Consider the following 72089-nt stretch of genomic DNA (forward strand, 5'->3'; position numbering starts at 1 on the left):
CTAGGAATTGTAATGAAGTGTCTTGTTATTGGTTGTGAGTTATATTTGGGGTTTTTAAGATTTTAGACAAGAAATATAAATGGCAAAGAAAATAAACTAACAACTAACAAAGCTCTTGGCAAGATATGAGTACTAGAAGTCCTATCCTAGTTATCCTCCTCAATTGTGATGACAAATTGTCCATTACTCCCACTTAGTTAACCTCTAATCATGGAAGAAAGTCAAGTGGATGAATCAATTTGATTCCTCAAGTCCTAATCAACTCTCAAAAGAAAGACTAGCTTTAGAGGCATTCAAATCAATTTGCAACTTCTAATTATCAATCAACAAAGGAGTTAGATAACTCAAGAGTCACTAATCACTCTACCTAGGCCAAGAGGAACAAAACCTACACTAAAATCCAACCAAGCATTTCATCAAACACTTGGAAGGTACAAAAGGAAAGCATAGTAAATCAACAACAAGAATAAAATCTAACAACAATTATTGCAAAGAATTAACAACAACAATCAAGGAAATCACAATTATCATGAATTACCTCAAATTGCATTATTGAAAGAAAACAAAGAAACAACAATCTATCCAAAATAAAATGAAGAATTACAATTATTAAAGCACATAACTAGAAAGAGGAAAAGGAGAATATTAAGAATTGATAAAGGAGAAGTGAATCAAAGCATGAATTAAACCTAGATCTAAGAAGAGAGATTAACCTAAACCTAATCCTAATTCTAGAGAGAAGTGAGAGCTTCTCTCTCTAAAACTACTCTAAAACTAAAACTATGACTAATGGTAATGAACTAACTCTTTTCCCCTTCAATCCTTGATCTTTTTATTTCTTTCTATCAGCAATTGGCGCAAAAATGGGTTCAGAAACCCTTCCAAATCGCCAGGCACGTGTTGTTTTAATGAAGTCATGTGCCGGCTTTGACGCGTGCGCGCACGGTATGCGTGTGCGCCCCTGGCCGATTCTGCAATGTGCACGCGAGCGCCTTGTGCGCGTGCGTGTGCTTGGCTAATTTTACTTCTTTGACTTTTCATGCTTCTCTCCACTTGTATGCTTCCTTCCTTGCTCCCTTTGATCCATGCCTAGCCTATTTCAATCCTGGAATTACTAGCAAACACATCAAGGTATCTTATGGAATCAAAGAGGAATTAGAATTCATCAAAATAGGGCTTAAAAAGCATGTTTTTACACTTAAGCACAAATACGGGAGAGATTACAAAACCATGCTAATTCATATGTTAAATGCGAGAAAAGGTCATCAAAATACTCTAAATTCAATACAAGATAAACCGTCAAATTGGGGTTTATCAACCTCCCCACACTTAAACCTTAGCATGTCCTCATGCTAAAATAAGAAGGAACTAAGGGGTAAGACATTCATTAGATGCAACTAAACTACATGAACCTATCTAAATGCAACTACCTAAAGTGAATGCAAATGCTTAGTTCAAACAAATCAATTTCCAAGAGAACATGTGTAGGCATAAGAGCTAGGGCAATAGGGATCAAGTCCGAACCACAATTGTATTGAATTATCAAAAGAAATTCATGCTTGCAAGTGTTTAAGGGTTAATTCACTCAATTCTCTTCTAATCATGCTTTCCAAAAATTGATTCTCTTCTAACAATCAACACTTATTCAATGCATGCATACATTTATCATGAGGTCTTTCATTTAGGTTGTAATGGGGTTAGGGTCAAGGTAGAATCATTTATGGTTAAGTGGACTAGAGTTTAGATCTTGGATTAGCATAAACTTTCTCACCTAACTATATAATAATCTATACAAATTCAAACTATTCTAACTACCCATTCTTCACTTTTTCTTACATATTCATGCATTCTACTCCTTGATTTGTAACACTTATACATTGATTCCCTTTTATTGAACTTCACTTTGGGGCATTTTGTCCCCTTTTTATTACTTTTTCTTTTTCTCTTTTTTTTTTCTTTTTTCATTTTTCTCTTCTCTTTTTTTTTCTTTTTATACTTTCTACAAAGGCATCAATTGCATAAGGTCTTATACATTCAATTAATACATGAATATGTTCCCAATTCCTAAATATGAAAGTGTACTACCCTTTTTATCCCATCCAATGTTCCCAAGCCTCACTAACTTTGAATAATAAACACTCTCACTAGCCTAGGCTAATCAAAGATCCAAACAAGGGATTTTCATTGGTTTTTCGCCTTGGGCTTGTAATGAGCTAAAATGGGAATGAGTTGGTTAAGCGTAGGCTCAAAATTGGCTAACAATGGAGAATAAAAGGTAGGCTATTTGGGTATGTGGGCTAATGAAATAATGGCCTCAATCATACAAATGCATGAATACAAGAAATAAATGGACATATAGAATCAAGCAAATCAAGGATCACAATCATAGGAAGAGAACAATTGCACACAAGAATGGAAAATAAGTGGTTATAAAATGTAACCACATCAATAGGCTCAAGTCTCACAAGCTTGTGTTCTTAGCTCAATACATGATCCACAAAATATGAAATTCAAACAAGTTTCACCAAAAATTTTCTTCAATCAATTGGGTTGGTTCCTTATAAGCAAGTTTTCTTGGAAAATCTCAATATTTAACTAAGCATTGTTGTGATTGAAAAATTCAAAAATTCATTAGTTTACCCTTTACTTTTTCACTTAAAACCAACTTCTTATGCGAAAAGGGTGACTAAGTTTTTTGTAATTTCAAACATGGTTTCTAATCACAACCACAAACTAAAAAGGAAGATATACAAAAGAAGATATGCACAAATGTATAAAGAAAAATCCAACTAAAAGTATGGAATCTATCATCCAAAACATCTAAAAGTCCAAAATAAGCAGTAAAGGTATCCAAAACGAACCAAAATAGCAAGAGTATCCAAAATAAACTCAAAATGCATCAAATATATACAAAGGTATGCAAAATAAGATAGCTAGGAAAATGGCCAAAATGTTCACCGGTCCTCTAATGATGCTACCGGTGACCTCCCCACACTTAAGATCGAGCATCGTCCTCGATGCTAAACCTGAGGATCAGGGGAAGGTACAACGGTAGGTGCTGACTCTGTCTGAGGCTACTGAATCTCGGTGTCTGGTGCAGCTGGAGGTGCGTCCTGCTGAAGTGGCTCCTCATGGGTGTCCTCCTCCTGCTCATCGGAGGCTGAAGAGTCTGGAAGTGGGGGTAACTCAGCGCCCAGGAAGATGAGTGCCTGATCCATCCGATCCAGTCGGCGTTTGATGTGGCGCTTTTTGCACTCCAAAAATCGAAACAGACGCTGAACCAGTAGATATGTGGGCTCAGGAGCTGAAGAAGGGACTGTCGAAGAAGATGGGGCTGCTGCTGTAGAAGAGGATAGGGCTGCTGTCGAGGCTGAAGGTCCGGCTGCCCCTACCACTGCTCTAGCCCTAGAGCGGCGCCTAGACAGGGGTCTCTCAGTCACCCTAGTGCCCCAAGGTATAGTGACCTCCTTGGCACCGTCCTCTAGCGGCGGTGGTATCACATCATCATCATGGCTAGGAACATCTGCCAGTGATGCCATGCTGGTAATCACGACAGGAAAAGGAAGGAGGCCACGAATATGGGCTCGCCACATGCTTTGTCGGATCAATCGGGAAAAATAAACTTCCTTTCCCTCCATAACACAACCAATCAAGAGTAGCATCTCCATAGGGATCTCAGAAAAGTGAGTGGTGGGCAAGACGTAGTGAGCGAAGATCATCTGCCAAGTCTTGGCCTCTCTAGTCAGATGAGCAAAAAGCATCCCTTTAGGCTTAGTGTTGGTCGCATCCATGACCCAAGTGGCTTCCGGTAAACCAATCACGCGCCTAAGCGCCTCATAATCAAAGGTCATGCTGTGAATAGCTATCTCAGCCTGCTGGTGAGCGCAGGTGCCATCAAGGAGATGTCAGCACTGCAATGCCTCCTCTATGGCTGACTCAGTGATCATAATCTCTCTACCCCTCACCTGAACTGAATCCAAAGTGGGACGGAAGAAGTTGCAATAAAATTCCTTAACCCAAGAAATGTTGATATCTCCCAAATCTCTATCAACAAAGTCCATACCCAACTCTAGGATGCGACTAGTAATGGCTCGTCTCACATCATTAGGTAGGAGTAATTTCTTCTCAGTATTCAGCTTCGTCGTCCGATATTTTTGGAAGCGAAGCTCACAGTAAAGATTGGGAAACCTTGTTGGATCGGTAGAGGGTAGCAACTGATTTTCCTTTTCTTCATCATTCAGTGGATTCTTAGGATAATTCTTGTAAGTGGAGGGAACAGAGGGTGTAGAATGTTTTCTTTTCTTGGAGGTAGTGGCTATAGCTTTTCCTTTATCCGACATCCTGAAAAATATGATAGAATATAAGCAATGAAACACTTAGCATGTAACGGAGAAAGCATGTTCAGAATATCAATTGACTAATAAACAATCATGATGTGAACTGAATTTGAAAAGAATTGGTAACAAGTAAGCATAAGTGAACAAGTAAATCAAGAATGCAATGTTCACTAAAGTTAACAACTCTTACTCATTAAGCGATAATATCATCATACTTTTGAAAGAATGGTTAAAGAAGGTTAAATGGTTAAAGAAATTAGTAAGTTAGAAAGGTGGATTAGTGGTATGATGATATTTAGGCTCAAATAAAAGAGAAGTTCTGGTTCATGTTCACAATGATTGGTGCAAGTACCGGAAGTCAAAAGGAAACGGAAATTCGCCCAAATTACAATAGAGATTAAGATGAAAATAGATCTCCCGAAAATTGGGCAGCATTTCAGCTTAAAATTGGACGCTCCCGGATAGCAAAGTAGCACAAACAGCAGGAAATAACCTCAATTAAGCACAGCAGCAGTGAAATAGTACCCAGCAACACATATTGCATAAAATATCAACCCAAAATCAGCATACAATACCCAAGTAAACAAACAGCAAATATGCACAAACGGAGCACTTATCAGGCCTAGAATCCTCTATCCAGTTCTAGCTACCTAACCGCAATTATTTCTAACTGACCTAACATGCAAAATTTCAACTCTAACTAACTGCAGAAAACTAACAGTAGCTAACAAAAATGAAAAATTAATAGAGAACAGAGTTGGAGCAGGAACCTGGGAGCAGAGTAAAAAGAAATGGAAATGGGAAGTGGGGGTGGCAGAGAAATGAGTAGGCCAGAGCACCGCCGCGGAGGATGGCGGTCACGGCGGAGCAGTGGTGGTGCTCGGTAGAGTAGAGGGCAGCGTGACGGTGGAGCTGGTGGCGGTGAGAGAGGGAGAGTGAGAGGAGAGTGTGAATGGAGAAAGAAAGGGAGGAGCCGCCGAGTGCTTGTCGCCGGCAGTGATGGCAGAGGTGGTTCGGGCAGGGACGGGTGGTGTGCAGAGCGAGAGAATGGGGGAATAGAGAGGTTGAACGTGGGAGAGAGATGACAGACGATGGTTGCCGGTAGCGGCGGTGGCCGTCGCTGCTATTGGCGGAGGTTGAAGGAGAGAGGAGGAAGAAGATGATGGGGGGAAAAGAGATGTGCGCTACTGCGCAGCACTCTTCACGCACTAGGGTTATCTTCTTTTCGAATCGACGCGGGCGCACACCGTGCGCGTTCGCGTACATTGGCGAGATTAAGGACCTACGCGTGTGGGTACAGCGTGCTCATGCGTGGATGGGGAAACTCTAAAGATGCGCATGCGCATATAGTGCGCGCACGCGTACATTGAGTTGGGCTAGAGGCCTAGAGTGGGCTTGACACACGCCCAACTCTCTGGACAATGGCCCGGAGTGGCGGCATCATATAGGGGACACGCACGCGGCAAGTGCGCGTTCGCGTACATTGATAGTGCAGCATAAAGCGCGCAAGCGCGATGCGTGCGCTCGCGTTCTTTCCTCCTTTTGGCATATGGGCGTGCACGCGACGAGTGCGCGTCCGCGCGAGACGAGTTGGGCTGGGAGCTCAAAGTTGGCCCAGATCCAGCGCAACTCTCTGGAGATTGGCTCCGAAGTTGCAGCAGCAGATCGATGCGGACGCGGCTGGTGTGCGTCCGCGTGCACTTCCTTGTTCTCGTGAGCGGCGCGCACGCACGTAGTGCGCATCAGCGTGGGTTGGGTTGGGTTCAGGGCATAGTATTTGCCCAAGAGAGGCCCAACTCTCTGGAATTTGGGTGATGATGCATCCGCTCATGAACGCGTGCGTGTACATTGTGCACGCGCGTCCACCCCTCTCTTTTTTTTTCTTTTAAGCAGAAAAATTGTGCTCAGGTACTCCCTATACTGCTCACAACTCTTTATTCAATCAACCATCATACAATTCACAAAAAAATGCAATTTGATATTATTCATCTACTACTAAACACAACATACATGTGACTATGCTAACAATTAAGTTGTTCAAACAAATCTATATGAGACATCTACCTACAATGGCAACTCAAATCACTTATTAAGCAAAATTAAAAGGGTATGGAAAGAGTTTACCATGGTGGGGTGTCTCCCACCTAGCACTTGTATTTTAAGTCCTTAAGTTGGACATGTTGAGAGACTCATTGTCATGGTGGCTTGTGTTTGTACTCATCCTTGAATTTCCAAGGATCTTTACTTCTCAATTGGTTGACAGAATTTCCAACCATCTTCACCAATCTAGGGTAGAGTTCTACCCAAGATATGAGTCCCCATAGTTGGTCTTCACATAGCGAACCGGGATCCCATATCTTGTTTTCGCACCCGTCTTCGATTTGGTCTTCATACTCTCTCTTTCCGGGTGGTTGACATATAGAACTTTCTTTAACATACCAAGCCTTCCGTTGAGACCCTTGTAAAGTGGCATTCTTCCAAACATCGTTCCTATACCTTGAAGCTTTGACCTTAATGAGCCTAATTCCTAACTTGCAACCACTACACAACTCATTCTTGCTTTTAATTCCACAAAGAGCTCTAAGTTGTCCATCCGTTTCAATAAACCATATTCAAGTGAGAAATTAAAGCTTAGAGATAAGAATTTTACCCACTTGAATGTTGTGTTGGATGGTGACTTGGGAAGGGAGACCTCCCCACACTTAGACAATGCAAGGTCTACTTCCTTGTGCTCTTCTTTGTGTATTTCCACCTCTTTGCGAGCTTCCTCGATTTCAACCTTTCCCCTTTTATCACATGGCTTGGTGTTGCCTTCAAGAACTTTGATTTCTTGCCTAATAGGAGGTGATTCAATTTTGGATAGGAATTCATTGATGAATGAATCCATCTCGTGATCAACCTCTTCATATTCTTCAATTTCGATATACACCATGCCAACTTTTCCCTCTTGGTAGCTCTCCTCCAATTCACTCTCTTTTTCGTTGCTCACCAAGGGTATGGGAGGTTGTGCACACTCTTCTATAATTTCAACTCCATGTCCAATGGGAGAGGATTCGATTGTAGATAGAAATTCATCCATGATTGAATCCATCTCTTGATAAGCCTCTTCCAAGTCTCCAACGATGATATGCCTTGGAGGTTGTGCACCCTCCTCATCATCAATATCAAGCTTCTTGGAAGAGTTCTCCATGATGCTACATTCCCATGGACTTTCAACATCTCCTAAATCTTCAACCACTTCTTCCTTCTCTCCAATGATTATAGGCTTCTCCAATTGTTCCAACACAAAATTTGACTCCTCCTTCTCCACCGAATTTTCTAATTTCTCCTTCATGCTTTGCTCTTCTTTTAACCTTTCACATGTGGTCACAGAAGTACCTTGAGTATTCAAACATTGGTGGGCTAAAGTATGCACCACCTTGGTCAAATTGGTCACAAACTCAAGTGTATCCCGCTTCATGGCTTCTTATCCTTGAAGTAACAAAGTGAGAGGATCGTCTATTGAGGTTTGGGGTGGGTAGGAAGGTTCATCATTTTGGAGAGAGGGTTCATGGTAGGAAGGTGGTTCTTCTTGGTAAGGTTGTGGAGATTGTGTGTATTGAGGTGGTTCTTGGAAGTAATCTTGATGGGGTTGTGGTGGTTCTAAGGGTTTTTGCTCATAAAGGTCATAAGAATATGGTATGGGTGATTGGTCATATGGTGGATATGGATCATAGGAAGGTGCTTGATGTGGAAAGGCTTGTGAGTATGGTTGAGGTTCATGTTGAGGATAAGGTTCATAGGCATATAGTGGTGGTTGATTATCATAAAAGGAATCACCATAGCCATTGAATTGACATGCATTAGGATGAGAATTATACCTATAAGTATCCGGAGGTTGTTGCCAATAGGAGTGATCAATTCCTTGAGGCTCCTCCCATCTTGGAGTGTTCCATCCACAATGAGCGTCATCATTGAAGTTCACATTTCCTACAACACAATTAGAACCAAACTCATAGCCAAAGTGAGAATTCATAGTGGAAAAACAAAATAAAACTAACAAAAACTAGAAAACAAGCAAAAGACAATCCTATTCACACTATTCACATATGTACAATAACCAATAACATAACACCATTGCAACTCCCCGGCAACGGCGCCATTTTGATGATTGGATTTATGACGGTTTAAAATTTCACTAATGAAATCTCGTTGTAAAGTATAGTTTCTAAACCAAACAATAATTCTTTCATACAAAAAGTTGTTTGTCACTAGTACAAACCCCTAAAATTTATAAATCGAAGTATTGGACCTCGAGTCGTTCTCCCTAGGAATTGTAATGAAGTGTCTTGTTATTGGTTGTGAGTTATATTTGGGGTTTTTAAGATTTTAGATAAGAAATATAAATGGCAAAGAAAATAAACTAACAACTAACAAAGCTCTTGGCAAGATATGAGTACTAGAAGTCCTATCCTAGTTATCATCCTCAATTGTGATGACAAATTGTTCATTACTCCCACTTAGTTAACCTCTAATCATGGAGGAAAGTCAAGTGGATGAATCAATTTGATTCCTCAAGTCCTAATCAACTCCCAAAAGAAAGACTAGCTTTAGAGGCATTCAAATCAATTTGCAACTTCTAATTATCAATCAACAAATAAGTTAGATAACGCAAGAGTCACTAATCACTCTACCTAGGCCAAGAGGAACAAAACCTACACTAAAATCCAACCAAGCATTTCATCAAACACTTGGAAGGTATAAAAGGAAAGCATAGTAAATCAACAACAAGAATAAAATCTAACAACAATTATTGCAAAGAATTAACAAAAACAATCAAGGAAATCACAATTATCATGAATTACCTCAAATTGCATTATTGAAAGAAAACAAAGAAATAACAATCTATCCAAAATAAAATGAAAAATTACAATTATTAAAGCACATAACTAGAAAGAGGAAAAGGAGAAGATTAAGAATTGATAAAGGAGAAGTGAATCAAAGCATGAATTAAACCTAGATCTAAGAAGAGAGATTAACCTAAACCTAATCCTAATTCTAGAGAGAAGTGAGAGCTTCTCTCTCTAAAACTACTCTAAAACTAAAACTATGACTAATGGTAATGAACTAACTCTTTTTCCCTTCAATCCTTGATCCTTTTATTTCTTTCTATCAGCAATTGGCGCCAAAATGGGTTCAGAAACCCTTCCAAATCGCCAGGCATGTGTTGTTTTAATGAAGTCATGTGCCGGCTTCGACGCGTGCGCGCACGGTACGCGTGCGCGCACGGTACGCGTGCGCGCCCCTGGCCGATTCTGCAATGTGCGCGCGAGCGCCTTGTGCGCGTGCGCGTGCTTGGCTAATTTTACTTCTTTGACTTTTCATGCTTCTCTCCACTTGTATGCTTCCTTCCTTGCTCCCTTTGATCCATGCCTAGCCTATTTCAATCCTGAAATTACTAGCAAACACATCAAGGCATCTTATGGAATCAAAGAGGAATTAGAATTCATCAAAATAGGGCTTAAAAAGCATGTTTTTACATTTAAGCACAAATACGGGAGAGATTACAAAACCATGCTAATTCATAGGTTAAATGCAAGAAAAGGTCATCAAAATACTCTAAATTCAATACAAGATAAACCGTCAAATTGGATTTTATCAATGTGCTGGCCTCTTCCGTACCCTTCGTGGAGGTAATGGAGTTGCAGCAGCGTGCATCCGGCGATAAGTGAGTGGAAGACCAACCTTTATCCACTCAGGGTTTTCATCTTCGAATATCACCCTGGCCAGTTTGCAAAGGAGAAAGATAGTGCTAGGATAACCCAATTATCCTCCAGAGTCACTCTTCTCAGTGAGCTTCCGAATGCCTTGAGCTATGAGTTCATGAACCTTGATCTCTCCTCCCTTCATTATACATTGCACCATCATTGCTCTCTTGAGGTTCACCTCCGAGTTGTTTCCAGCTGGGAGAATGGATCTCCTTACAATTGCGAACCATTTTTAGCCTCAGGGAGAAGATCTCCTCTTTTTATAAATTTCGGCTTCCCCTTGGGACCTCTCTCCCAATCTGCTCCTTGCATACATATATCCTGTAGAATCTGGTCATAATTGGGGTTTTGGTCCATTCTCGAGTGATAGCTCTCCTTTTCAAAGGGTATGCTTATCAATTTCAACACTTTCATGATAGTCATGGGCTAAAGTCTACCACGACCCCTCTCACAAAACTTGTGTATGAGTCATCCTTCTTGTCTTACCTAACTGCATTTGTATAGAACTCTCTTACTAGAGTGGCATTCACCCTTGTGATAGGGTCGGTGAGGAGCTCCCATCGGCATTGTTCCACCTTCTCTATGATTTCTGGGCACTCAGCTTTTGTGACTTGAAAGCCTAGTTCATAAATGATTTCCTTCTCAGTCATCCACCCATACTAAAGTGCATGATAGAAGGTTCTAAATCGCACTTCATCAAAAGGAGGATGCTCTATGGGTCCCTTCCCTTTTTGCCTCTTGGAGCTTGATGATGCCATAAGTGAGGATCAGTTTGCGAAGATGGTGAAGGCTATGAAGTTGAAGATGGAATTCGGTTGATGTGAGGCAGAATGTGTCTTAGAAGAATGTGTTTTGAGAGAAGGAAGAAAGGTGAGGATATAAGGTGTACGTGAAGTATGTATAGCCGAGAGAAAGAAGTGAAAAAGATGGGGATATAGGGTGTGTACGGAAAGGTTGTGTGAAGGGGTTTATATAGAGAGATGGCAATTGTTGAAGGGTGTGGATTGATGGTGTTGTTTGATAGTGGACGGTTGGGGTTTTGAGATTGAATAATCACAAGGATCACCTCTTTTATGAGGGTCTTGGTTCGGTCTCCAAAGCCATCCACTCCCGATGTTGCATGGCAACTCTTCCAAGGACATTCCCTATGAGGACAAGTGTGAAATTCCCTTGGTGTAGTGGCCGAATCCTTCTTCCTCATTTGTCCTATCAAGTACCATCAATGTCCTTTTTGATTCCCTATACACGAAAAAGAGAGAATGTGAAAATTAATTGAAAAATTGGTGGGAAAATTCAAGGGATGAACTAACTAAACAAAAATCTCTCTCTTTTTTTTTGACTAATTTCTTTCCATGAATTCATGAATACACATCAATCAATCATTAAGCTGCCCATGCATGCAACAGTGGTACATCAAACTTATTTGTGGTCATATGGTGCAACAGGTTTGGGGAATGAATTGCTTTTTTTTTAAAAAAGTGTGTTCAAACCCACTTGGAGTGCTTTGAACACCAAACCTATCATGTACTATACTTTGCATGTAAAGGAGTCTTATATTGGTTGTCAAAATTGATCTGAAAATCCATGAACCTTGCATTATTACTATTATTAGAGATTTAAAAGAGAGGGAGTTATAGAACATGGGTTGCCTCCCATGAAGCGCTTCTTTAGCGTCACTAGCTTGACATTTGGTTCTTGTCAAGGTGGCTGATAGTGCTTGAAGTCCCCCCTTCTTGCAGTGAACCTATGTCCATTAGCTTTGTTGATAAGCTCCATATGCTCTAAGGACATGATTTTGTTGATAGTATACACTGGGGGTAGCTGAGATGGAATAGTGGGAAGGTGAGGTGGTATGGTTGGGAAGTATGTAGAGATCACTTCATCACCTAGAGAGAAATCTTCCGTAGGAATTTTCTTGTTTCTCCATCTTCTGGTACTTTCTTCCTTGTTTCTCTTAGTGCTATCTTGCTTTCTACAGATTCTTCCTCTAAGGGGTTTTTGTTGCTAGCTTTGCATGGCTCTAGTGGTTTTGGTTTCTTTTGGATCCCCTTTTGATGTGGTTCTTCCTGAGCACATGGCTTTCCAACCAATGGGGCTTCTATTTGTATTGTTTCTGCTTCACTGCTTGTTTCTTGCATCAATGCTTCCTTGGTTGGCTCCTTCATCAACTCTCTGTTATCATGATCTGATTCTTGTGAGGGTTTAAAGACATTGAAGGTGAGCTGCTCATCATGTATCCTCAGTACCAGCTCTCCTCGCTCTACGTCTATGAGTGCTCTGGCTGTGGCTAGGAATGGTCTTCCCAGAATGATGGGGTAGATCGGATTCTCATCCATTTCCAGAACAACAAAATCTGTGGGAAGGTAGTAGCTTCCAACCTTTATCAGCACATTTTCAACCACTCTTATTGCTTGTCTTTGAGTTTTGTCAGCCAATCTGATAATTACATCAGTGGGAGTTAGTTCATTGATTTGGAGCCTCTTCATGAGGGAGAGAGGCATTACATTGATGCTTGCTCCCACGTCACAAAGCCCTTTGTCAATCATTGTTTCTCCTATGGCAGAAGGGATGTGGAAACTCCCTGGATCCTCTTTCTTTGTAGGTGCCCCTGGTTGAATGAGGGCACTGCAGTCCTTGTTCATCTTTATGGTTTGTCCACCTTTCAATGGACTCTTTATGGCTAGTAGCTCCTTTATATACTTGATGTAGAAAGGCATTTGCTGGAGGGCTCTAATGAAGGGTATATTTACATCAAGAGATGCAAACATATCAAGGAACCTTGAGTACATTCTCCCTGCTACACCACCTTTAAGCCTGTGGGGAAAAGGTGCATATGGGTTCAACACATCCTTCTTCCTTAGCTCTTCTTTGGATGTAGGTTGAGTTGTACAACTTCCTTCCTCCTAGCTTTCTTTGTGATTGTTTTGAAGGTGTTCTACTCCATTCATACTTTATCCATCACTTGTGGTTATCATTTTACATTCTTCCCATCTTACTTTCCTTGTTTCTCCTCTTGGATTCTTCTCTGTGTCACTGGGGAATCCATCAGTGGACTTGGGAAGTTGTTGAGATAGGTACCCTACTTGGGACTCCAACCTCTTCATGTTCTTTCCTTGGTTTTTGATGTTGGCTCGTACCTCTTCCTTAAACACCTTGTTGTCTTGAACTTCTCTGCACAAGCTTTCAAGTAGAGCTTCAATCTTTGAGAGTCTATCATCTATCAATGATGGTGGGTTGAGATTAGGTGGTTGTGAAGATTGGTTGGATGAGTGTTGGTAATGTCTCTGTGAGGTGTTTTGATGAGTTGCATGGTTGTTGGATTTGAAGTTGTGGCGTCTCTGATCTTGCCCTTGATCTTGTTGATTTCCCCATCCAAAGTTGGGGTGATTTCTCCATCCAGAGTTGTAAGTTTTGGAGTATGGATCAAGGCTTTGTCTAGGTGAGTTTCCAACATAGTTGGCTTGCTCCCAGTCACCTTCTTCTCCTATGTTTGCTCCTTCTTGAGCTGGTGATGAAGTGATGGCTGCTGCAATTTGGTTCTCCTCCACCTTCTTGGCAAGATCTGCTAGCTGCTTAGTGATTATCTTGTTCTGAGCTAGCAAGGCATCCATGTGGTTTAGCTCCATGACTTCTCTGGTGCTACTTCTTTTTGATGCATAGAAGTAGTCATTTTCAGCAACTGTTTCAATGACATCTATGACTTCTTCAATGGTTTTCTTCTTGTTTAGAAAGCCTCTGATGAATGATCCACAGCCTTCTTTGACTCATATGAAAGACCTTCATAGAAGATGTGAAGTTGGACCCACTCATTAAACATCTCTGGTGGGCATCTCCTTGTTAGATCCTTGAACCTTTCCCAAGCTTCATAAAGTGTCTCCCCATCTTGCTGTCTGAACGTCTGCACTTCAGTTCTCAGCCTATTGATCCTTTGAGGGGGGTAAAACCTTGCCAAAAACTTGTTCACCACCTCTTCCCAATTAGTCAAGCTCTCCTTTGGAAAGGATTCAAGCCACTTGGATGCATTGTCCTTGAGTGAAAAGGGGAACAAGAGCAACCTATAGACATCAGGGTGGACTCCATTGGACTTCACTGTGTCACAAATCCTCAAGAAGGTGGTTAAGTGTTGGTTAGGGTCTTCTTGAGCACCTCCTCCAAATGAGCAATTAATTTGTACCAAAGTGATGAGCTGGGGTTTTAGCTCGAAATTGTTGGAATGTATGGTAGGTTTCTGAATGCTGCTCCCACAGTTTCCATGATTAGGATTGATATAGGATCCTAAGACCCTCCTTTCTTGCCCAGCACGGTTGGCATGGCCTTGATTATGAGCCTCCTCTTCACGGTTGTTCTCCAAATTCTCTTCCATGTTGGGTTCAAAATACTCTTCCTCTGCTTCCTCAGCACCAATAATCCTTTTTCCTCTTGTCTCCCTTCGTCGTCTCCAAAGGGTTCTTTCAGGTTCTGAATCAAAGGATGTTGAAGCTCCTTCTCTTCTCCCTGTCATACAACAGATTGTACAGCAAGAGTTAAAATGCTGAAACTAGTTTTCTTAGAGTAATTGTTAGTGTGAGTGATTCAAATTATCAAACAGTTAGTGGGTTAGTGAGCAGAATTATAATAAACAAAGAAATGAAGAGCGAAACAAAACTAAAGGGGTGCAGGGGTGAGGAATAAATCAAAACAACTAACAAAAATTGACTGAATAAACTAAACAAAAAGGAAAAATGCTCAATCTAGTGATCTTCAAACTTAATCATTGTTGATTCAAAATCAATCCCCGGCAACGGCGCCATAAACTTGATGCGTGAAAACTTGTCTCTCAACAAATTTCCCTTCGGAAGTATACGGAATTGTCGTCAAGTAAAAGTCACAGTAGAGTGAGGTCGAATCCCACAGGGGATTGATTGGTCAAGCAATTTTAGTTAGAAGAAAATGCTAGTTGAGCTGAGCAGAAATTGGATTTGGAATTTGCAGAAAATTAAATGACTGGAAAGTAAATAGCATGAATTAAAGTGCAGAATCTTAAATGGGGAGTTGGGGTAATAAGCATGAAATTAAATGGCAGAAAGTAAAGAGAATGGGTAAGATAAGATATGGGGAAATCATTGGGTTCAGGAGATATTGCATTCTCCGGATCAAATTCATTCTCATCTCTTTCTCAATTAATGCATTCATTTATCTCCTTGGCAATCTTAAGTGATTGGATCCCAATTCCTTGGCAATCCAATCTCTCTAAGCTTGAACAATTGCCCAATTCCTTGATTTAATTGCTCATGGGAAGATTTGAAGTGTGGTCACTGATTATACCACATGTATTCCTAAATCAAAGTGTTGGTAGGATTACATGTCACAATATCCATCCAAACCCCAATTTGGTCCAACATGAGAAAGCATTTCTAGCATGATCTCCTCATCCCTTTTCCAAGGCTCAAAGGAGATCCAATTATGGAGAGTTTCTTTTCCAAGACAACTAACCAATTGAATTAAGATTGAAAGCTTTCTAGTAAGATCAAGAGAAAAGAGAGAAGAAGAAGAATGAAAACTATAATTGATCCATCAAATTACAACAGAGTTCCCTAACCCAATGAAAGGGGTTTCGTTGTTCATAGCTCTAGAAATGAAAAATAGCAGAAAAGAAGAATCCATGCTAAAGTGCAGAAAAAGTAAATCTATAGAGAGTAGTGCCCAGAAGTGCCAAGCGTCTCTCTAGTTCAAAACTACTCATATATATACTACTCCTAATGATCTTCTAGTGAGTTCTTCAAGTCTTGGATGTGGGCTCTGGACCTTGAGTTGAAGCAGTTCTCATCTTTAGTGGGCCCAGCTTGCAGAGAAATATGAGTTAGGATTGGGCATTTAGTGAGATTAACGTTGAGTCACATTTTTGGGTGCGAGAACGTTAGTGGTATTCACTTTTTACACTAACGTTCCACCCTTATATACCCACGTTAACTCCAACGTTAGTAGTCTTAACGTGACTACTAACGTCTCCTATTCAATCCTTGGCCAACGTTAATGGGACTCACTTTTCCCATTAACGTTGGCTTGTGCCCCTTTTCGCAAACGTTAATGGGACTCACGTTTCCCATTAACGTTGGCTTGCCTCTTGCCCTTACATTAAGTCTCACGTTAGCTTAGCTAACGTGGCTCTTAACGTGGGTGTTCTTCACCTTCGAGAGCGTTAGTAACACTCACCTTTGTCACTAACGCTCCAATTGCCTAAAGTTCCTACGTTAGGACTCACGTTAACTAAGTTAACGTGGCTCTTAACGTAGTAAATGAAGCCATCTCCCAACGTTAGTGGCAAAAGTGAGTGTCACTAATGTTGGTTCTTTGAATTCAACTCCACGTTAACTTTCACGTTAACAATCTTAACGTGAGAATTAACGTAGGCAATGCTAATGATCCAACGTTAGTGACAAAAGTGAGTGTCACTAACGTTGGCGTTGTTGCTTCTCTTCCACGTTAGAGTTCACGTTAACTAAGTTAACGTGACTCTTAACATGGGGCATTGCCTAGTTTCCCAACGTTAGTGGTGTTCACTTTTCTCGTTAACGTGGAGTTCCCCTTTTTCTTCTACGTTAACTACCATGTTAACTTAGTTAACGTGGCTATTAGCGTGAGCTAATGGCTTCGCAGGCGTTATTGGTGATCACTTTTCTCATTAACGTTGCAAGCTCCTTGCCATTCCACGTTAGTGTTCTCGTTAACTAAGTTAACGTGAATGCTAACATGGTTCTTCCATGCTTCATTTGTCCTGAAATTAAGCAATTAATGTGCATCAAAGCTCTAGCTAAGGTCATGAGATTATGCATCATCAAGTTATCATGCAATTCTAGCAAAAATCTCATGAAATCATGCAAAATTCCCAATAGTTGCTTGAATCAATGTGTAAGTGTATATTCACCCAAAACTTGCCTTATTCACTAAGAAAATGCATGAAACTACCCTAAAACAGTAAAGAAAAGGTCAGTAAAACTGGCCTAGATGCCCTGGCATCAAGAACTTCGTCACCTTCTTGAAAATCCTTCTTCCGAATATGGTGATCATGGAATGCCTTAGTCTTTTCTTTGTAAATCCGGGCATTCTCATATGCATCCATTCTAAGACATTCAAGATCCTCCAGTTGCAATTTCTGGGCTACACCCGCCTTGGTGATGTCCATAACACTGTTTCACCACCCAATAGGCTTTGTGCTCAACTTCCACCGGAAGGTGGCATGCCTTACCATAGACAACCTGAAAAGGGCTCATTCCTAACGGGGTCTTATAGGCCATCCTATATGCCCATAGTGCATCTCCCAACCGATAGCTCCAGTCCTTCATTTGTGGATTTACCACTTTCTCCAGAATTCGCTTAATCTCTCAGTTGGACACTTCCGTTTGCCCATTTGTCTGGAGGTCGTATGCAGTTGAAACCTTGTGAGATATCCCATAGCACTTGAGTAGTGCTCCTACCTTCCTGTTACAAAAGTGGGAACCTTGGTCGCTCACGATTGCTCGTGGCGACCCATAGCGGCACACAATATTATTTCTAATGAAAGAAATCACAGCATTAGCATCATCAAGGCGGGTAGGTATCGCTTCTACCTACTTTAAGATGTAGTCAACCGTCAACAAGATATACAAATACCCACTTCAGTTAGGAAATGGCCTCATAAATTCTATGCCTCATACATAAAAAATTTCACAAAATAACATCAGTTGTTGAGGCATTTCATCCCTTTGGGATTCATTTCCCGACTTCTAACATCGGTGACATGACACACAAAAATTGGTTAGCATCCTTGAATAGTGTTGGCCACTAGAATCCATAATCTAAAACTTTTTTAGCCGTCCGTTGTGGGCCAAAGTGGCCACCGAACTCGGACGAATGACAAGACTCAAAAATGGGTTGGATTTCAGATTCTAGGACACATCTATGAATTACTTGGTCTACTCCCCTCCTCCATAAGTGAGGGTCAACCCAAATATAGTATTTGGAGTCACTCCTTAACTTATCTCTTTGATGTTTTGAAAAGTTGGGTGGGTAGATCTTAGCAACCAAGTAGTTCACCATGGGAGCAAACCAAAGAAAGCTATCCGAAACAGCATGCAAACTATCCAAAGGGAATGAGTCATTAATCGGAAATGGGTCATATTTAAGATTTTCAAGGCGGCTTAGATGGTCCACAACTAAATTCTGTGACCCACTTTGATCCCTAATCTCAATGTCAAATTCTTGCAAAAGCAAGATCCAACGTATGAGCCTAGGTTTCGACTCATTCTTTGTCAGCAAATACTTTAAAGCTGCATGATCCATGTATACCGCTATCTTGGAGCCTAGCAAGTAAGATCGAAACATATCCAATGCATGAACAATGGCTAAAAGCTCTTTCCCATAGTGGTATAGTTGGATTGCGCCGTATCCAGTGTCTTTGAGGAGTAAGCAATTATGTAAGGGAGCTTACCATCGCGCTGTGCAAGCGCAGCACATACAGCATGATTTGACGCATCGCACATGATCTCGAACGGTTGCGTCCAGTCAGGGCCCCTCACAATTGGTGCCGTGGTAAGAGCTCTCTTTAACTCCTCAAATGCTTCCGCACAAGCACTATCAAACTCAAAGTCCGTGTCCTTTTGGAGTAGGCGCAACAATGGCAATGCAATATTGCTAAAATTCTTGATAAAGCGCCTATAGAATCCTGCATGTCCCAAAAAAGAACGGACCTCCCTCATAGATGAGGGATGAGATAAACTGGTAATGACATTAACCTTGGTAGGGACCACAGAAATGCCCTTGTCAGAAACTACGTGTCCTAACATTATGCCTTGTCTTACCATGAAATTGCACTTTTCAAAATTTAGAACAAGGTTAGTATCAACACACCTAGCTAAGACCTTGGCCAAGTTCTCTAAACAACTATCAAATGAAGTTTCATGCACACTGAAGTCATCCATAAAGACTTCCAGACAATTCTCTATAAGATCGAAAAAGACACTTGTCATGCACCGCTGAAAAGTGGTGGGTGCATTGTGGTGCACGAAATTGTGATCTCAATGGTGCCAACAACTTGGTACGCACAATTGTAATATCACTCTTTTTCACAACTTCGCACAACTAACCAGCAAGTGCACTGGGTCATCCAAGTAATAAACCTTACGTGAGTAAAGGTCGATCCCACGGAGATTGTCGTTATGAAGCAAGCTATGGTCATCTTGTAAATCTCAGTCAGGCGGATTCTAATGGTTATAATGGTTTTCGAATATAAAGATAAATAAAGCATAAAATAGAGATAGAGATACTTGTGTAATTCATTGGTGGGAGTTTCAGATAAGCGCATGAAGATACTGTGTTCCTTTTGAATCTCTGCTTTCATCCAATCATTCTTACTCCTTTCTATGGCAAGCTGTATGTTGGGCGTTACTGTTGTCAATGGCTACCTCCCATCCTCTCAGTGAAAATGGTCCATATGCGCTGTCACCGTATGGCTAATCATATGTCGGTTCTCGATCATGCTGGAATAGAATCCAGTGATTCTTTTGCGTCTGTCACTATGCCGAACACTCGCGATTTTGAAGCTCGTCACAGTCATCCCATCTTAGATCCTACTCGAAATACCACAGACAAGGTTTAAACTTTCTGGATCTTAGGAATGGCCGCCAATAATTCTGGCTTATACCACGAAGACTCCGATCTTTCGGAATGGAGGCTAAGAGATACTCGCTTAATCTAAAGTGGTTGTCAGGCACGCGTTCATAGGTGAGAATGATGATAAGTGTCACGGATCATCACATTCATCATGTTGAAGTGCATCGAATATCTTAGAATAAGAATAAGCTGAATTGAATAGAAGAATAATAGTAATTGCATTAATACTCGAGGAACAGCAGAGTTCCACACCTTAATCTATGGTGTGTAGAAACTCCACCGTTGAGGATACATAAGTAAAAATAAGGTAGGCATGGTCGTGAGACCAGCTCCCAATGTCTAAGGACTAACAATAATCAAAGATTTTCCAAAAGCTCGTCCAAAGATCTCTCCACCGATCAAAATACAATAGTAAAAAGTCCTATTTATACTAGACTAGTTACTAGGGTTTACAAAAATAAGTCTTAGTGTAGAAATCCACTTCCGGGGTCCACTTTGGTGTCACTAACGTTCTCGAAGGTTGGCAAGGCCACGTTAGAAGCCACGTTAACCTAGTTAACGTGGGCTCTAACGTGAGGCAAAGGGGTACATTGGAACGTTAGTGACAATGTTGAGTGTCACTAACGTTCTTGAACTCATACTTTCACTAAAACGTTAACACCCCTAACGTCCTGAGCTAAAGTCTCTGCCCACTTCACACTTTCTCTCCATGATGTATTCTCCATCTTTGTTTTCATTTTCTAGAGCTATGAACAACTAAACCCCTTTCATTGGGTTAGGGAGCTCTGTTGTAAGTTGATGGATCAATACTAGTTTTCATTATTCTTCTTCTATCTTTTCTCTTGATTTTACTTGAAAGCTTTCGATCTTCATCCCATTGGGTAGTTATCTTGGAAAAGAAGCTATTCAAACTTGGATCTCTTCTGAGCCTTGAAAGAGGAATGAAGAGATCAAGCTAGAAATGCTTTCTCATGTTGGACCAAATTGGGTTTGGATGGATATGTGACTATAATCCTCTCAATACTTGATTTGGGAAATGCATGTGGTATAATCAATGACCACACTTCATCTCTTCTCATGAGTAGTTGACCAAGGAATTGGCTATTGATCAAGATTTGAGAGATTGAATTGCAAGAAATTGTAATTCAATCAATTAAGATTGCCAAGGAGATCAATGAGTGCATTGATTGAGGAAGAGATGAAAATGAACTTGATCCGGAGAATTGCAACATCTCCTGCGCCCAATGAACTCCCCAATTCTGATCTCACCCATTCTCTTTAATTTCTGCATTTACTTTCATGAGCAAACACCCCATTCCCATTTACAATTCTGCAATTTACTTTCAGTCATTTACGTTCAGCCCTTTAATTCTAGCATTTACTTTATCTGTTATTTACATTCCCGCCATTTTATTTTCTACAAATCTCAACCCAAATTCTGAATTCGCTCAACTAGAACATTCTTCTAATTAAAGTTGCTTGATCAATCAATCCCTGTGGGATTCGACCTCACTCTATTGTGAGTTTTTACTTGACGACAAATTCGGTACACTTGCCGAAGGAAATTTGTTGAGAGACAGTTTCCACCTGCATCAAGTTTATGGCACCGTTGCCGGGGATTGATTGTGCATCAACAATGATTAAATTAGGATATCACTAGATTGAGCATTTTTGTTTTGTTGATTTAATTTTCTGTTTGAGTAATTTACTTTCTGTCTTAGTTAACCTCTCCCCTTCCCCCTCTACTCTTTTGTGTTCTTTGTTATTTACCATTCAGTTTGCTAACCCACTAACTGTTTGATATATTGCATCACTCACAACTAACAGTAATTCTGACAGCAATACTATCTGCACATATTGTTACTTTCTTGTACTTGTTGGTTGTATGACAGGGAGAAGAAGCGGGGCTTCAACTTCCTTCGATTCTGAACCAGAAAGGACCCTCCTTAGATTAAGGAGGGAAGCAAGAGAAAAATGTGCAATCGGTGCTGAAGAGGAGGAGGAACACTTTGAACTAAACATGGAAGGCAACATGGAAAACCAACATGAAGAAGAGGCTAATAACCATGGGGGAGGAGGTAGAGCAAATCATGCTGGGAAGGATAGAAGAGTGTTAGGCTTTTACATCAATCCAAACCCAGGCAACTGTGGAAGTAGCATTCAGAAGCCCACCATACATGCCAACAATTTCGAGCTAAAACCTCAGCTCATCACTCTTGTGCAGAATAATTGCTCATTTGGAGGAGGTGCTCAAGAAGACCCGAATCAACACTTGACCACCTTCTTAAGGATTTGTGACATAGTGAAGTCCAATGGAGTCCACCCGGATGTCTATAGGTTGCTCTTGTTCCCTTTTTCACTCAGGGACAAGGCATCCAAATGGCTTGAATCCTTCCCAAAAGAAAGCCTGACAAATTGGGAGGAGGTAGTGAATAAGTTTTTGGCAAGGTTTTACCCCCCTCAAAGGATCAATAGGCTGAGAACTGAAGTGCAGACGTTCAGACAGCAAGATGGGGAGACACTTTTTGAAGCTTAGGAAAGGTTCAAAGACCTAACAAGGAGGTGTCCACCAAATATGTTCAATGAATGGGTGCAGTTGCACATCTTCTATGAAGGCTTGTCATATGAATCAAAGAAGGCAATAGACCATTCCTCTAGAGGATCATTGAACAAGAAGAAGAACATTGAAGAAGCCATAGATGTAATTGAGACTGTAGCTTAGAATGACTACTTCTATGCTTTCGAAAGAGGGAACACTAGAGGAGTGATAGAGCTAAATAATGTAGATGCTCTGCTGGCTCAGAACAAGCTCATTACCAAGCAGCTAGCTGACCTCATCAAGAAGATGGAGAGGAACCAAGTGGCAGCAATCACCACCTCCTCAACAACCCAAGAAGGAGTTGAAGAAGAAGCAGAGGGTAACCTTGAGCAAGCCAACTACATTGGGAATTCACCTAGACAGAACCATGATCCATACTCCAAGACATACAACCCTGGATGGAGGAACCACCTAAACTTTGGGTGGGAGAATCAGCAAGATCAAAGCCAAGACCAGAGACGTTACAACTCCAACAACAATGCAGCTCATCAACAATTCACACAGAGGATATATCAACACCCCCACAACAATACTTCTCCACACCCATATCAAAACCAAAACAACACCTCTACTCCCAATCCACCATCATTTGATGACAAGCTCTCTAAGATTGAAACCTTACTTGAAGGAATATGCCAAGAGATTCAAGAAAACAAGGTGTTCGAAGAGGAGGTGCGAGCCAATATTAAGAACCAGGGAGAGACCATCAAGAAGCTGGAATTCCAAGTGGGATGCTTAGTTGAGAAGATTCCCAAACCTACTGATGGCTTCCCAAGTGACACGGAGAAAAACCCAAGAGGCGAAGCAAAGAAAGTAAGATGGGAAGATTGCAAAATGGTCACTACAAGTGGTCAAGAGGCTGAAGACAAGCAAAGCAAACTCTCCAAACGGCCTGAAGACAACTCAATAGAGGAGGAGAATAGAGATCACCAAGAACCAGAAATCTCACAACAAGAGTTGCTTAAGCTCTATGCACCATTTCCCCAACTGCTCAATGGTGCTGTGGGAAAGAGAATGTACTCAAGGTTCCTAGATTTGTTTGCATCTTTGCATGTGAACATACCATTCATCAAGGCCATCCAACAAATGCCTGCATTCATCAAGTATATGAAGGAACTTCTTCCCAGAAAAAGCTCAATCAAAGGAGGCCAGACTATAGTATTGAACAAGGAATGCAGTGCCCTTATTCAACCTGAGTTACCTGCAAAAAGAAAAGACCTAGGGAGTTTTCACATCCCATGTGCCATAGGAGAAACAATGTTCGATAGAGCACTCTGTGACTTGGGGGCAAGCATCAACTTACTGCCATTATCCTTGGTAAAGAGGCTGCAGATCAATGAGATAATGCCCACAGATGTGGTCATCAGACTGGCTGACAAGACTCAAAAGCAAGCAATAGGAGTGGTGGAAAATGTGTTGCTAAAAGTTGGGAAATACTTTCTCCCAACAGACTTTGTCATTCTGGACATGGAAGAGAGTCACACTCACCCAATCATATTGGGAAGACCATTCCTACCTACAGCCAAAGCACTTATAGATGTGGAGCAAGGGGAGCTAATATTGAGGATCCATGATGAATGACTCAGCTTTAATGTCTTCAAACTCTCACAAGAAGCAGACCAAGAGCACAAGAAATCAAGCAAAGATCACAATGAGATGTTGAAGGAGGAAGCAAGCATTGAAGCACACCCAACCCATCTAGGGAAACCCATGCATGAGGAACAAGGAAACAGGCAGTTGTCACAACTCAAGGAAAAACTGGAGGAACCTAAACCACTAGAGATATGTGAAGGAAGCAACAAAACCACCTTAGAGGAAGGATTCATCAAGAGCAAGGCAATGTCAAAAGACACAAGGAAGAAGGTACCAAGGAAGTGGAGGAACAAAAAGATCCCTACGGAAGACTTCTCTCCAGGGGATAGAGTGATCTCAGCTTACTTCCCAGATATTCCCCCTAATCTCCCCACTGTACCATCTCAGTTACCTAAAGTCTTCACTATCAACAGAGTTCTCTCCCTGGAATATGTCGAGATCATTGATACAACCAATGGATACAAGTCCACAGCGAGAGGGGAGGACTACAAGCATTACCAACCACCCTAATGAGGGAGAAACGTCAAGCTAGTGACGCTAAAGAAGCGCTTCATGGGAGGCAACCCATGTTTTATATGCTTTTAGAAGATAGTGAATAAGTCAACATTTATGAATTCCAACTCAAACTTGACAAACACTTCGTGAAAACCTTATTGTGCAGTATATAGTGAGGAACAAGTTTGGTGTTCAAAGCAAACCAAGATGCATGCTAGTCTTGGGAGCTTTGAACAAAACTTTTCATCACAGTGCTCCAAACTAAGTTTGGTGTCACCCCAAGGTGCCACCAATGTGCATATAAGGACACACAGTTAGTTAGTTAGTTGGAGTTCATAAATGAACAATCTAATCTTTTTTTTTCTTTGCCGTAAAGTTTCAATTGTCTTTGGTATTGATATTATTCTCACCTTTCTTATTTTGTCTTTATAGGGAAAAGAAAAGGAGCATTAAAAGTGATAGATTGGACAACTAAATAAAGAAGGTTCGGACACCAGAAAAGGAGGGACTACACACAGGTCCTAAAAAGGGAATGCATTGGAAAGTGTTGCCATGCAACATTGAAAAAAATGGGACCCCTAAAAGACCGAGCAATCTCCATCAATAAGTGATGATCCTTGTCCTTTATCCATGCATAACCCCAACCGTCCATCAAGTAACTACTCCATCAATCCATACCCTCCATTATCTCACAACTTCTCTATATAAATGAACCATGTTCCGTACCCACTCTTCACACCTCTCCATTTCGGAACTAAGCACGGTCTACCCCATTACAAACACCACCCTTACTCTCTTCATTGCAATAAAACCCTAAACAACCAAAAGTCTCACACCCTTACCACCTTCACACAACTTTCATTCATGGCTTCTTCAAGTTCTAAACGAAGGAAGGGAAAAGAACCCATGGAGCAACACCCATATGATGAAAAGAGATTTAGAAGCTTGTATCATGCATTGCAATACGGATGGATGGTTGACAAGGAAATCATTTATGAGCTGGGATTTCAAGTGAAGAAAACTGAGTGTCCAGAAATCACAGAGAAAGTAGAAAAGAGAAGATGGGAGCTCCTCACTGATCCGGTCATTAAGGTGAATGCAAACCTCATAAGAGAATTTTATGCGAATGCGGTCCGATATGATAAGAAAGATGAGTCATATACAAGCTTTGTGAGAGGAAAGATGGTGGATTTTGGTCCCATGAGTGTCATGAGGGCACTGAAGCTACGGTCTATACCATTTGAAGAAGAAAGTTATCACTCAAGATTGGACAACAACCCCAATTATGACCAGATTTTGCGAGAGATTTGTGTACCCGGAGCTGACTGGGAAAGGTCTGCGGGAAAGAAACCAAAGTTCATCAAGAGAACAGATCTCACTCTTGAAGCCAAGGGGTGGTTTGAGCTAGTGAGGAGGTCTATCCTCCCAACTGCAAACAACTCGGAGGTGAATCTCAAGAGAGCAACAATGGTGCACTGTATACTGAAGGGAGGAGAAATCAAGGTTCATGAACTCATAGCTGAAGGCATTAGAAAGATGGCAGAGAAAAGCGACTCAAGAGGAACGTTAGGTTACCCCAGCACTATTTACCGAATATGCAAGAAAGATGGGGTGGTTTTTGAAGATGAGGATCCCGTGTGGATAAAGGAAGGCATTCCAATAACGGTCCGAAGGATGAATGCTGCCGCATCCCCCCTGCCTCAACGGAAGAAAAGGAAGAGGACAGCCCCTCAAGTAGTGGAAGGACAAGTCGCAGAGGGGCAAGCACCACAGACCTTGGACATGCACCAATTGCAGGAAGCCATTGATGGCTTGTCTAGACAGTATTTGGAAAGCCAAGGAGCACAGAAAGAGCTTCAACTACAGATGATAGGGCAGCAAGAGGAAGCACTCTCAAGGTGGATGACTCAGCAAGGTGAGTGGCAAAGGCAAATGATGGAACAACAACTAAGTCAAGGGCAACAATGGGGAGAAACATTCAACAGGATGGAACAAAGGCAAAATGAGCAACAAGAGTCCATCCAGAGGCTAATCAACATCCAAGCACATCAAGGGGCACACATACATGAGATGTATCAAAGACAAATAGAACACACAGAACTACTGGACGAGCAAAGGGCATTTGCAGAAGGAGTTTACATGAGCGAGACAGGGCATCACATAAACACTCAAGCCAGGCTCGGATACCCAGTAGGACAGCTGCCTATATTGCACCCAGGAATCACAAGGTATGAAGAAGTGAAGGATGAATTAGCACGAGAAGAGAGACAAAGGGTGGAAGAGAGTCATGAATCAGTGAGGAAGGCACTTGAGGATTGGAAGCAAGCAAGATTGGCGCAGATGCGAGGAAATGCAAGAGGACACAATGAGGACAAGCAAGGAAAAGAGCATGGACGGTCACAAGAGTAAAAGGTGGTGGAGTTCCTTCTTTACTCCATTTTTTTCTATGCTTTAAATAAGGAAGATCTTGTATGGAATAGAACATGCTTCCATGTTAGTTTGAACCTTTTCAATTCTGCATTTTAAGTTTTATTGCTTAGGTCTATGATTTCTGGTTTAAGTGTTACTGCATCATACCATTACTTATTGTATGCTTGTCTTTTAAATCAAATGAAAAAGAGAATGATTGTGTTTAAAATAGACCAGAGTGGAGTTCATAATATGGAAGTGCATTCATGAGTCTTTGGTGTGATCATAAGTTAGCTAAGTTGGTTCAACCATAAGGTGGGAATGACAACTATCTGGCCTGAATACTATACTATGAATATACCCATGAGACTAAGTAAATAACAAGATCCTAATAAGAGAAAGGGAAAGAACATTAAAGTGAAAAATAAAAGAAAAAGAGTAAGCAATAAGGCTAGGCACCAATGGTTTTAATCTTGAGGCATGTGTCTGTGGTGTTCCTGTGTGAGGGATTTACTTGGATGAATAACCTCTTAGGGGTGCCTTATCACTTGGTAACTTGGGTTAACTAACTCGGGATTATCAGCTGAAAGTCCACTATCAAGAGTAACCTTCACTACAGAGCATTTAGTAACCCAAAGCGGTGCTGGACACCAAGGTCTCAAGAAGAAAAATAAATGAACCAGATGCCTGTGGTGTGTATGTATGGGGGAGAGACTTGAGGGAGTAAGTCCTTAGGGGTGTCTCAACACCTAGCACCTTGAACCAACAGGTTCGGGAGTGTTGGCTGAAAGCTTATCTTAAAGAGTTGCCCCCTTACATAACACTTAGCTTGAAGAACACAAATAAGCCCTGGAATGACAATAAAAGGATCAATAAAAGTCTCATGGGATGTAAGCAGAGTCAGTGTTTTAGGACATGATAAAGGTCTGAAAGCCAGTAATGGAATGAACCTAAGTTGCTATGCATGAAACCACCATAAAATCAGTGACATGACTTCCATAAGAATGACTCATTTCTCTTGGCATTCCATTCATCATTCTCTTGTTCTAGTACTTGCTTAGGGAAAAGCAAGCTTTAAGTTTGGTGTTGTGATGCCAGGGCATCTTGGCCAGTTTCACTGACCTTTTCTTTACTGTTTTTAAGGTATTTTCATGCATTTCCTTAGGAAATAAGCTAGTTTTGGGTAGATATTCACTTACAACTTGATTCAAGCATACATTGTGAATTTTACATGATTTCATGAGGATTTTGCATGAGTTTAATAACAAATTGTATGTTGCATTACCCATGACTTGAACTAGAACTTTGATGCACTCTATTGTTTGATTTCAGGACCAAAGAAAGCAAGGAAGAACCACTTAGCAGTCACGTTAATCTAATTAACGTTACCACTAACATGGAATGGGAGGTAACTTGAAAAGTTAATGAGAAAAGTGATTGCCAATAATGCTCTCGAAGCCATCATTGCCCACGTTAAGAGTCACGTTAACTAAGTTAACGTGAACTCTAACGTGAAGAAGGGACTTTGAGCCAACGTTAGTGACACTTAACATTATCACTAACGTTGGCCAATGATCATAATTGGCCACGTTAGAGTCCACGTTAACTTAGTTAACGTGGCCTCTAACGTTAAAAGGGGGAAGGAAGCCAACGTTAGTGACACTCAACATTGTCACTAACGTTGGCCTAAGGTGCAATGTACCACATTAACTCCCATGTTAACTTGGTTAACGTGGGAGCTAACGTAAGAGGCAATGGTGGTCGACAACGTTAGTGACACCCAACATTGTCACTAACGTTGGAAGCAACCACAAAACCCCAAGGAGCCACGTTAACTTCCATGTTAACTTAGTTAACGTGGAAAGCTAACGTTGATGAGTGAAAGATGAGCCAACATTAGTGACACTCAACATTGTCACTAACATTGGGGATGGCTAAGAATGGCCACGTTAGAAGCCACGTTAACCTAGTTAACGTGGACTCTAACGTGAGACATAGGGGCACATTGGAACGTTAGTGACAATGTTAAGTGTCACTAACGTTCTCGAAGGTTGGCAAGGCCACGTTAGAAGCCACGTTAACCTAGTTAACGTGGGCTCTAACGTGAGGCAAAGGGGTACATTGGAACGTTAGTGACAATGTTGAGTGTCACTAATGTTCTCGAACTCATACTTTCACTAAAACATTAACACCCCTAACGTCCTGAGCTAAAGTCTCTGCCCACTTCACACTTTCTCTCTGCAAGTAAAACCAAGCCCAAATGAAGAAGAGAACTGCTTCAAACTCAAGATCCAAAGGCCCAAGACATGAAGAGACAACTAGAAGCTGAGAAGAGTAGTATATATAGGAGTAGCGTTGAATTATTTAGAGAGTTCGGAAAGTTGGAAAATAGCACTACTCTCTGTATTTTACTCTGCTCTTCTAGTTCCATGATGTATTCTCCATCTTTGTTTTCATTTTCTAGAGCTATGAACAACTAAACCCCTTTCATTGGATTAGGGAGCTCTGTTGTAAGTTGATGGATCAATACTAGTTTTCATTATTCTTCTTCTATCTTTTCTCTTGATTTTACTTGAAACCTTTCGATCTTCATCCCATTGGGTAGTTATCTTGGAAAAGAAGCTATTCAAACTTGGATCTCTTCTGAGCCTTGAAAGAGGAATGAAGAGATCAAGCTAGAAATGCTTTCTCATGCTGGACCAAATTGGGTTTGGATGGATATGTGACTATAATCCTCTCAATACTTGATTTGGGAAATGCATGTGGTATAATCAGTGACCACACATCATCTCTTCTCATGAGCAATTGACCAAGGAATTGGCTATTGATCAAGATTTGAGAGATTGAATTGCAAGAAATTGTAATTCAATCAATTAAGATTGCCAAGGAGATCAATGGGTGCATTGATTGAGGAAGAGATGAAAATGAACTTGATCCGGAGAATTGCAACATCTCCTGCGCCCAATGAACTCCCCAATTCTGATCTCACCCATTCTCTTTAATTTCTGCATTTACTTTCTTGAGCAAACACCCCATTCCCATTTACAATTCTGCAATTTACTTTCAGTCATTTACTTTCAGCTCTTTACTTCTAGCATTTACTTTTTCTGTCATTTACATTCCCGCCATTTTATTTTCTGCAAATCTCAACCCAAATTCTGAATTCGCTCAACTAGAACATTCTTCTAATTAAGGTTTCTTGATCAATCAATCTCTGTGGGATTCGACCTCACTCTATTGTTAGTTTTTACTTGACGACAAATTCGGTACACTTGCCGAAGGAAATTTGTTGAGAGACAGTTTCCACCTGCATCATGTTTCATTCATGAAACTTAAAGTGGCCTTAGATATTTCAGAGACTTTGTTTGCTAAGCTAGAGGGGCTCTGCTAAGAATTCTCTGTCTGTTGCTGAGAAAATAATAGAAAAGGCTTGTTATTGCTGAGCCTGTTTCTTCCACCATTATTAAAGCCTTGTTGAGGCTTTTGTTGATCCTTCCATGAGAAATTTGGATGATTTCTCCATGAGGGATTGTAGGTGTTTCCATAGGCTGCACCCATGTAATTCACCTCTGCCATTGCAGGGTTCTCAGGATCATAAGCTTCGTCTTCAGAAGATGCTTCTTTAGTATTGTTGGATGCATTTTGCAATCTATTCAGACTCTGAGAAATCATGTTGACTTGCTGAGTCAACATTTTTTTCTGAGTTAATATGGCATTCAGAGCATCAATTTCAAGAACTCCCTTCCTCTGAGGCATCCCATTACTCATAGGATTCCTCTCAGAGGTGTACATGAATTGGTTATTTGCAACCATGTCAATGAGTTCTTGAGCTTCTGCAGGCGTTTTCTTTAGATGAATGGATCCACCTACAGAATGGTCTAATGACATCTTAGAGAACTCAGATAGACCATCATAGAATATATCCAAAATGGTCCACTCTGAAAGCATGTCAGAAGGACACTTTTTGGTCAACTACTTGTATGTTTCCCAAGCTTCATAGAAGGATTCACCATCTTTTTGCTTGAAGGTCTGAACATCCACTCTAAGCTTGCTCAACGTTTGAGGAGGAAAGAACTTGGCTGAGAAGGCCGTGACCAGCTTATCCCAAGAGTCCAGGCTATCTTTAGGTTGTGAGTCCAACCATGTTCTAGCTCTGTCTCTTACAGCAAAAGGGAAAAGCATGAGCCTGTAGACTTCAGGATTTACTCCATTAGTCTTAACAGTATCACAGATCTGCATGAACTCAGTTAAAAACTGATAGGGATCTTCTAATGGAAGTCCATGAAACTTGCAGTTCTGTTGCATTAGAGCAACTAGTTGAGGCTTCAGCTCAAAACTGTTTGCTCCAATGGCAGGGATTGAGATTCTCTTTCCATAAAAGTTGGAAGTACGTTGGTGGATGAAATTGTGATCATCAACAATGGCTCCAAAAACTTGGTTGCGCTCTCAAACGTGAATCACACTTAGTCACAACTCCGCACAACTAACCAGCAAGTGTACTGGGTCGTCCAAGTAATACCTTACGTGAGTAAGGGTCGATCCCACAGAGATTGTTGGTATGAAGCAAGCTATGGTTATCTTGTAAATCCCAGTCAGGCGAATTTAACTAATTTAAGAGATTATTGGTTTTTCAAATAATAATAATAAATTAAATAGAAAATAAAGATAACGTTACTCATGTAATCCAATGGTGGGAATTTCAGATAAGTGTCTGGAGATGCTTGTCCCTGTTGGATCTCTGCTTTCCTACTGCCTTCCTTCAATCCTTCTTATTCCTTTCCATGGCAGGCTGTATGTAGGGCATCACCATTGTCAATGGCTACATCCCATCCTCTCAGTGAAAAAGGTCCAAATGCGCTGTCACGGCACGGCTAATCATATGTCGGTTCTTGATCATGTTGGAATAGAATCCCTTGATTCTTTTGCGTTTGTCATCACGCCCAGCAATCGCGAGTTTGAAGCTCGTCACAGTCATTCAATTCCGGAATCCTACTCGGAATACCACAGACAAGGTTAGACATTTCGGATTCCCATGAATGCCGCCATCAATTCTAGCTTATACCACGAAGACTCTGATCTCACGGAATGGAAGGCTCGGTTGTCAGGAGAGGGGGAACCATGCGTCGTGTATCAGGAATCCAAGAGATACGCATCCTAGCTCTCGCTTGTAGAACGGAAGTGGTTGTCAGGCACACGTTCATAAGGATGGATGATGATGAGTGTCACGAATCATCACATCCATCAGGTTGAAGTACGAATGGTATCTTAGAACAGGAATAAATCGAATTGAATAGAAAATAGTAGTAATTGCATTAAAACTTGAGGTACAGCAGAGCTCCACACCCTTAATCTATGGTGTGTAGAAACTCCACTGTTGAAAATACATAAGTGATGAAGGTCCAGGAATGGCCGAATGGCCAGCCCCCAAACGTGGTCAAAAGACTAGATAGTCAAAGATGTCTAATACACTAGTAAAAAGTTCTATTTATACTAAACTAGCTACTAGGGTTTACAAAAGTAAGTAATTGATGCATAAATCCACTTCCGGGGCCCACTTGGTGTGTGCTTGGGCTGAGCTTGATCTATCCACGAGCTGAGGCTTCTCTTGGAGTTGAACGCCAAGTTGTAACGTGTTTTGGGCGTTTAACTCTGGTTCGTGATGTGTTTCTGGCATTTGACTCAAGAATGCAGCATGGAACTGGCATTGAGTGCCAGTTTACGTCATCTAATCACGAATAAAGTATGGACTATTATATATTTCTGGAAAGCTTTGAATGTCTACTTTCCAACGCCGTTAAGAGCGTGCCATTTGGAGTTATGTAGCTCCAGAAAATCCATTTCGAGTGCAGGGAGGTCAGATTCCAACAACATCAGCAATCCTTTGTCAGCCTCCTATCAGAGTTTTGCTCAGGTCTCTCAATTTCAGCCAGAAAATACCTGAAATCATAGAAAAATACACAAACTCATAGTAAAGTCTAGAAATGTGAATTTAGCATAAAAACTAATGAAAACATCCCTAAAAGTAACTAGATTATACTAAAAACTACCTAAAAACAATGCCAAAAAGCATATAAATTATCCACTCATCACAACACCAAACTTAAATTGTTGCTTGTCCCCAAACAACTGAAAATCAATTAGGATAAAAAGAAGAGAATATACTATAAATTCCAAAATATCAATGAATATTAATTCTAATTAGATGAGCGGGACTTGTAGCTTTTTGCTTCTGAACAGTTTTGGCATCTCACTTTTTCCTTTGAAGTTTAGAATGATTGGCTTCTATAGGAACTTAGAATTTTAGATAGTGTTATTGATTCTCCTAGTTAAGTTTGTTAATTCTTGAACACAACTACTTTTATGAGTCTTGGCCGTGGCCCTAAGCATTTTGTTTTCCAGTATTACCACCGGATACATAAATGCCACAGACACATGACTGGGTGAACCTTTTCAGATTGTGACTCAGCTTTGCTAAAGTCCCCAATTAGAGGTGTCCAGAGCTCTTAAGCACACTCTTTTTGCTTTGGATCACGACTTTAACCACTCAGTCTCAAGCTTTTCACTTGGACCTGCATGCCACAAGCACATGGTTAGGGACAGCTTGATTTAGCCGCTTAGGCCTGGATTTTATTTCCTTGGGCCCTCCTATCCATTGATGCTCAAAGCCTTGGATCTTTTTTACCCTTGCGTTTTGGTTTTAAGGGCTATTGGCTTTTTCTGCTTGCTTTTTCTTTTTCTTTCTAGTTTTTTTTTCTCGCCAAAATTTTTCTTTTTTTTTGCAAGCTTTTGCATTTTCACTGCTTTTTCTTACTTCAAAAATCAATTTCATGATTTTTCAGATTCTCAATAACATTCTCTTTGTTCATCATTCTTTCAAGAGCCAACAATTTTAACATTCATAAACAAGATAAAAAATATGCACTATTTAAGCATTCATTCAGAAAACAAAACGTATTGTCACCACATCAATATAATTAAAATACATACAAAGACAATTTTCGAAATTTATGTACTTCTTGTTCTTTTGAATTAAAAACATTTTTCATTTAAGAGAAGTGAAGGATTTATGGAATTATTCATAGCCTTAAGACATAGTTACTAAATACTAATGATCATGTAATGAAGACACAAGACATAGATAAAAATGAAAAACAGAAAAAACAAGAACAAGGAATGAATCCACCTTAGTGGCGTCTTCTTCTTGAAGGACCAACGATGTCCTTAAGCTCTTCTATGTCCCTTCCTTGCCTTTGTTGCTCCTCCTTCATTGCTCTTTGATCTTCTCTAATTTCATGGCGAATGAGCTTTTGATGTTCCACCCTTAATTGATCCACATTGTAACTCAAATCTTCTAAGGAAGTGTTAAGTTGTTGCCAATAGTTGTTGGGAGGAAAGTGCATCCCTTGAGGCATCTCCAAAATTTCTTGGTGATGGGCTTCCTCATGCGTCTCTTGGGTTCCATGAGTGGGCTCTCTTATTTACTCCATCCTTTTCTTAGTGATGGGCTTGTCCTCCTCAATGAGGATGTCTCCTTCTATGATGACTCCACCTGAGTAACATAGGTGGCAAATAAGATGAGAAAAAGCTAGCCTTGCCAAAGTAGAGGGCTTACCGGCTATTTTGTAGAATTCATGGGAGATGACTTCATGAACTTCTACTTCCTCTCCATTCATGATGCTATGAATCATGATGGCCCGATCCACAGTAACTTCGGATCAGTTGCTAGTAGGGATGATGGAGCGTTGGATGAATTCCAACCATCCTCTAGCCACAGGCTTGAGGTCCAGTCTTCTTAGTTGAACCAACTTGCCTTTGGAGTCTCTTTTCCATTGAGCTCCTTCCACACATATGTCCATAAGGACTTAGTCCAAACTTTGATTAAAGTTGACCCTTCTAGTGTAGGGGCGTGCATCTCCTTGCATTATGGACAAGTTGAACGCCAACCTCACATTTTCCGAACTAAAATCTAAGTATTTCCCCCGAATCATTGTAAGATAATTCTTTGGGTTCGGGTTCTTACTTTGATCATGGTTCCTAGTGATCCATGCATTGGCATAGAACTCTTGAACCATTAAGATTCCGACTTGTTGGATGGGGTTGGTTAGAACTTCCCAACCTCTTCTTTGGACCTCATGTCGGATCTCCGGATACTCATTTTTCTTGAGCTTGAAAGGGACCACGGGGATCACCTTCTTCTTGGCCAAAACATCATAGAAGTGGTCTTGATGGGCTTTGGAGATGAATCTTTCCATCTCCCATGACTCGGAGGTGCAAGCTTTTGTCTTCCCTTTCCCTTTTCTAGAGGTTTCTCCGGCCTTAAGTGCCATCAATGGTAATGGAAAAACAAAAAGCTTATGCTTTTACCACACCAAACGTAGAATATTGCTCGCCCTCGAGCAAGAGATGAAAGAAGAGAAGAAGAAGAAGAAGAAGAAAATATAGAGGAGATGGGGAGAGGTGTATTCGGCTAAGGTATAGAAGAGGGGGTTGTGTTGTGTGAAAATGAAGGAGAATTGAGGGGTTTATATAGGGAGGGGAGAGGGAGTGGGTTCGGCTATTTAGGGTGGGTTTGGGTGGGAAAGAAATTTGAATTTGAAGGTAGGTGGGGTTTATGGGGAAGAGTGGATGGATGTGAGTGGTGAAGGGGGTAATTGGGAAAAGAGATTGAGGTGATTGGTGAAGGGTTTTTTGGGGAAGAGTGTTTATGAGGAAGAGAGAATTATTAGGAAGTAGGGTGAGAATATGGAAGGTGCGGATCCTGTGGGGTCCACAGATCCTGAGATGATCCTGTGGGGTCCACAGATCCTGAGGTGTCAAGGATTTACATCCCTGCACCAATTAGGCATGTAAAATGCCTTTCCATGCAATTCTGGAGTTTAAACGCCAAAGTGATGCATGTTATGGGCGTTCAACGCCCATGTGCAGCATGTTTCTAGCGTTGAACGCCAGGTCCATGCTTGTTTCTGGTGTTCAGTGCCAGCTCTCCTCAGGGTGCATTCCTGGCATTTGAACACTGGGATATTACTTGTTTCTGGCGTTCAACGCCAGATCCATGCTCTGTTCTGGCATTGAACGCCAGCCAGATGCTCCTTACTGGCGTTTAAACGCCAGTAAGTCCTTCCTCCAGGGTATGATTTTTCTTCTGCTGTTTTTTGATTCTGTTTTTAATTTTAATATTTTTTTTGTGACTCCACATGATCATGAACCTAATAAAACACAAACTAACAGTAAAATAAAAAATAAAATTAGATAAATAAAAATTAGGTTGCTTCCCAACAAGCGCTCTTTTAATGTCACTAGCTTGACAGTGGGCTCTCTTGGAGCCACAAAGGTGACCAGGTCAATGTTGTGGACTCCCAACACCAAACTTAGAGTTTGGATATGGGGGTTCAACACCAAACTTAGAGTTTGGTTGTGGCCTCCCAACACCAAACTTAGAGTTTGATTGTGGGGGCTCTGTTTGACTCTGTACTGAGAGAAGCTTACTGTGCCTCTTTTCCATGTTTATAGAAGAGCACCCTTTGGTATTAAACACAAGGTAGTCCCCATTCAATTGAAGGACTAGTTCTCCTCTGTTAACATTTATCACAGCTTCTGCTGTGGCCAGGAAAGGTCTCCCAATGATGATGCATTCATCCTCCTCCTTCCTAGTGTCTAAGATTATGAAATCAGCAGGGATGTAAAGGCCTTAAAACTTCACTAGCACGTCCTCTATCAATCTATAAGCTTGTCTTACTGACTTGTCTACCATTTGTAATAAGAATAAGGCAGGCTGTACCTCAATGATCCCCAGCTTCTCCATTACAGAGACTGGCATAAGATTTATGCCTGACCCTAGGTCACACAGAGCTTTTTCAAAGGTCATGGTGCCTATGGTACAGGGTATTAAGAATTTCCCAGGATCTTGTTTCTTTTGAGGTAAAGTTTGCTGAACCTATGTATCAAGTTCACTAATGAACAAGGGAGGTTCACCTTCCCAAGTCTCATTACCAAATAACTTGCCATTCAGCTTCATGATGGCTCCTAGATATTGAGTAACTTGCTCTCCAGTTACATCTTCATCCTCTTCAGAGGAAGAATAATCTTCAAAGATCATGAATGGAAGAAGGAGATTTAATGGAATTTCTATGGTCTCTAGATGAGCCGAAGATTCCTTTGGATCCTCAATAGGGAACTCCGTCCTGCTTGAGAGACGTCCCATGAGATTTTTCTCATTGGGATTCGCGTCCTCCTCCTCCTCCTTGCATCCGGCCATATTGACTATGTCAATGGCCTTGCACTCTCTGTTTGGATTTTCTTCAGTATTGCTTGGGAGAGTACTAGGAGGAGTTTCAGTTACTTTCTTACTCAGCTGGCCCATTTGTGCCTCCAAATTTCTAACGGAGGATCTTGTCTCACTCATGAAACTTAAAGTGGCCTTTAACAGATCAGAGACTAAGTTTGCTAAATTAGAGGGGCTCTACTCAGAATTCTCTGTCTGTTGCTAAGAAGATGATGGAAAAGGCTTGTTATTGCTGAGCCTGTTTCTTCCACCATTATTAAAGCCTTGTTGAGGCTTTTGTTGATCCTTCCATGAGAAGTTTGGATGATTTCTCCATGATGAATTATAGGTGTTTCCATAAGGTTCACCCATGTAATTAACCTCTGCCATTGCAGGGTTCTCAGGATCATAAGCTTCTTCAGAAGCTATCTCTTTAGTACTGTTGGATGCATTTTGCCATCTATTCAGACTTTGAGAGATCATGTTGACTTGCTGAGTCAACACTTTGTTCAAAGCCAATATGGCATTCAGAGCATCAATTTCAAGAGCTCCCTTCCTCTGAGGCATCTCATTAGTCACGGAATTCCTCTCAGAAGTGTACATGAATTGGTTATTTGCAACCATGTCAATAAGTTCTAGAGCTTCTGCAGGCGTTTTCTTTAGGTGAATGGATCCACCTACAGAATGGTCCAATGACATCTTGGAAAACTCAGATAGACCATAATAGAATATATCTAATATGGTCCACTCTAAAAACATGTCAGAAGGACACTTTTTGGTTATCTGCTTGTATCTTTCCCAAGCTTCATAGAGGGATTCACCATCTTTTTGCTTGAAGGTCTGAACATCCACTCTAAGCTTGCTCAGCTTTTGAGGAGGAAAGAATTTATCCAAGAAGGCCGTGACCAGCTTATCCCAAGAGTCCAGGCAATCTTTAGGTTGTGAGTCTAACCATGTTCTAGCTCTATCTCTTACAGTAAAAGGGAAAAGCATGAGCCCGTAGACTTCAGGATCTACTCCATTCGTCTTAATAGTCTCACAAATCTGCAAGAACTCAGTTAAAAACTGGTAAGGATCTTCAGATGGAAGTCCATGAAACTTGCAGTTCTATTGCATTAGAGCAACTAATTGAAGTTTCAGCTCAAAATTGTTTGCTCCAATGGCAGGAATTGAGATGCTTATTCCATCAAACTTGGACGTGGGTTTAGTAAAATCACCAAGCATCCTCCTTGCATTATTGTTGTTGGGATCGGCTGCCATCTCCTTCTCTTGTTCAAAAATTTCAGAAAGGTTGCCTCTGGATTGTTGTAATTTAGCTTCTCTTGGTTTCCTCTTCAGAGTCCTTTCAGGTTCAGGATCAGCTTCAACAAGAGTGTTTTTTTCCTTCTTCCTGCTCATATGAAAGAGAAGAGAACAAGAAAAGAAGAGGAATCCTCTATGTCACAGTAAAGAGGATCCTTATTATTAGTCGAAGAAGAAAAGAATAAAGAAAGGAGAATCCAAACACAAGGGTAAGGATAGAGGCAGTGATTGGAGATGAAGAGAGGTGAAGAGAAGTATTAGTAAATGAATAAATAAATAGAAGAAGATGAGAGAGAGAATTCGAAAATTAATTTTGAAAAGGAGTTAATGATTTTCGAAAATTAAAGATGAGATAGAATTAAAATTAAAATTTAAAACAATTAGTTAATTAAAAAGAATTTTTTTTGAAAAAGAGGGAGGTATTTTTGAAAATAAGAGAGAGAAAAGTTGTTAGGTGGTTTTAAAAAAGATAAGAAACAAACAAAAAGTCAAATAGTTAGTTGAAAAAGATTTGAAAATCAAATTTGAAAAGATAAGAAGATAAGAAGTTAGAAAAGATATTTTAAAATCAAATTTTTGAAGAAGATAAAATTTTGAAAAAGATATGATATAAAAGATAAGATAAGATAGATTTAATTTTTAAAATTAAAATTAATTACTTGACTAACAAGAAACTAAAAGAAATGATTCTAGAATTTAAAGATTGAACCTTTCTTAACAAGAAAATAACAAACTTCAAATTTTTGAATCAATCACATTAATTGTTAGCATAATTTTCGAAAATAAAGATAAAATTAAGAAAAATATTTTTGAAAAATATTTTTAAAATTTTCAAAAATAAATAAAAAAATAAAAAAGATTTGATTTTTGAAAAAGTTTTGAAAAGATAAGATTTTTAAAATTTGAAATTTTGACTTGACTAATAAGAAAACAACTTATTTTAAAAATTTTTGACCAAGTCAACCCAAAATTTCGAATTTTTGAGAGAAAAAAAGGAAAAGATATTTTTTTTGAATTTTTTAATTATGAGAGAGAAAAACACAAATATGACCCAAAACATGAAAATTTTGGATCAAACACATAATGCATGCAAGAATACTATGAATGTCAAGATGAACACCAAGAACACTATGAAGATTATGATGAACATCAAAAACATATTTTTGAAAAAATTTTATGCAAAGAAAACATGCAAGACACCAAACTTAGAAATCTTTAATGCTTAGATAATATAAATGCAAAGATGCACATGAAAAACAATAAAAGACACAAAACAAGAAAACATCAAGATCAAACAAGAAGACTTACCAAGAACAACTTGAAGATCATGAAGAACACTATGAATGCATGAATTTTTGAAAAAATGCAAGAAATTTTTAAAACATATAATTGACAACAAAATTAAAAATTGACACTAGACTCAAACAAGAATCACAAAATATTTTTTATTTTTATGATTTTATTATTTTTTTGTATTATTATTATTTTTTTCGAAAATATTCTTTAGGAAAACGAAAAAGAGAAAAAAATTTTTAAAAGATTTTTTGAAAAATTGTTTGAAATTATAACAAAAAAAAAATTACCTGATCTGAGCAACAAGATGAACCGTCAGTTGTTCATACTCGAACAATCTCCGGCAACGGCGCCAAAAACTTGGTGGACGAAATTGTGATCATTAACAATGGCTCCAAAGACTTGGTAGCGCTCTCAAATGTGAATATGCAGAAACAAAGACATTCATTCAGTAGTTTGGAGATCTAGTTTTCTCTCTTAGGTTTTTCTCTCTAGTTTTTAATTTTTAATCTTTAATGATCTTAGCATTGGAACATTGAGAAGAGTTATTTCCTCATCAAGACTTCATCACTCTAGTTTGTCTTCTTAACTTAGTTCTATTCTTCCATGTTCCTTGTTTTTGTTCAATTTTATCATTCAGATACTTTTATGATTATTTAATGCAAGGATTATTTTTTTTCATTCAATTTCAATTTCAATAACTATGTTTTTTTTTATTCCCTTTCATGTTTTATGGATTTATTATTTACAATGCGTGAGTAGTTTCATTACTTGATGAGGAATTGATTAAAAAGGAACTCTTGAGTTGGAAGGATTGAAAGAAAATTTGTAATTGGGTTAACTGTTGAATTACCATCCTGTCACCGATGCCAATCCCTTTGAACTAAGTGGGTTGTAACTTGTGAACAGATCCAGTAAAGGATAACCAGACAGAGCAACCATTAATTATAAATTAATCTTAAAAATCACTCCATCAATGATAGAGATCCCAACCAATCAATTCCCAGTCAAGGCTTTTATTCATATTATTTAATTTCCGTCAATTTAAATCCCAATTTACTCAACTCAACTTCTTGAACATCTGATTAATAAGATAGCACACTTCTCTGTAACTCGTTAGGAGACGACCTGGGACTTAAAACTCCCAGTAATTTTAATTTAAACTCTCTGTGACATATTTCTAAATTGATAGGCAGATTTTTGGTGAATTAAGAACTATACTTGCAACATAATCATTTTAATAATTTTTAATTCACCAGCTTCTGCTTCCCATCAATTTTTGGCGCCGTTGCCGGGGAGTTGCAATAGAGTGCTAATTTTATTAATTAGAATTTATTTATTTGCATTTTTATTTAATTTTGCTACTATGAGCTGCATGTTTCTTCCGTCAAATGACACGTTCACTTCCTGATCCGCGCTTGCTAATATTCGATCCTGAAATTGAAAGAACAATTTCACGAATAAGGCGAGAACAGCGCAGGTTAATCCGCTCTGAGGGCGGATTTGAAAGTGAGTCTGAGGAAGAAACCAGCCCCCGTTCTACTGATTCGGTTGTTTTGCGTGCAGAAAACATGGCAGCTAGGAGAGTTACCATCCAGGAGGAAGGAGCCCCTGATTTTACAATGCAACCGTTTCAGGCGCATCATCCAGCGGTAGCTACAGATTTTGAAATAAAGACCGCACTGCTAAATTTGATGCCCAAGTTTCATGGCCTACCTGCTCAAGAGCCTATCAAGCACTTGAGAGACTTCCAGGCAGCCATTTCTACTGTCAGGCGTGATGGCACTGATGAAACTGCAATTCTGCTGAAAGCTTTTCCGTTTTCTCTTGAAGGAAAAGCAAGAGAGTGGTACTACACTCAACCTCTAGCAAATGTATCCAACTGGGATACACTCAGAAAGGAGTTTCTGGAGAAATTCTTTCCATCTGAAGTTACTGATAAACTGAGGAAGGATATCTCTACCATTGTTGAGGATGACAATGAGACTCTTTTTGAATACTGGGAGCGCTTCAATAACCTTCTGGAAGCATGCCCCCACCACATGATTGACAAGATCGTGCTACTCAGCTATATCACACAAGGCATGAGGCCCCAAGATAAGACCACATTTGAAAGTGCCAGCAATGGGTCTGTGAAGAAGTACAAGACCACTGATGAAGCTTGGCAATTGATCAGTGATTTAGCTGAATCTACTAGGAACCACAGACAGAAGCAAGGCCGTTCAAAAGCCGTTGCAGAAGTATCCTCTAGCAGAGAGACTGTTGCTCTAACTCAAAGCATATATGAAATTACCAACTTGCTAAAGCAAATGCAGTTGAATCAACAAGCTCGGCCTCCTCAACCGCAGCAAAACCAACAGCTAGTCCCACAAAGAATTTGTGGAATCTGTGCTGATTACAGCCATTACACTGATGAATGCCTACAGCTCCAACAAGAAGATAACATGGTGGCATCCACTCACAACTTCTATGACCGCCCCAACCAAGGGTACAATCAAAGTGGAAATAATAACCATGGATGGAAGGACAATTCAAACTAGAATTGGAGGGACAACAATAACAGAGGAGGCAGAGATAATTAGGGAAATCAGAGGTGGAATAATAACAATAACAGGCAGCAAAATCAACCTTACAGAGCACCTCACCTGAGGCAAAACCAAGGACCACCGAACAATCAGCAGCAGACCTCTCAATTTACTCATTCTTCTGTATCTTCTAATGAAGATTTATTACAAGCTTTTGAGAAGAGACAACTGGCCATGGAAAGTACCATCGTGAACAGTATTAACGCCAGTCTGAATGGTCTCACCTCTACTCTGCAAGCTTTTATGACACAGCTTGGCTCAGCACCAAATTCCAGTAACCAACCTTCAAGCACCACTGGAATTCCCTCTCAACCATTACCCAATCCAAAGGGAGGCATTAATGCCATCACCCTGAGGTCTGGAACCACACTGCAGGAGAGAAATCAGGAGGAACCAAGCTCACCAGAATACGCCTCAGCTGAAGAGGTGGTGGAAATTGAAGATGTTGAAGAGGAAGAGGATATTCAGGACATAGCTGAAGAAGAGATAGCTCAACCACAAGAGGAAGTACCAAAAAGCGCAGGCACCACAGGAACCACCATTCCCATTCCATTTCCACAGCTTGCAAGGAAGGCCAGGAAGTAGCTGGAACCTGATCCTAAAATGGTAGAGATCTTCAAAAAGGTCGAGGTAACTGTTCCCCTTTTTTATGTTATTCAGCAAGTACCTAAATACGCAAAGTTTCTAAAAGACTTATGTATCCATAAAGACAAAATTAATGAATTAGAAACTATTCCTTTAGGTAGTTCTATATCTACTTTAATGGGAGGATTACCTGAAAAATGCAGTGATCCAGGTCCTTGCATAGTTAGTTGTACTATTGGTGGTGTAGTAATTTATGATTGCATGTATGATTTAGGAGCATGTGTCAGTATAATGCCTTTGTCCATATATGATGTTTTGAGGCTCCCTCCCTTAAAAAGGTCGGCAGCTCATTTTGTGTTAGCAGATAAAAGCATTATTACAGTGGCTGGAGTTGCTGAAGGTGTTCTGGTGAACATTAAAGGGCTTACATTTCCCACTGATTTTTATATCTTGGAGATGCCCCATAATGATTCAGATAAGCCATCATCGATCTTACTTGGAAGACCATTCTTGAAGACATCAAAATTCAAGTTGGATGCTTTTTCAGGAACATACTCCTTTGAAATAGATGGCCGCATAGTGATCTTCAATCTGAATGGAGTCATTGACAATCCCCCAGAAGATCGTTCTATCTTCCAGTGTGATGTCATAGATGAAAGTGTGGCTGAAATTCAAAAAGAAGGGTTTTAAGAGAGGCACACTGGACAAGGTCCAAGTGTGGGGACCCTCTTAACTGACAGTGAGGACACTTTTCTATTTTCACAAGCTCCAGATAATCCAGAGCCTGCCCATGATCAAAAGTTAGAATTGAAACCTCTCCCTCCACACCTCAAATATGCCTATCTTGAGGATGAGCAGAAGCTTCCGGTTATTATTGCAAGAGAACTGACTTCTCAACAAGAAGAGCAGCTATTTGATGTACTGAGGAAGCATAAGAAGGCAATCGGGTGGAGCTTGGCAGACATAGTGGGAATCAATCCTCAAGTATGCGAGCACAGAATATTTTTAGAAGAGGGAGCAAGACCTGTCCGTCAACCCCAAAGAAGATTGAATCCCACCATCTTGGAAGTTATCAGAAAGGAAGTGACCAGACTATTGGAGGTCGGTATCATATATCCCATTTCAGACAGTGAATGGGTAAGCCCAGTACAAGTGGTACCCAAGATGTCTGGAGTCACTACAGTGAAGAATGAGCAAGGAGAGCTCATAGCAACTAGAGTTTAGAATGCTTGGAGAGTCTGCATTGATTACAGGCGTCTCAACCAAGCTATCCGTAAGGATCACTACCCACTTCCATTCATTGATCAAATGCTGGATCGCCTGTCAGGTAATCACATTATTGCTTTCTAGATGGTCACACAGGTTATTTCTAGATTCATATAGCTCCTGAGGATCAGGAAAATACTACTTTTACATGTCCTTTTGGGACTTATGCTTATAAGAGAATGCCCTTTGGCTTGTGCAATGCACCAGCTACTTTCCGAAGGTGCATGATGAGTCTTTTCTCTGATCTTACTGAGGACTGAATGGAAATTTTTATGGACGATTTTAGCGTTTATGGTGATTCTTTTACCCTTTGCTTAGATGGATTATCGAGAGTATTAGATAGATGTATTAATACGAACCTTGTATTGAATTTCGAAAAATGCCATTTTATGGTAAAACAAGGGATTGTATTAGGACATGTGGTATCTAATACTGGCATTTCGGTAGACCCAGCAAAGGTGAATGTTATTTCTAGTCTACCTTACCCCTCTTCTGTGAGGGAAGTCCGTTCGTTCCTTGGCAATGCAGGTTTCTACCGGAGATTTATTAAAGACTTTAGTAAGGTGGCACTTCCCTTATCCAGATTACTGCAGAAGGACATTGAGTTCGAGTTCAGTGAGGATTGCAAACAAGCATTTGATACGCTGAAGACTGCTCTAACTCAAGCCCCAATCGTGAGAGGACCCAACTGGAGCCAGCCGTTTGAAATCATGTGCGATGCTTCCAACCATGCAGTAGGAGCAGCACTGGCTCAGCGTGAAGGTAAGGATCCTTTTGTTATTACCTATGCGTCTAAGACTTTAGACACTGCCCAGTCCAATTATACTACTACTGAAAAAGAACTTCTTGCTATTGTTTTTGCTCTGGATAAATTTCGGGCCTATTTACTTGGTACCAAAGTAGTAGTGTATTCGGACCATGCAGCTCTAAAGTATCTATTAGCTAAAAAAGGAGTCCAAACCAAGACTTATCCGTTGGATACTGCTGTTACAAGAATTTAATTTAGAAATAAAGGATATGAGTGGTAATCAGAATTTAGTAGCAAACCACTTGAGTCACCTTGAACATATAAAGGATGATTCTACTCCTATAGATGATAATTTTCCTTTTGATAACCTGCAAGCAGTATCTGAGGTAGTCCCTTGGTATGCACCTGTTGCTAATTATTTAGTTAGCCTTACATTCCCTCCACATTTCTCTAAACATCAAAGAGACAAGCTGAAAAGCGAGTCTAAATATTAAATATGGGATGACCCATATTTATGGAGATGTGATGCTGACCAGATAATTAGACGTTGTGTGCCTCAATTAGAATTCCAGTCTATTTTAGAGGCCTGTCACTCATCTGAGAGTGGAGGACATTTTGGCCCTCAAATAATAGTTAGAAAGATCTTAGACTGTGGATTCTGGTGGCCTACTCTTTTTAGAGATGCTGCTGAGTTTTGTAAATCTTGTCCCCCATGCCAGAAATTTGGTAATATATCCAGAAGGGATGAGATGCCTCAACAATATATGCTTTTCTGTGAAATTTTTGATGTATGGGCCATTGACTTCATGGGTCCATTTCCAAATTCTAGTGGATATTTTTATATACTGTTAGCTGTAGATTATGTTTCCAAATGGGTGGAAGCAATTCCTACCCGCACTGATGATGCTAACACTGTTGTTTCCTTTGTGAGAAACCATATTATATGCCATTTTGGATCACCACGAGCGATCATGAGCGATCAAGGCACCCATTTTTGTAACAGGAGACTAACAGGATTGATAAAGAAGCATGGGATAATCCATAAAGTTGCAACAGCTTACCATCCTCAAACTAATGGGCAAGCTGAGGTGTCGAACAGAGAAATTAAGCGTATCTTGCAAAAGATAGTAAAGCCTCACAAGAAAGACTGGAGCACCAGGCTACAAGATGCACTGTGGGCGTATAGAACCGCATACAAGACACCCATTGGGATGAGTCCCTTTCGCTTGGTTTATGGAAAAGCTTGCCATCTCCCAGTTGAAATCGAACACAGAGCCTTCTGGGCAGTTAAAGAGTGCAACATGGGAATTGAGAATGCTGGAGCTGAAAGGAAGTTGCAACTGCAGGAACTGGAGAACCTTCGCCTAGAAGCTTATGAGAATTCCAGAATTTGCAAGGAAAGAATGAAAGTTGTGCATGATCAAAACATCAAGAAGAAAGAGTTTCAACCTGGAGATTTTGTTCTCCTTTACAAATCTAGACTAAGGCTAATGCCCAGTAAGTTAAGATCAAAATAGGAAGGTCCATACAGAGTAGAGAAGGCTGAACCGTACGGAGTTTATCACCTAAGCCATCCTTCAAGCTCTGAACTTATTAAGGTCAATGGACACCGCCTGAAGCTGTACCATGGTGAGAAGGTGCAGAAAAACAAGGAGCTCGAGATCTTCCGCTTGGAAGATCCCCACATAGCAGCAGATTGAGCTAATGAAGCGTCCAACTTACGGACGTTAAAGCAAAGTGCTTGGTGGGAGACAACCCACCGCGGTATGATCGTTCTTTTCTTCACTTTTAGTTTTTTCTTCTTCAATGACTCTTCTCTTTATTAATACTTTCATGTTTTTACACTTACATGTCCTTATTTAAAAAAAAAAAAAATTTCGCCGCGCGACGCGGTCGCATCAGCGACGCGTCTGCGTGGCAGGGAGAGTAAAGAAAAATAAAAATGAATAGAAAGTTATGCAGGAGCCGTGCTGGAGGCGTGCCAATGGCACAAATTACCTCACGCGACCGCGTCGCTGATGCGACCGCGTCGCATGGAAATCATGGCCTCCCACGTGGTCGCGTGCCCCATGCGGCCGCATGCCCTGAGTTTTCGACGTAAAAGGGTGCACAGTCACATTCTGTGCGAGAGTGATGCTGGATTTGTGCTGGAAGCACAATCCTTGTCACGCGATCGCGTCCGTGACGCGGCCGTTTCGTTCATTTTATAATACACACTCATGCGATCGTGTGACCCACGCGATCGCGTCACCCGATTTTGGCAATTAACATAAATTGAACAGAGAGTTGTGCTGGAGCGAGGCTGCACTCGCGCCAATAGCGCAACATAGGTCACGCGACCGCATGACCGACGCGATCGCGTCGCCCTACCTGGAGCACACTCATGCGAGCGCGTGCCCTCCGCGGCCGCGTCGCATGCGCTGCACAGCTCAACCTAAGTTGCCAAATTATCTTATCTTCCTATCTCCCAAATCATAATTTTTCTTTTCCCTCCTTCTTTCTTCTTTCTCCCTTCCCCTTTCTATCTCACCTTCCATTCTCTATCTCTCTCACCCCCATTAACAAGGTTTTCTTTTCTTCTTTCCCACTTTTCTACTATTCTTCTTATTTTCATATGCTATCTTTTTTTCTTTTCTTCATTATTTTTATTTTCTTTTCTTTTCTTTTCCTTTTTACTTGGTGTTATCTATTTATGTGAGTCATTATTTATCATTATATGCTTATGGTTTGTTGTAAATTTGTTTCACAATCATATATATTACTTTTTAAGGGAATGCTTGCATGTTCAAATTCATACTTTCAAGAGCTTATTCTACATGCATGCTATGTGTTTGTGAAAAAGCCCATATGGCATTATGCACTTATTCACATTATTCTACTCTAATATGCAATGCTTGCTTTTCACAAATTTCCTTTCATATTTTATTAATTAAATTTAATTGCCAATACAAACGTGATGGCTAGTTTGTTACAAATGGTAATCTAATTTGGACATTGAATGTTTTATATATGCTACCCATGCCTTTGCCTGCATGCCAATAAACCTCTCGCATTCCATTGTCCTACATGCACTTGCTATATTTCCATTGATGAACTTTTCACATGTAATCCGGACCATGTGTTACTGCCATTTATCCTTATTGTGCATTGATTATCACTTACACTACCCTCTTCTTTGCTCTATCTCTTTGCATTTAATTTCCTTTCTCTTCCCTTCTTTCAGGATGGCCACCAAGAAAGGAAAGGAGAAAGCTACTTCCAAACCACTAGCAAGAAGAGGAACTAAAAGAGCATTAGTGGCAGAGCCTTCTTCTACCACAGTCAAGCCCTCAACAAAAAGAGTTAAGAGAATAATAAAGGTTGACGAAAAGGAGAAAGCCTTTCCAGCAAAGGACGCTGCGCGATTTCCCAATCGCTACTGTGAGCAGATGTTCCCTATCCTAGCAGAAAGGGACTATAACAATGAATACCTTCTAATCCTCCCGTCCAATATTGCCACCTTTGTTGAGCCACAAATTGAACGAAGACAATGGGGTTTCTTACGGAGACAGCCGAGGCAGGTCAATCTCTCTTGGGTAGTTGAGTTCTACTCCAACTTCTACATACCGACCCTACAGTCTGTTTATGTCCGGCAGCAGCAAGTGCCCATTACAGAAGAGGCCATCCAGCAAGCTCTGAGTCTTCCCCCTTTTCCAGCAGGAATGGACGCTTTTCAAGAAGCCACCATTCAGTGCCAGAGATACCAACTTGACTGGGACTCCGTCCTTGGAGTCATTGCATTACCTGGCAGCCGTTAGATCTACGGATACCACCGTACCCGCCCTAAGGGAATCTTGGCTTCCGCACTTACCTTGGAGGCTCGTGTATGGGCACAGATCATGTCCCATTACGTCTTTCCGAGCACTCATGAGTCCTCTTTCACTGCAGACATGGCTGTTCTACTGTGGTACATCCTTACAGACCAACCTCTGAATCTCTCAAGACACATCCGGAATGCTATGGAGCATGTGCAAATCGCGGGCAACCTACCTTTTCTCGCCCTGGTCTCAGATCTTGTTTCAGCCGCCGGAGTCTCCTACAGAGCTGGGGACCCAAAGCCATGCTTCCACGGGATGATCAATATGTCCCTAACGGGAAATACCTCAGACTTTCAGTAGCCACTACAAGCCAGCATACTGAGCCAGTTGAAGATATTCCTTCTTCAATACCCCAAGCATCTACAACTGAGAAATTGCTCCAGCAGATACTTGAAAAGTTGGATCGGCATGAACAGAAAGCTAAGATGAGAGAGCGCCGTAACAAGCGCCGATTCACATACCTCAAGGAGCTGATCATGGGCAAATTCAAGGACTCAGACACTCCGGACTCCACTTCTTTTACCAGCACCGGGAGCCATGATAGTCCCGACTGTGGAGATACTGCTACCAGCCCACCCCTGTTCCTGACAGATGGCACCGAGGACAGTGCAAAGCCTTAAGTGTGGGGAGGTCGGTCAGTACCTGACTTCCGGAGGTAATTTCTCTTCTCTGTACACCAATAATTAGGATATTTTAGTTAGATTTTCTTCCCTTTATAGAATAGAATAAATTGCAGAGGTTAGAATAGTTGCATGCATGTTCTACTTGATTGAAAAGACAATAAGTTTCTTTTAAAAATCTATCTTTGGAATAAAATTTCACTAATTTTTCAGAAAATTTTTATGATAAATCTGCTTGAGTTGTATTTGGAACATGACGTTTGAGCTAAAGAACACACAACCTGTGAAAGATTTGAGCCTTTATGTATGGTTACATTATTTAACCATAATTATTTTATTCTTGTGTGTTTACTTCTCTATGATTGTAATCTTTATTTTGTTTTATCTTATATGTCCAATATTTATTATATTTACATGCTTGCACATGATTGAGGCCATTATTTGTTTAAACTCACTTATCCAAATCAAGCCTACCCTTTTTCAATTACCCTTGCTAACCACTTTGAGCCTTTAAAAACCCCATTTGTTCTATATTTTACCACATTACTAACCTTAAGCTGAAAAACAATTGCATATCCCAAATTAAATCTTTGGTTAGCTTAAGATAGAATTGTGTGTGCTAGTTAAATATGGGAAATTGTGGGAACAAAAGTTGTTAAGGGAATGTGTCATGAAAATTTAAAGGGAATTTGGATACCTACTCATGTGAAACTATAAGAATTGAAAAAAAATGATGATAAATAAATAAATAAGGGGACAAAATTACCCCAATGTTAAATTCAGAATTCAAAAATCAATGCACATATGATAGAATCAAAATACAAAGTTGAAACATGAGTATGGGTTGAAAAAGGGAATTATGGGTAGCTAGGCATGAATTTAAAGTATATAGAGTATATGTATATTAGGTGAGAGCTTAGGTTAATTAAAGATTCAATTTATAAAGCTCACTTAACCATATGTATACCTTTACCTGCACCTTGGCCCCATTACAACCCTGGAAAGACCTCATGATGTTTGCATTGGTATATTAACTGTTGTTGATTGGTTAGGAGAAAAACAAAAGTTAGAAAACATGACTAGAGAAGAATAGGGTGATTACTCTATACACTAAAGATCAGAGCGTACATACATTATCAATGAGGGTTCGATGCTTGAATTTTCATGTTTCCTGCTTTCATAAGCTATCTTCTTGCACTTTTATCTGTTTTATTGTATAATGATAGAATTAGTGGAATTTGATTTGTAATTGTTTTGAAGGGCTTATTTACTTTTGATCAAGTGGACAATAATCATATAGTTGCATTTATTTATATATGTAGGATTGCATTGCATTTCATGAGTTTCTACATGTTCATACTTATTTCCTTGTCTCCTTCAATTTAGCATGAGGACATGCTAATGATTAAGTGTGGAGAGGTTGATAAACCACTATTTTATGGTTTATATTGTGTTTAATTGTGTGGTTTTGTCATGATCCTTACCCACTTATTCATTAATTTAGCATGCATTTAGATTTCCTTCCTAAATTTAGTACATGTTTGAAAATTGCTCCCTAGAGACCTTACCCACTTATTCCATCAATTCAGGCTTTATAGGGCATGAATTAGTTGGAGATTGGAAAGGAAGCTAGCAAAAATGGAAGGAACACAAGAGTTTGAGGAGATAACCAGCGAGAAGTGACGCGGTCGCATGGCTCACGCGACCGCACGGAGGAGCGCAAATCGCAGTGACGCGGCCGCATCGCTTACGCGGCCGTGCGGATTGGAAAGCGCAAGCGACGCGTCCGCATGGATGACGCGATCGTGTTACATGTGTGATCTGCATAATCTACAGAATTCGCCGGGGGCGATTTTTGGACCTTATTTCGGCCCAGTTTTCGGCCCGGAACAGCAGACTAGAGTCAGAGAATATGCAGAAACAAAGACATTCATTCAGTAGTTTGGAGATCTAGTTTTCTCTCTTAGGTTTTTCTCTCTAGTTTTTAATTTTTAATCTTTAATTGATCTTAGCATTGGAACATTGAGAAGAGTTATTTCCTCATCAAGACTTCATCACTCTAGTTTGTCTTCTTAACTTGGTTCTATTCTTCCATGTTCCTTGTTTTTGTTCAATTTTGTCATTCAGATACTTTTATGATTATTTAATGCAAGGATTATTTCTTTTTCATTCAATTTCAATTTCAATAACTAGGTTTTTTTTTATTCCCTTTCATGTTTTATGGATTTATTATTTACAATGCCTGAGTAGTTTCATTACTTGATGGGGAATTGATTAAAAAGGAACTCTTGAGTTGGAAGGATTGAAAGAAAATTTGTAATTGGGTTAACTGTTGAATTACCATCCTGTCACCGACGCCAATCCCTTTGAACTAAGTAGGTTGTAACTTGTGAACAGATCCAGTAATTCAACTTGTTTGACTTTCCCTTACCTAGTAAAGGAAAACCAAACAGAGCAACCATTAATTATAAATTAATCTTAAAAATCACTCCATCAATGATAGAGATCCCAACCAATCAATTCCCAGTCAAGGCTTTTATTCATATTATTTAATTTCCCTCAATTTAAATCCCAATTTACTCAACTCAACTTCTTGAACATCTGATTAATAAGATAGCACACTTCTCTGCAACTCGTTGCGAGACGACCTGGGACTTAAAACTCCCAATAATTTTAATTTAAACTCTCTGTGACATATTTCTAATTTGATAGGCAGATTTTTGGTGAATTAAGAACTATACTTGCAACATAATCATTTTAATAATTTTTAATTCACCAGCTTCTGCTTCCCGTCAACATCCATCAGGTTGAAGTGCGAATGGTATCTTAGAACAGGAATAAATTGAATTGAATAGAAAATAGTAGTAATTGCATTAAATCTTGAGGTACAGCAGAGATCCACACCCTTAATCTATGGTGTGTAGAAACTCCACCGTTGAAAATACATAAGTGATGAAGGTCCAGGCATGGCCGAATGGCCAGGCCCCAAACGTGGTCAAAAGACTAGATAGTCAAAGATGTCTAATACACTAGTAAAAAGTTCTATTTATACTAAACTAGCTACTAGGGTTTACAGAAGTAAGTAATTGATGCATAAATCCACTTCTGGGGCCCACTTGGTGTGTGCTTGGGCTGAGCTTGATCTATCCATGAGATGAGGCTTCTCTTGGAGTTGAACGCCAAGTTGTAACGTGTTTTGGGCGTTCAACTCTGGTTCGTGACGTGTTTCTGGCGTTTGACTCCAAAATGCAGCATGGAACTGGCGTTGAGCGCCTGTTTACATCATCTAATCACGAATAAAGTATGGACTATTATATTTTTCTAGAAATCTCTGGATGTCTACTTTCCAACGCCGTTGAGAGTGCGCCATTTGGAGTTCTGTAGCTCCAGCAAATCCATTTCGAGTGCAGTGAGGTCAGATTCCAACAGCATCAGCAGTCCTTTGTTAGCCTCCTATCAGAGTTTTGCTCAGGTCCCTCAATTTCAGCCAGAAAATACCTGAAATCACAGAAAAACACACAAACTTATAGTAAAGTCCAGAAATGTGAATTTAGCATAAAAACTAATGAAAACATCCCTACAAGTAACTAGATCATACTAAAAACTACCTAAAAACAATGCCAAAAAGCGTATAAATTATCCGCTCATCATAGGTGTAGTATAATCACCAAGCATCCTCCTTGCATTATTATTGGGTTCCGCTATGTCTCCTTCGTTTTCGAGATTCTCTGTAAGGTTTTCTCTGAATTGTTGTGCTTTAGCTTCTCTTAGCTTCTTCTTCAAAGTCCTTTCAGGTTCAGGATCTCCTTCAACAAGAATGTCCTTGTCCTTGCTCCTGCTCATATAAAAAAGAAGAAAACAGAAAAGGAAGAGGAATCCTCTATGTCACAGTATAGATATTCCTTTTTGTAAGTAGAGAAAAAGAAAAATAAGAATGAAGAAGAGAAAAATTCGAATACAGAGGAGAAGAGAGGGTTCGAATTTTAAGATGAAGAGAAGTGTTAGCAAATAAAATAAATAGAAAGAGATGAGAGGGAGAGAATTTTGAAAATTATTTTTGAAAAATGGTTAGTGATTTTCGAAAATTAAGAGAAGAAATAAAATTAAAATTAAAATTTGAAACAATTAGTTAATTAAAAGAATTTTTGAAAAAGGGTGAGGAATTTTCAAAAATTAGAGAGAGAAAAGTAGTTAGATGATTTTGAAAAAGATAAGAAATAGTGAAGCAAACAAAAAAGTCAATTAATTAGTTAAAAAAGATTTGAAAATCAATTTTGAAAAGATAAGGAGTTAGAAAAGATTTTTGAAATTGATTTTGAAAAAGATATGATTTGAAAAGATATGATTGAAAAGATATGGTTGAAAAAGATTTGATTTTTAAAATTGATGACTTGACTAACAAGAAACTAAAAGAAAGTAACAAACTTCAAATTTTTGAATCAATCACATTAATTGTTAGTAAAGTTTTCAAAAATTTGAAATGAAATTAAGAAAAAGATTTTGAAAAATAATTTTTTTACAATTTTTGAAAATATTAAGAAAAAGTGAAAAAAAATATTTGATTTTTGAAAAAGATTTTGAAAAGATAGGATATTTGAAATTGAAATCTTGACTTGACTAACAAAAAACAACTAATTTTAAAAATTTTTGACTAAGTCAACCCAAAGATTTCGAAATTTATGAGTAAAATAAGGAAAAGATATTTTTTATTTTTAAATTTTTAATGAGGAGAGAGAAAAACAACTAAATGACTCAAGACAAGAAAATTATGAATCAAAACACATGATGCATGCAAGAATACTATGAATGTCAAGATGAATACCAAGAACACTTTGAAGATCATGATGAACATCAAGAACTTATTTTTGAAAAATTTTCAAGAAAAGAAAGACATGCAAGACACCAAACTTAGAAATTTTTTATGTTTAGACACTATGGATTAAAAAATGCATATGGAAAACAACAAAAGACACAAAACAAAAAAATACGAAGATCAAACAAGAAGACTTACCAAGAACAACTTGAAGATCATGAAGAACACCATGCATGAGTTTTCAAAAAATGCATAAATTTTTAAAATCATGCAATTGACACCAAACTTAAAAATTGACACTAGACTCAAACAAGAAACACAAAATATTTTTGGTTTTTATGATTTTATTAAATTTTTTTGGGTTTTTTGAAAATTTCTTTTTTGAAAAACGAAAACAAAATAAAACTTTTTTTGAAAGATTTTTGAAAACATTTTGAAAAGAAAATTACCTAATCTAAGCAACAAGATGAACCGTCAGTTGCCCAAAATCGAACAATCCGCGGCAACGGCGCCAAAAACTTGGTGCACGAAATTGTGATCTCAATGGAGCCATCAACTTGGTACGCACAATTGTAATATCACTCTTTTTCACAACTTTGCACAACTAACCAGCAAGTGCACTGTGTCGTCCAAGTAATAAACCTTACGTGAGTAAGGATCGATCCCACGGAGATTGTCGATATGAAGCAAGCTATAGTCATCTTGTAAATCTCAGTCAGGCGGATACTAATGGTTATAATGGTTTTCGAATATAAAGATAAATAAAGCATAAAATAGAGATAGAGATACTTGTGTAATTCATTGGTGGGAGTTTCAGATAAGCGCATGAAGATACTGTGTTCCTTCTGAATCTCTGCTTTTCTAATGCTTTCATCCAATCATTCTTACTCCTTTCCATGGCAAGCTGTATGTTGGGCGTCACCGTTGTCAATGGCTACCTCCCGTCCTCTCAGTGAAAATGGTCCATATGCACTGTCACCACACGGCTAATCATCTGTCGGTTCTCGATCATGCTGGAATAGAATCCAGTGATTCTTTTGCGTCTGTCACTACGCCCAACACTCGCGAGTTTGAAGCTCATCACAGTCATCCCATCTCAGATCCTACTCGGAATACCACAGACAAGGTTTAGACTTTCCAGATCTTAGGAATGGCCGCCAATAATTCTAGCTTATATCACGAAGACTCCGATCTTTCGGAATGGAGGCTAAGAGATACGCGCTTAATCTAAGGTAGAACAGAAGTGGTTGTCAGGCACGCGTTCATAGGTGAGAATGATGATGAGTGTCACAGATCATCACATTCATCATGTTGAAGTGCAGCGAATATCTTAGAATAAGAATAAGCTGAATTGAATAGAAGAATAATAGTAATTGCATTAATACTCGAGGAACAGCAGAGCTCCACACCTTAATCTATGGTGTGTAGAAACTCCACCGTTGAAGATACATAAGTGAAAATAAGGTAGGCATGGCCGTGAGGCCAGCCCCCAATGTCTAAGGACTAATAATAATCAAAGATTTTCCAAAAGCTCGTCCAAAGATCTCTCCACCGATCAAAATATAATAGTAAAAGGCCCTATTTATATTAGACTAGTTACTAGGGTTTACAGAAATAAGTCTTAGTGCAGAAATCCACTTCCGGGGCCCACTTTGGTGTGTGCTTAGGCTGAGCTTGAGCTTTACACGTGTAGAGGCTTCTCTTGGGGTTAAACGCCAAGTTGTAACATTTTTTTGGCGTTTAACTCTGGTTTGTGACGTGTTTCTGGCGTTTTACTCCATAATGTAGCATCGAACTGGCGTTGAACGCCAGATTGCGTCATCTAAAATTGAATAAAGTATGGACTATTATATATTCCTGGAAACCCCTGGATGTCTACTTTCCAAAGCAATTGAGAGCGCGCAATTTGGAGTTCTGTAGTTATAGAAAATCTATTTCGAATGCAGGGAGGTCAGAATCCAACAGCATCTGTAGTTCTTTTTCAACCGCCTATCATATTTTTGCTCAGGTCCCTCAATTTCAGCCAAAAAATACCTGAAATCACAGAAAAACACACAAACTCTTATTAAAGTCTAGAAATGTGAATTTTGCATAAAAACTAATAAAAATATCCCTAAAAGTAGCTAGATCCTACTAAAAACTACCTAAAAACAATGCCAAAAAGCGTATAAATTATCCACTCATCACATTGCATAGCCCAAATGGCATCCTTTTGTAAGCGAAGGTTCCAAAGGGACAAGTAAATGTGGTCTTTTCCTGATCCTTAGGAGCAATGCGAATCTGGAAGTATCCAGTAAAACCATCAAGAAAGCAATAATGGGATTTACCCGCAAGTCGGTCCAACATCTGGTCAATGAATGGCAAGGGGTAATGGTCTTTCTTCGTTGCGGCATTCAACCTCCTATAATCGATGTACACTCACCAAGCATTTTGTACTCTTTTGGTGACCACTTCACCATCTTCCTTCTTGACGACGGTGATGCCCGATTTCTTTGGGACAACTTGGACCGGACTCACCCATTCACTGTCAGAAATCGAGTATATGATACCCGCATCAAGTAGCCTTGTGACTTCCTTTTTCACCACATCAAGGATAGTTGGGTTGAGTCTTCTTTGGGTTTGTCTAACCAGCCGAGCTCCTTCTTGGAGAAAGATATGATGCATGCACATATGCGGGTCAATTCCCACAATGTCACCCAAGCTCCAATCGATTGCTTTCTTGTGCTTCCTTAGGACTTCAATGACCTTCTCCTCTTCTTGGCTAGAGAGCTCACTAGCAATAATGATCGGAAACTCTTGATTGTCTCCAAGAAATGCATACTTCAAATGAGATGGAAGAGGCTTCAATTCACTTTTGGCCTCCAATTGCAGTTCTTTTTCACCAAGCTCATGGGAATCACTCTCAACAAATTTTCTTTGTTCACCCTCTTGATCATCCTTCTCCTCAACAATAGGGTAGCATAGCTCGTTTTGATCTTTGCTTTGCACTTCCGCTACTACCTCATCAATTACATCACATCGGAGGACGGAATGCTCTTCGGGTGGGTGTTTCATGGCTTCCTTTAAGTTGAACTTGATTGTCTTTTCTCCAACCTCAAAAGAGTATGTGCCGGTGAAGGCATCCAACTTAAATTTGGAGGTCTTCAAGAAGGGTCTACCAAGTAGAACGGAGGAGGAACTTCTACCCTCTGTTGGTGGCATTTCAAGGATGTAGAAGTCAATCGAAAAAACCAAATCCTTGATTGCCACAAGCACATCTTCGGCTATTCCCATCACGGTAATCACACCCTTGTCGGCCAAGGCAAATCTGGCAGTCAACCTTTTCAATGGAGCTAAGTTCAACCTTGCAAACACTGAGAATGGCATGATGCTCACGTAAGCTCCTAAATCACACATACAGTCATGAAAAACAACTCCACCAATACGACAAGAAACCAAACAAGGTCTAGGGTCACCAAACTTTTCAGGAATAGGCTTCATCAATGCAGAAATAGAACTACCGAATGACAATGTCTCCAACTCACCTATCCTATCCTTGTGTATGCATAAGTCTTTTAAGTATCTTGCATACTTCAGAATTTGTTGAATGACATCAAGAAGTGGAATGGTTACCTCAACTTTCTTGAATACTTGAAGCATGTTCAAATCAAACTCCGAAGCTTTCTTGGCCTTCTTTATCATGGAAGGGAATGGAATAGGAATGGACTCATCCATTGTAGCTTTCCTTTTGGGCTCTTTGAGGTTCACTTCTCCCTCCTTTTGCCTTGTGCTCATCTCCTCCTCTTCATGTGGAGCTTCAATAACCACTTCTTTCTCATGAATGTCTTCCAAGGCCCTAGCAGGTATCTCCTCCAATGTAGTCCTTGACCGTAGTGTAATGGCACTGAGTGCACCATTTGGGTTTGGAATGGGTTGGGATGAAAGGTTAGAAGAGCTTGAGGGTTGGTTGGTGTTGTTGGAGGAGGGTAAAGCCAATCTTGAGATCATCTCGGTGATGTTGGCCAATTGAGCATTCACGGCACTAAATTGAGCTTTGCTATTCTCTTCATTCTTTTTCACAATAGCTTTAAACTCATCAACTTGGTTGGTAGAAGAAGAAGAAGCTTGGTTGGTTTGTTGTCTTTGATGTGGCGCTTGGTATCTAGGGTAGTTGTTTTGGTTTTGGTGATTTTGGTTGGCTTGATGGTTGTTGTTGTTATGGTGTTGGGATGAAGATTCGTGGTTATTGTTGTGATGAGAAGAAGAGTTGTTCCATTTTTTATTTTAATGATTCCCTTGTACATCATCGCTCTACCCTTGATTGGAGTTATTGCCATGAGAGTAGTTGTTGTGGCCTTGGTTTTGGTAGGATGGGCAATTGTTATAGTTCACATTGGCTACAACTAAGGTGTACTCCTCTTGAATTTGGTGGCACTGATCAGTGTAATGTACGGTGTTAGAACACAAACCCCATATCCTAGGAGGCCCTTCAGTTTGAAGAACTTGGGGTGAAGCTTGGACGGCTTGGATGGAATAGAATGCCGTTTGCTCCTTATTCATCTCGGTGAGGATGGTAGTCATATCTCCAAGTACTTTGGTCAAACTTGCTTCGGAAGGGGATGCTTCCGCCACACCCTTTAGGGGGTTGCTCCTCACCCTTACGTGTTGTGTAGCATTGGCAATATCATTTATCAAGCTCCATGCTTCCGCTTCTGTCTTGTTTTTAGAAAGGGAACCACCACTAGAAGCGGTGAGTAGTCTTCTATCTTCCGCACAAAGACCTCCGGTAAAATAGCTTATGAACAAGTGAGTGTTCAACCCATAGTGGGGACAAGACTCCAATAGCCTCTTGAATCAACTCCAATACTCGTACAAGTCTCTTAATCTCTTTGCATTATTCCTGAGATCTCCTTCCGGATGTAGTCGATCTTTTCTGGCAGGAAGAACTTGTCTAAAAACTCTCTTCTCAAGGAATCCCAATTGGTCACCACCTCATCTGGTTGGGAATAACACCACTCTTTCGCTTGCCCTTCAAGGGAGAAAGGGAAGGAAAAGACCATGATAGCAATCTCATCGGCCCCATGTCTTCGAGCCGTAGCATAAGCCACTTGAAAATCTCTCAGATGTCTGATGGGGTCTTGACCCGGAAGCCCATGATACTTAGGAAACAAGTTGATCAAACTATTCTTCAATTCAAATTTTGGGTCAAGATTGGGAAACCTCATTTGCAATGGTGGAAGAATGAGGTCCGGCACCCCTTGTTCATGCAAAGTAATCCTACGTGGCTCTGCCATGTGAGGTTCACCTGTGGAATGCGAAGATGTATCAGTAGTGCCAACAGAAGAATAAGAAGTAACGGACTCTAAGTCGCTCTCGGACCCGTCTAATGATTCGGTATGCTCCTCAAGTGAGGCCAAAGTACTAGCCATATAGTCCAACCGACGCCTAGCTTGCCGAGTGCGTTACAAAGTCCTTTCAATTTCTAAATCAAGCTCGGCTAAGCTAGCGTTTGGTTGGGACCGAGTCATCAAACTTGAGAGTCATAGCTCATGTACGCAAGAAATCTAAACTAAGAACAAAATATAGAAAGCAAGTAAACTATCTATACTATCTACATATTCACATAACCAATGCTAAGGCATATGTTGCACTCATTCTCCGACAACGGCGCCAAAAATTTGATAAGCCAAGTACAAGTACCGGTTCATAATTTCACAAAATGAATTCGTCAATAGTATAGCTCCAAACCAATGACTAATCCTCGGATCAAATTTAAAAGAGGGATTTGGTTGTCACAAGTTCAACCCCAATAAAAGTTTAACCGAAGTATTCAAACCTCGGGTCGTCACACGAAGAATGGGCAAACGTGCATTAACATTGGTTAGAAATCCAGGGTTGGAAGTCATAACACAAAATTAAACCACTAAACTTATCGTGCAAGGAAACTTAAAATGCAAGGAACTAAATCAAGTAACCAAATCAAGAGAACCTATAATCTACTTCTACTTTAGAATTAAGCAATGATCTAAAGCTAGAACTAAATAAGGGAGATTTTGAGTTTTCAAATATGAATAATAAAAAGAACTCTTGGCTAAGCATGGGGATTGGGGTCACCATCCTTGTCTATAGCCATAATTTGCTAATTGTGAGGAACCAAACTCACTAAGTCTACTTCCAAGAACCTTAAGTACGTAACATCTACTCCTAGGTTTGAGGCACGTCAAGTGCCTTGATCAATTTCAACCCATAAGTCCCAACCAATCTACTAATTAGATTAGTAGTGGGTTGGTGTCAATGGTTGTCAACTTGACCACAAAGGGTTCTCCAATGAACACTCCAATGAGACCCAATAACTCAAGGTCACCCAATTCTCATAGCTTAGACCAAGAGTAAAGAGAACTACTCCATAATCAAAGGAAACATTTCATCAAACACATGGAATGCACTAACAATAGACATGTTCAAATTGTAATTAAATTGGAAATTATAAGGACCCACTAACAATTATCTATAAAGAATAACTCAAATAACACTAATGATTATAGAAAACATCAATGTGCTCATAGAATTCAAGATCCATAGTATTCATGAAATGGGTAGAAAATTGGAAAATAACAAGATAACATAATTCAACACAAGATCTAAGCAAAATTATACTAGGAAATTCAAATTAAGTAGTCATAACTAGCAATTAACAAAATCCAATCCAGAAATTCAACAATGGGAGATCAAAATCAAACTAAATCTTGAGAGGAGCAAGGGTTTCTCTCTCTAGAAGAACAAGAACAAAAAAAAACTAACAAAAATTGTATCTAAGTGTGTAATGAGTGATCCCCCCCCTTTTCCCCTACAATCCCTGGGTCTTTTCCTTTTAGAGTGTGCTTGGAATTGGGCCTGGAAAGCCTCAGAAATCGCCATCCACGATTTCATTAATGAGGTCACGTGCTGGTCGCGACGCGTATGCGCCAAGTACGCTCGTGCGTCGATAGGCTTCTCAATCCACGCGTACGCGCAAGGTGCGCGTGCGCGTCAGTGCGGTTTTTCCCATACACGCGAAAGCGTCAGCTGTGCGTGCCGATTCCCAGCGGCATGCATCCACGCGTGTGCACAATATATGCGTGCACGTCGATGCTCAGACTCCAAAGCTCTAAAGCTTCATGTTTCCTCACTTGTGCATGCTTCATTTCCATCTTCTAGACCAATCTTGCCCTGTAAACTCTGAAATCACTTAACAAACGCATCACAGCATCGAATGGTAATAGAAGAGATCAAAATATAGCATTTTTGGGTCAAGTATGCATGTTTTAAATCATGAGGCAAAATAATGAAGGAAACACAAAATCCCCTCAAATCAACACCAGATAAACCACAAAATTGGGGTCTATCAAGTGCGTCCCGACTTCTGCCACAAAGGAGGTCCTAGAGTACGTTCATGGTGGCATGTGCGGCAACCACCTCGGGGCATGGGCTTTATCCAAAAAGATACTCTGAGCCGGCTTTTACTGGCCGACCTTACAGAAGGAGGCAATAGAGTTCGTCAAAACATGCCCTCCATATCAGAAGCACGCCAACTTCCATATCACCCCACCAGAAGAGCTCATCTACGTTACTTCACCCTGACCATTTTCAAAGTGGTGGCTCGACCTCCTTGGACCATTCCCCCAAGGATCAGGACAAGTCAAATTCCTCATTGTAGGAATAGATTACTTCACAAAGTGGATCGAAGCAGAGCCATTGTCCGTCGCCACCGTCCAAAGAAGTCGAAAGTTCCTATACAGAAATATTGTCACGAGGTTTGGGGTTTCCTACTCCATCACTACGGACAATAGGACTCAGTTCACTGACACAGGCTTCAGGAACCTAGTAGCTGGCCAAAAAATCAAGCACCAGTTCACCTCAGTGGAACTCCCACAAGCCAATGAACAGGTGGAAGCCGCCAACAAAGTCATACTGGCTGGGCTAAAACGTCGACTGCATGACACAAAATGAGCTTAGGCTGAAGAGCTCCCACAAGTCCAATTGGCATACCGGACAACACCACACTCCACCACTAGGGAATCAACTTCCCAACTTGCTTATGAAATGGAGGCAACGATCCCTATAGAAGTAGATGAAAGATCCCCTGGGGTGATCTTCTACAATGAGGGCACCAACTCCCGAGCACAAAAGGAAGAACTCGACCTGCTTTTAGAAGTTTGAGAAAGAGCTCGGATCAGAGAGGAAGCTCTGAAGCGTTGAATGGCCTCAAGGTACAACCGGAAGGCAATCCAACGAAGCTTCGCTACCAACGACCTCATCTTAATCTGAAATGACATCGGAGCAGGACGGTTAGGAGAAGGAAAGCTGACAGCAAACTGGAAAGGCCCATACCATATTATAGAAGTAATAGGAAAAGGTTACTACAGGGTGGCCGACCTCCAAGGGCAAGAGCTCCGGAGGTCGTGGCACACCTGTAACCTAAGAAGGTACTATAGCTAGAAAAGGTCTCGGGCCAAGGCATGCTCTTTTTCCCAGTAAAGGCTTTTTTAATGAGGCACCAGGCCTAGACTTGAAAGCTGCCCGACTTCCAGGGTAAGCCCACACATGTGCATACTCTTATTTACATTTTTTGGACTTATTACACTTTATTTCTAATAAAAATAGAGATTCTCTAAAAATTTTCCTACCAAGACGCATTAATTTATGCTCGAAAAAATGCAAAACTCGTTATCCAACCAAGAAAGGTCGGTAAGGTGAAGCAACGAGGTTCAAATTAATGCAAGAAGTTATAAAAGCAATCTATATAAAGCGGCCTGACGATGTTGGATAAAAAAACGGGGTTGCAAAAATAACATAAAAAGGCCCGACAGAGAAGTCGGACCATCTAAAAGATCACTGAAAAAAGGGAACAAGACCTACCTAATAAAGTTCCAAAAAGGTTGGAAAACCTAAAAGCGCCAAAGCTGCCAAGCTAAAAGGTAAGAGTCCAAAAGGGACATTACTTAAAAAGCAAAGGCAATTTCAAAACCCAAATAAGGCTCAAAAGTCGTCCAAATAAACTGAAAAGAAAAGGTTCTAATTAGAGAACACTACCTAGAAAGTTATTGGAAATCAACTAAAATCCTGAACACAAAAAAATAGAACAATGCGACTCGGCAAGGTTGTCAACACAACCAGAAGAAGCACAAAACAATACACAAAAGGTAGAGGTTCGTGAAAAGAACACTACTCCAAAGGTCATCAGGAAAGACGTCGGTCAGAAAAAACCAAAATGCCTAAAAAACCAGACCAAAACCCACAATGGGACGCCACCCCAAGAAGGAAACCCGAAAGGGGCGAAGCAACAACCAAAGGATGGGAACACTCCTCAAAAACCAAGCCAACATAATACTAGGTGACACAAGAATTAAAGCATCTCAAAGGATTACCTAACAGGCAACCCAAGAGAAAAGGTGCTTTGATTAAAAATTAGAAGTTGCTAGGAAGCAACCATAAATTGTCAAAAAGCTATCCAAGATATTACAAAACCAAAAAAGTTTAAAGGTGCACAAATTGGACTGCATCAATAAATAATCAAAAGATAGATAAAAAGAGAGAGTCACAAAGGGTCCAGCTTCGATCCTGTCACCGCGTCATCAGAAGCAGGAGGAATGACTGAGATCGGGACAGCTCCGACAACACCATCAGGGCCATTCAAGATCTCCACGTCGGGATAGGCCTCAGGTCGGGACGGCTCAACAAAGGAAGCATTGGTAGGTGGTTTCGGGGCAGGAGTTTCATCGTCATCAGGGGCTTGTGATGACTTGCATCATCGACCTCTTTTTCTTATCTAAAAGGGCCATAAAAAGAGCATAATCTCATTGAATCAATGCAATTTCATGAACCAAATGATATATATTATGGTACATTGCTTTGAAATAGGTTTGTACTGAATTTCAGGTGAAAATAGCAACAAAAGGGGAAGAAAACAACAAATAAAGCTGGGCGTGTGAAGTTGGACGTGCCACTTGAAGCTCTGGGCGTGGCACGCTAAGCTTTTTGAAGCCAAGTCTCAAAGAGGGGATGCCACTTGGTGCTATGGGCGTGGCACGCAAAGTTTGTGAAGCCAAGATCTCAAAGAGGGCGTGCCACTTGGTATTTTGGGCGTGGCACACCAGGCTTAATTTACGGAGGAGTGATTTTGAGCCCCACTATGGGCGTGGCATGCCCGGGCATATACCAGCCTGACCTCCTCTCATTCAAATGATAATATCTTCGGCTACACAACTTCAAATTAGATGATTTTAGTACCATTAGAAAGTCGACATTCAGAGCTTTCCAACCATATATAACACTTTATAACGAACACTGGAATTAAGGACAATATTGACCCCAAAAGCACAAGGAGAAAAACACGTCACTGAAGAGTTACCAATCTGACCTCTTTATCTTCAAAGGAATATAACTTGAGTTGTAGAGGTCCAAATGATCTGATTTTGGTGGCGTTGGAGCGTTCACATCAAAGGCTTTCCAGGGATATATAATACTCTAAGGTGGCTGTTAAAACCTTAGGTGAAAAAGGCCATTATTTCAGCGTTGCAAAACCTGGGCGTGCAACTTGATATCGAAGGCGTCTATTTTCATAATGGGCGTGGCATGCCAGGTTCTGGGCATGGCATGCCAGTTCTAATGGCCAGAGAGAAAGATTCTGTGCATCATTGAAGGTGTGGCACACCAAAGAGTGGGCGTGGCATGCCAGTTTCATAACATATGGGCATGGCACGCCGGGCTACTTGACAGGCTGACCTATCCACCTTCAAATAGCCATAACTTGAGTTACACAGATCCAAATGAGTTGATTCTAGAAGCGTTGGAAAGCTAACATCCAGCGATTTCCAAAAATATATAATATTTCATAGTGAAAATTCAATTTGAGGCCAAAAAACTCCATCTTTTTACCGTGTCAAATGGGTCACAATACAAAGAGCAAAATCAAGTGGGAGTGGCACTTGAAACCACACACCAACTTCTTCCTGCAGCCCCCAAGCTTCAACCAAGCCCACTTTAGCTCTCATTCAAGCCACAATTGTCAATCAATCAAGGCCACAAGAAGCATCTAGAATAGTTTATTTTCATTTCATTGTAATTTGCTTTCAATTTCATTTAAGTTTGTAATTTAGGAGAGCCTATATAAAGGCCTTAGTTCATAGAATTAGGAGGCTATCATCTATTATTCTGGACACAATTGAGGGAGGGGTCTTCAGACTCCCTCTTCTTACCCACACTTCTCTCCTCTTCCGCTTTCTTACTCGTAAATATTTTAGTTACGAATCACTAACTCTTTCCATTGGGAAAGAGAGCTCTATTATTTTTTAATGGATTAGATTATTTTTATTCTTCTTCTCTTCATCTCTCTTTGATTTAATTGAAGGATTTTCATTCTTCATGTTAGCATTCAATTATCTTGGAAAAGAGATTGAATGTATTTGGATTTTATGTGAACCTTGGAAGAGGAATCATAAAACCATGCTTGAAATTCCTTCTCACACTTAAGTAGGATCTGGGTTTTGGGATTGGATATGGTGACATACAATCCACCCATTATTTGGATCTATGAATGTGTGGTATAATCTGGGACCAAGCATATCTCTCTTCATGAGCAATTAGACCAAGGAATTGGCTGATTATCAAGATTTGAGAGATTGAGTTACCAATGGATTGGGACTTCGTACACGAAATCGTGATACACAACTTCGTGCAGCTGACCAGCAAGTGCACTGGGTCGTCCAAGTAATACCTTACGTGAGTAAGGGTCGATCCCACGGAGATTGTCGGCTTGAAGCAAGCTATGGTCACCTTGTAAATCTCAGTCAGGCAGATTCAAATGATTATGGGGTTTTGATAATTAAAAGAACGAACTAGAACATAAAATAGGATAGAAATACTTATACAATTCATTGGTGGGAATTTTAGATGAGCGTATGAAGATGCTTTGTTCCCTCTGAGCCTCTGCTTTCCTATTGCCTTCTTCCAACCATGCGTTACCTCCTTCCATGGCAAGCTGTATGATCCTCTCGGATGAAAACAAATCCATCTGCGATGTCACTGCAGGGCTAATCATCTGTCGGTTCCCGCTAGCGTCGGAATAGGACAATTGTCCTTTTGCGCACTGTCACTTGCGCCCAACATTCGCAGGTTTGAAGCTCGTCACAGTCATCCCTTCTCAGATCGTACTCAGAATACCACAGATAATGTTTAGACTTTCCAGATCCCGGATCTTACTCGTTATACCACAAACAAGATTTAGACTTTTCGGATCCCAGGAATACTGCCAATGGTTCTAGCCTATACCACGAAGATACTAATCTCACAAACTCGGTCCCCTGTAATAGATATCCAAGAGAGTATACTCCAGCTGGCGTCCAATGACTATGTTGAACATCATGTAGACCGCTTTTGTGGTTGTCAGGCACGCGAATCTTGGCTAAGCGAGTAACAAAGATTGGGTGATTGTCATGGGTCACCCCTTTATTCTGACTTAACTGAATAAAGAACAAGAGTATATCTTGGAGAAGAAGTAGGCGTGAATTAAAGGAAAAACAATAGTATTTGTATTAATTCATGAGGAACAGCAGAGCTCCACACCTTAATCTATGGTGTGTAGAAACTCCACCATTGAAAATACATAAGAACAAGGTCTAGGCATGGCCGAATGGCCAGCCTCCCAAAAGTGACCAAAAGATGATCCAAAGATGAAAATACAATAGTAAGGACTTGTTTGGGTGAGCTTCTAAGAAAAGATCTTTTTTCAATTTATCTTTTTTTAAAAGATCTTATAGAGAAGTAAAAGTAATTTTATGTTTGGATATCTCATGTAAAAAAGTCTTTTTATCTATCAATTATGATTGGGTATAACAATATAAAAGTACTTTTTTGTTTATTTATTACATGAAAAATATCTTTTTTTTTAGGAAAAAAGATCTTTTAAAAAAAGATGTAAATTACAGCTTTTCAAAAAAGATCTTTTTATTTTACTAGTGCTTTTACTTTTACTACTAGAAATTTGCCAAACACATTAAAAAATAAAAAAAATATCTTTTTTCATTGAAAAAAGATCTTTTTTTAACAAAATAATGGCGCCCAAACATGCACTAAAAGGTCCTATTTATAGAGAACTAGTAACCTAGGGTTTACAGAAATAAGTAAATGATGCAGAAATCCACTTCTGGGACCCACTTTGTGTGTGCTTGGGCTGAGCATTGAAACTTTCACGTGCATAGGCTTCTCTTGGAGTTAAACGCCAGCTCTGATGCCAGTTTGGGCGTTCTTCAGCTTTTCTGCCAATTTGGGCGTTTTACGCCGGAATTTTTATGCTGACTTGGAACACCAGTTTGGGCCATCAAAGCTCGAGCAAATTATAGACTATTATACATTGATGGAAAGCCCAAGATGTCTACTTTCCAACGCAATTAAGAGCGCGCCAATTGGGCTTCTGTAGCTCCAGAAAATCCATTTCGAGTGCAGGGAGGTCAGAATCCAACAGCATCTTCAGTCCTTTTTCAGCCTCTGAATCAGATTTTTGCTCAGGTCCCTCAATTTCAACCAGAAAATACCTAAAATCATAGAAAAACATACAAACTCATAGTAAAGTCCAAAAATGTGATTTTTGCATAAAAACTAATAAAAATATACTAAAAACTAACTAAATTATACTAAAAACTATCTAAAAATAATGCCAAAAACCGTATAAATTATCCGCTCATCACAACACCAAACTTAAATTGTTGCTTGTCCCCAAGCAACTGAAAACAAAATAGAATAAAAAGAAGAGAATATACAATGAATCTCACAATATGAATGAAACTTAGTCCCAATTAGATGAGCGGCGCTAGTAGCTTTTTGCTTCTAAACAGTTTTGCCATCTCACTTTATCCTTTGAAATTCAGAATGATTGCCATCTATAGGAACTCAGAATTTTAGATAGTGTTATTGATTCTCTTAGTTCAGTATGTTGATTCTTGAACACGGCTACTTTATGAGTCTTGGCCGTGACCCTAAGCACTTTGTTTTCCAGTATTACCACCGGATACATAAATGCCACAGACACATAACTGGGTGAACCTTTTCAGATTATGACTCAGCTTTGCTAAAGTCCCCAGTTAGAGGTGTTCAGAGTTCTTAAGCACACTCTTTTGCTTTGGATCAAGACTTTAACCACTCAGTCTCAAGCTTCTCACTTGGACCTTCATGACGCAAGCACATGGTTAGGGACAGCTTGATAGTCGCTTAGCCAGGATTTTATTTCTTTGGCCCTCCTATCCACTGATGCTCAAAGCCTTGGATCCTTTTTACCCTTGCCTTTTAGTTTAAAGGGCTATTGGATTTTTCTGCTTGCTTTTTCTTTTTTTTTCTTTTTTTTTGCCAAAATTTTTTTTCACTACTTTTTTTCTTTTTCACTGCTTTTTCTTGCTTCAAGAATCAATTTCATGATTTTTTCGATTATCAATAACATTCATCTTTGTTCATCATTTTTTCAAGAGCCAACAATTTTAACATTCATAAACTTCACTATAAAAAAATATGCACTGTTCAAGTATTCATTCAGAAAAACAAAAAGTATTGCCACCACATCAAAATAATTAAACTAACTTTAGGATAAAATTTGAAATTCAAGTACTTCTTGTTCTTTTGTAATTAGGCACATTTTTCATTTAAGAGATGTGAAGGATTCATGGAATTATTCATAGCTTTAAGGCATAGACACTAGACACTAATGATCATGTAATGAAGACACAAACATAGATAACACATAAAGCATAAAATCGAAAAACAGAAAAATAAAAACAAGGAAATTAAAGAACGGGTCCACCTTAGTGATGGCGGCTAGTTCTTCCTCTTGAAGATCCAATGGAACGCCTGAGCTCCTCTATGTCTCTTCCTTGCCTTTGTTGCTTTTCCTTCATGGCTATTTGATCCTCTCTAATTTCATGGAGAATAATGGAGTGCTCTTGGTGCTCCATTCTTAGTTGCTCCATGTTGGAACTCAAATCTCCCAAAGAGGTGTTGAGTTGCTCCCAATGGTTGTATGGAGGAAAATGCATCCCTTGAGGCATCTCAAAGATTTCTTGATGAGGAACTTCCTCATGCTCTTGTTGAGGTCCATGAGTGGTCTCTCTTATTTGCTCCATCTTCTTTTTAGTGATGGGCTTGTCCTCTTCAATGAGGATGTCTTCCTCTTTGACAATTCTAGCTAAACTGCATAGGTGACAAATGAGATGAGGGAAGGATAACCTTGCCAAAGTGGAAGGCTTGTCAGCAACTTTGTATAGTTCTAGAGGTAAGATCTCATGAACTTCCACTTCGTCTCCAATCATGATACTATAGATCATGATAGCCCGATCCACAGTTACTTCAGACCAGTTGCTAGTAGAAATAATAGAGCGTTGGATGAACTCTAGCCATCCTCTAGCCATGGGTTTAAGGTCATGCCTTCTTAATTGAACCGGCTTGCCTTTGGAGTCTCTTTTCCACTGAGTTCCTTCCACACATATGTCCATAAAAACTTGGTCCAACATTTGATCAAAGTTGACCCATCTAGTGTAGGGGCGTGCATCTCCTTGCATCAATGGCAAGTTGAATGCCAACCTTACATTTTTCGGACTGAAATCTAAGTATTTCCCCCGAACCATTGTAAGCCAATTCTTTGGGTTTGTGTTCACACTTTGATCATGGTTCTTAGTGATCCATGCATTATCATAGAACTCTTGAACCATTAAGATTCTAACTTGTTGAATGGGATTGGTGAGAACTTTCCAACCTTTTCTTCGGATCTCATGTCGGATCTCCAGAATCTCATTCCTTTTGAGCATGAAAGGGACCTCAGGGATCACCTTCTTCTTGGCCACAAATACATAGAAGTGGTCTTGATGGACCTTTGAGATGAATCTCTCCATCTCTCATGACTCGGAGGTGGAAGCTTTTGCCTTTCCTTTCCTCTTTCTAGAGGTTTCTCCGACCTTAGGTGCCATAAATGGTTATGGAAAAACAAAAAGCAACGCTTTTTCCACACCAAACTTAAAATGTTTGCTCGTCCTCGAGCAAAAGAAGAAAGAAGGGATGGAGAAGAAGAATAAATGGAGGAGATGGAGGGGGAAGAAAGGTTCCACCATGGAGGGGAAAAGTGTGCATGAGGTGTGAAAATGAAGGAGTGATGAAGGGTTTATATAGGAGTGGAAGAGAGGGGTGGCCGTGTGTAAGGGTTGGGTTTGGGAGGGAAAGTTTATGAATTTTAAATGGTGGGGTAGGTGGGTTGTTTGGGGAAGAGTGGATGGAGGTGATTGGTGAAGGGTATTGGGGAAGAGAAATAGATAGGATTGGTGAGGGATATTTGGGGAAGGGTGTTATTGGAATGTGTGAAAAAGAAAAAGAGTGAATTGAGGTAGGTGGGAATCCTGTGGGGTCCACAGATCCTGAGGTGTCAAGGATTTCTCATCCCTGCACCATTCTGGCGTGTAAACGCCCTCTAAGTGCTAATCCTACGCCAGGTTGCTGCCCATTTCTGGCATTTAACGCCACCTTTTCTTCCCTTTCTAGCGTTGAACGCACACTTGGTACCCTTTTTGCCGATAAACGCTAGTCTGGTGCCCTTTTCTGGCATTGAACGCCCAGAATGGTGCCAGACTGGGCGTTTAATGCCCATTCTGCTACCCTTACTGGCGTTTAAACACCAATAAGCTCCTCCTCCAGGGTGTGCTATTTTTAATGTTGTTTTTGAGTTTGCTTTGATTTTTGTAGTTGTTTTTGTGACTCCACATGATCATCAACCTAAAGAAAATATAAAATAACAATGAAAATTGGAAAATAAAAATTGGGTTGCCTCCCAATAAGCGCTTCTTTAATGTCAATAGCTTGACAGTGAGCTCTCATGGAGTCTCATAGATACTCAGAGCATGGTTGGATCCTCCCAACACCAAACTTAGAGTTTGAATGTGGGGGCTTTGGTTGACTTTGTATTGAGAGAAGCTTTTCATGCTTCTTCTCTATGTGTATAGAAGGAGATCCTTGAACCTTAAACACAAGGTAGTCCTCATTCACTTGAAGGACCAATTCTCCTCTGTCAACATCAATCACAGCTTTTACTGTGGCTAGGAAGAATCTGCCAAGGATGATGAATTCATCCTTATTTTTTCCAGTGTCCAGGATTATGAAGTCAGCAAGGATGTAAAGGCCTTCAACCTTCACTAAGACATTCTCTACAAGTCCATAAGCCTGTTTCCTTGAATTGTCTATCATCTCCAGTGAGATTCTTACAGCTTGTACCTCCAAAATCCCTAGTTTCTCTATTACAGAGAGTGGCATGAGGTTTACACTTGACCCCAGGTCACACAGAGCCTTCTCAAAGGTCATGGTGCCAATGGTGCAAGGTATTAAGAACCTTCCAGGGTCCGGTTTCTTTTGAGGTATCTTTAGCTGAGCCAGGGTGTTTAGTTCATTAATGAGCAATGGAGGTTCATCCTCCTAAGTCTCATTACCAAATAACTTGGCATTCAGCTTCATGATTGCTCCAAGGTACTTAGCAACTTGCTCTTCAGTAATATTTTCATCTTCTTCAGAGGAAGAATACTCATCAGAGCTCATGAATGACAGAAGTACGTTCAATAGAATCTCTATGGTCTTTGTATGCCTCAAATTCCCTTGGTTCCTTAGACAGTGGACATCCCTTGAGGTCTTTCTCACTAGGAATCACTGTCTTTTCCTCCTCCACAGGTTCGGCCATGTTGGACGTGGTTATGGCCTTGCACTCTCTCTTGGGATTTTCTTCTGTATTGCTTGGGAGAATGCTAGGAGGAGTTTCAGTAGCTCTCTTACTCAGCTGACCCACTTGTGCCTCCAAATTTCTAATGGAGGATCTTGTTTCAGTCATGAAACTTAGTGTGGTCTTAGATAGATCAGAGGCTATGGTTGCTAAGCTAGAGCGATTCTGCTCAGAGTTCTCTGTCTGTTGCTGAGAAGATA

The 72089-nt window shown here is 40.2% G+C and overlaps 1 protein-coding gene and 2 non-coding genes across 3 annotated transcripts; 2 read left to right on the top strand and 1 right to left on the bottom strand.

Annotated features, from left to right (window-relative positions):
* Nucleotides 1-17193: 17193 nt before the first annotated feature.
* Nucleotides 17194-58124, bottom strand: LOC112718421 (uncharacterized). The gene is made up of 7 exons (XM_025770204.1): nucleotides 57768-58124; nucleotides 56687-57707; nucleotides 18531-18764; nucleotides 18363-18402; nucleotides 18137-18281; nucleotides 17575-17670; nucleotides 17194-17400 (listed from the first exon to the last, which is right to left on the bottom strand). The coding sequence occupies exons 1-7, from the start codon at nucleotides 58122-58124 to the stop codon at nucleotides 17194-17196; spliced, it is 2100 nt and encodes a 699-aa protein (XP_025625989.1).
* On the top strand, nucleotides 30750-30857 carry LOC112711946 (small nucleolar RNA R71). The gene has a single exon (XR_003157638.1). It is a non-coding gene; the product is annotated as a small nucleolar RNA R71 (small nucleolar RNA).
* LOC112713127 (small nucleolar RNA R71) lies at nucleotides 37826-37929 on the top strand. The gene has a single exon (XR_003158106.1). It is a non-coding gene; the product is annotated as a small nucleolar RNA R71 (small nucleolar RNA).
* Nucleotides 58125-72089: the final 13965 nt, after the last annotated feature.

This window comes from Arachis hypogaea, chromosome 1 (assembly GCF_003086295.3).
Source record: "Arachis hypogaea cultivar Tifrunner chromosome 1, arahy.Tifrunner.gnm2.J5K5, whole genome shotgun sequence".
NCBI classification, from domain to species: domain Eukaryota; kingdom Viridiplantae; phylum Streptophyta; class Magnoliopsida; order Fabales; family Fabaceae; genus Arachis; species Arachis hypogaea.

Bases quoted from the DNA above. Each gene is read 5' to 3' on its own strand.
- LOC112718421 (XM_025770204.1), bottom strand. From the start codon at position 58,124: ATGATCTCAAGATTGGCTTTACCCTCCTCCAACAACACCAACCAACCC. The intron at 57,708-57,767 runs GTATTCAAGAAA...CAAATTCTGAAG, and splicing joins TTGATTTGAACATGCTTCAA to TATGCAAGATACTTAAAAGA. The intron at 17,401-17,574 runs GTGAGCGACCAA...CCACAAATGAAG, and splicing joins ATGGGTCGCCACGAGCAATC to GACTGGAGCTATCGGTTGGG.